Raw genomic sequence first — 67,318 nt, 5'->3', positions numbered from 1 at the left:
TTTTGAATCCAACTTGATACTTTGCCCTGGATCCCATGGGCTTTTAACGTCATGACCAGTCTGCCATGTGGAACCTTATCAAAAGCTTTGCTAAAGTCCATATACACTATATCAAACGCACTACCCTCATCTACCCTCCTTGTTACCTCCTCAAAAAATTCAATCAAGTTTGTCAGACACGACCTTCCTTAACAAATCCATGCTGACTATCCTTGTCTTTCTAAATGAAGATTTATCCTGTCCTTCAGAATTTTTTTCCAATAATTTTCCCACCACCGATGTTAGGCTGATTGGCCTGTAATTACTCGGTCAATCCTTTTCTCCCTTTTTAAACAAGGGTACCACATTAGCAGTCCTCCGGCACCACACCTGAAGCCAGAGAGGATTGAAAAATGATGGTCAGGGCCTCTGCTATTTCTGTTTTGCTTCGCTTAACAGCCTGGGATACATTTCATCCGGGCCTGGGGATTTATCCACTTTTAAAGCTGCTAAACCCCTTAATACTTCCTCTCTCACTATGTTTATTTCATCTAATATTTCACACTCCTTCCCCCCCCCCCCGATAGCAATGTCTGCTTCATCCCTCTCCTTGTGAAAACAGACGTAAAGTATTCATTAAGAACCCTACCGACGTCTCCCGCCTCCACACACAGATTACCCTCATGATCTCTAATAGGCCCTAATGAAGTGGGGCAAGTGGAGCATGTTTCAGTGGGAGAGCATTTGGGAAACCACGATCACAATATCATTAGGTTTAGTTATAGAAAAGAACAAGGAAAAATCAAATGTGAAGATATTCAACTGGAGAGGAGGGCTAATTTCAGTGAGTTGAAAAGGGATCTGGCCCAGGTGATTTGGAATCAGATTTGCAGGTAAAACAGTAAATGAGCAATGGAAGGACTACAAAGAGGAGACAGTTTGGGTACAGACAAGATGTATTTCTACAAGGCAGGAAAGGAAGGGCTTCCAAAGCTACTGCTCTCTGGATGACTAAAGCTATAGAGATTAAAATGAAACAGAAAAAGGAAGCTTATGAAAATGTCAGGTTCATAATACAGTAGAGAACGAAGCTGAATACAAAAAGTACAGAGGAGAACTGAAAAAGGAAATATGAGCAGCAAAAAGAGTGCATAAGAATGGATTAGTGGGTAACATAAAAGGGAACCAAAAATCTTTTATAAATAGTAAAAGGGTAGTCAAACGAAGGAAGTGGCCAAAAAGGAGATAATCTTATAGAGGCATGGCTGAATACTAAATGAGTACTTTGCATCTGTCTTCACTAAAGAAGAGGATGCTGCCAATGTTACAGTAAAGGAGGAGGTAATAGACAAATTGGATAGGATAAAATTAGATAAAGAGGAGGTACTTAAAAGGTTGGCAGTGCTCAAAGTAGAAAAGTCATCTAGGACAGGATTCATCCTAGGTTACTGAGCAAAGTAAGGGTGGAAATTGAGGAGGGTCTGGCACAATCTTCCAATCCTCCTTTGATATGGGGATGGTACCAGAGGACTGGAGGATTGCAAATGTAACATCCCTGTTCAAAAAAGGAGGGAGGGATAAACATGGCAACTGCAGGCCAGTCAGTGTTGGGGAAAGTTTGAGACAATAATCAGGGACAAAATTAATTGGCACTTGGAAAGGCATCGGCTAATAAATGAAAATCAGCACGGATTTGTTAAAGGCAAATCATGTTTGACTAATTTGTGCGGTTGATGTGTATATGGATTTTCAAAAGGCATTTGACAAAGTATCACATAATAGACCTGTTAGCAAAATTAAAGCCCATGGAATGAAAGGGACAGTGGCAGCATGGATACAGATGTTTGCTTTACAGATTGAAGGGAAGTATACAGTGGTGTCCCCCAGGAGTCAGTGTTGTGACCACTGCTCTTTTTGATATATATTAATGACCTGGATTTGGGCATACAGAGCATAATTTCAAAGTTTGCCAATGACACGAAACTCGGAAATGTAGTAAACATTGAGAAGGATAGTAACAGACTTCAGAAGGACATAGACAGACTGGTGAAATGGACAGACACATGTCAGATGAAATTTAACGCAGAGAAGTGTGAAGTGATTAAGGTAGGTAGAATGAGGAGATGCAATATAAACTAAATGGAACAATTTTAAAGGGGTGCAGGAACAGAGAGAACTGGGGGTGTACACTCGTAAGTTTTTGAAGGTGGCAGGACAAGTTGAGAAGGCTGTTAAAAAAGCATACGGGACCCTTGGCTTTATAAATAGAGGCATAAAGTACAAAAGCAAGGGAGTTAAGCTAAACCTTTATAAAGCACCGGTTGGGCCCCAGCTGGAGTAGTGTGGCCAATCTTGGGCACCACACTTTAGGAAGGATATCCAGGCCTTAGAGAGGGTGCAGAGGAGATTTACTAGAATGGTACCAGGGATGAAAGACTTCAGTTACGTGCAGAGACGAGAGAAACTGGAGTTGTTCTCCTTAAAGCAGCAGAAGTTAAGGGGAGATTTGATAGAGGTGTTCAAAATCTTGAAGGGTTCTGATAGAGTAAATAAGGGGAAACTGTTTCCAGTGGCAGAAGGGTCGGTAACCAGAGAACACAGATTTAAGGTGATTGGCAAAAGAACCAGAGGTGACATGAGGGGAAAAAAATTACGCAGTGATTTGTTATGATCTGGAATGCACTGCCTGAAAAAGTGGTGGAAGCAGATTCTGTAATCACTTTCAAAGGGGAATTGGATAAATACTTAAAGGAAACATTTTCAGGGCTATGGGGAATGAGCAAGGGAGTGTGACTAATTGGATAGCTCTTTCAAAGAACCATCACAGGCACGATGGCCCGAATGGCCTCCTTCTGTGCTGTATCAATCTATTATTATGATTATATATGGGTAAAGCATTAAAATCTGTGATTTAAAAAAAGTTTATTTTAAGTACATTTCACAAAATTTATTTACCCCACCCCTCCTCCTCCCCACCTGTTCCTCACTGCTTTCCTCTCCTCCCCTGCCCTTCTTTGTCCTCCCCCATCTTGGCGTCAGCACAGGTGCGATGGGCTGAATGGTCTCCTTTTGTGCTGTAATTTTTATGACTAATAAAAGTCAGTTTTGTACATTTAGATTCTATGGACACTGGCAGTAGGGCAGCCATCACCGACCCTCTCCACATCTCCCTCCAGAATGTCGTTCACTTGCGAACAAGGCCCTTGCCATCCATGAGCTTATCATGGATGATTGCATCAACATCATCGCCTTGACGGAAACTTGGTTGAGGGTTGATGACACCTGACCCTTAAAAGGAAGCCTCCCCACCTGGCTATACCTTCCACCACTTGCCCCGCTCAGACCACCGTCATGGCGGTGTGGCTCTCATCACCAAATCACACCTTGGTCTGCCCCCCTACTCCTCTGGCAGTTTCTCCTCCTTTGAGCATCTCACCTTAATCCACCCCTCTCACCGCTCATTTAAAATTCTTGTTCTCTACCACCCATCCAAGTACCATAAAGTTTTATTACTGAGATATCTTCACTGTTCTCCTCCCTCAGGCTCTGCACCGAACGACTTCTCATCCTCAGTGATTTCAACCTCCATCTCAAGTCATCATGCTTCTCTCCTCTGAGTTCACTAGCCTCCTATCCTCCCTTAATCTCTCCCTCCACGTAAACTCCCCAACTCATATTCACGGCCACCCCCTCGACTTTGCCATCTCTCGTGGCCTCGCTACGCCCATCGTGTCAATTGCAGATAAGGCCATCTCTGACCATTTCCTCATATCCCTCTCCACCCACATCCCCCTTCCACCCAACCCCAACCCTACTTCCTTCTGTGTCCGCCCCTGGAATAAACTCTTTCCCAACTCTCTTACAACTGCACTTATAAAATCCCAACTGTCCAGCATCTGGCTCTCCATTCACCATGACATTTCTGCAGCTACCGATCTACTCAGCCACATCCTCACCACCACCTTTGATGCCCTAGTCCCTACTAAAACAATTACCCTCTCTCACCCTGGCTATTCCCCCTAGTACGGCTCTCATCTTCGCTCCCTTAAATCCAAGGGACGCAGACTTGAACGGATGTGGTGGACAACTGGTTTAGTCATTCACCGCCAGATCTGGCTGCACCACTTAAAGCATTATCGGGTCCTGCTCTCGTCTGCCAAAATTGCTCACTATTCCAGAATCATTCTGGAATGCAAAGATAAACCCCAGCTTCTATTCTCTATTGCTAACCGTCTTAAACTCCTCTCCCCTGTCTCCTCCACCCTCACCTCCGATAAGAAGTGTGAGGAGCTCATGGACTTCTTTGCCTCTAAGATTGAGACCATCCGTTCAGCTGCCTCTGCCACTTCCCTTCCTTCCCCTAGCCCACCAGGCCAAACTTCCTCTAAAGTTCCCCGCTTCCCTAGCCCTGAACTCACATCTTTCTCCAGTTTCTCTCCAATCTCCCCTCATGACCTCTCTGTGCTCATCTTGTCCATGAGACCCACCTCCTGCACCCTCGACCCTATTCCCACCAAACTGTTAACCACCCAACTTCCTTTTCTGGCTCCCATGTTAGCTGATATTGTTAACGGTTCTCTCTCCTCAGGTACTGTCCCCCTCTCCTCAAAAAAACAACCCTTGATCCCTCCGTCCTTGCAAACTACCGTCCCATCTCCAGCCTCCCTTTCCTCTCCAAAGTCTTTGAACGTGTTGTCGCCTCCCAAATCCGTGCCCATCTTTCCTGCAATTCCATGTTTGAATCCCTCCAATCAGGTTTCCGCCCTTGCCACAGTACCGAAACGGCTCTCATCAAAGTCACAAATGACATCCTTTGTGACTGTGACAAAGGTAAATTATCCCTCTTCATCCTCCTTGACTTGTCTGCAGCCTTTGATATGGTTGACCACTCCATCCTTCTCCAACACCTCTCCTCCGTCGTCCAGCTGGGTGGGACTGCACTCGCCTGGTTCCATTCTTATCTATCTAATCGTAGCCAGAGAATCACCTGCAACAGCTTCTCTTCCCGCTCCTGCATCATTACCTCTGGTGTCCCCGAAGGATCAATCCTTGGCCCCCTCTTATTTCTCATCTATATGTTGCCCCTTAGCAACATCATCCGAAAACACAACATCAGTTTCCACATGTACGCTGACGACACCCAGCTCTACCTAGCTACTACTTCTCTCAACCCCTCCACGGTCTGTAATTTGTCAGATTGCTTGTCCGGCATCCAGTTCTGGTTGAGCAGAAATTTTCTCCAATTAAATATTAGGAAGACCGAAGCCATTGTTTTCGGTCCCCGCCACAAACTCCGTTCCCTAGCCATTGACTCCATCCCTCTCCCTAACATCTGTCTGAGGCTGAACCACACTGTTCGCAACCTTGGTGTCATATTTGACCCTGAAATGAGCTACCGACCACATATCCGCAGTATAACAAAGACCGCCTACTTCCACCTCCGTAACATCGCCCGTCTCCGCCCTTACCTCAGCTCATCTGCTGCTGAAACCCTCATCCATGCCTTTGTTACCTCTAGACTTGACTATTGCAACGCACTCCTAGCTGGCCTCCCACATTCCACCCTATGTAAACTTGAGGTCATCCAAAACTCGGCTGCCCATGTCCTAACTTGCACCAAGTCCCGTTTGCCCATCACCCCTGTGCTCGCTGACCTACACTGGCTCCCGGTTAAGCAGCGCTTCGATTTTGAAATTCTCATCCTTGTTTTCAAGTCCTTCCTTGGCCTCGCCCCTCCCTATCTCTGTAATCTCCTTCAGCCCCCCGAGATATCTGCGCTCCTCTAATTCTGCCCTCTTGAGCATCCCTGATTATAATCGCTCAATCTTTGGTGGCCGTGCCTTCTGTTGCCTAGGCCCTAAGCTCTGGAATTCCCTGCCTAAATCTCTCTACCTCCCTTTCCTCCTTTAAGATGCTCCTTAAAACCTACCTCTTTGATCAAGCTTTTGGTCACCTGCCCTAATTTATCCTTATGTGGCTCAGTATCAAATGTTTTGTCTTACAATGCTCCTGTGCAGCGCTTTGGGACTTTTTACTATGTTAAAAGCGCTATATAAATACAAGTTGTTGTTGTACTACCATCATAATTGCTTTTAGCTGTTATCAAAGCTTAGAAAATGCGGCAGACTTTTGAAGCATCACTGTAACCGTCAGATTGACTGACTAATATTTTTAATGAATTCTACCTTAAATTGTGAGTCTGGAAGTATAATTGGCTATGATAAATGTGTTATATGCTGTTCACAATGGGAAACCGCATTGAACTTCCCAGAAATGTTACATTTCTTTTCTATACCCACAACCACTTTTGTGCCTAGGTGCTCGAGGGTGGTGACTCATAATGAGATACAGGACCACTGTTGCTTCACTGAAGTGGGACACAATACCTATCATACTTCACCAAAGTGGTCTGTCTTCTCGTATAAATGTAGATAATATCAGCAGGCTAATTGGTCAGGGACTGAACTTTGGGTCTTGCTTCAGGATGGGGGCGAAGGATAACTCCTCTGTGTGCTTTGAGTAGTGAAATTGTAAATGTGTTTATACTGAACACATTTATTTTTGTTCTAAATATAGTACACAGAGGTCTTTATGTCTCAGAATTATTTTGACTGTGATTTTATATGCTACTTTATTATATTGACTGTGATTTTATATGCTACTTTATTATATTGGTATATTATGCATTTACACATGGTTAACTCTATTTTTTGATACAGTATCCCAAGACTGCAAAGATTATTGAGCTGCTACAACCCAAAAGAGCCAGTTTTCCTTGGAGAGCGTTACGGATATGGACTGGGCACTGGCGGATACAGCTACATTACAGGAGGAGGAGGGTAAGTTATTTAAACAAGAGTATGTGAGGACACCACTGAAGCAACTCAAATGGAACCTTGTTGGCCTGGACATGGATTACCCGGGCACCCCTTATTTAACTATACTTGTCTATCCAGAATCTGAATCAAGGTAGACAGTTTTTTATTTTGCCATTTGGCAGTACTTTGAGATTATTTTCTCTCTGGCGAAGTAGAACATCCCTTTTCTTCAATGATTACAATTTCTATTGAAGGGTGGATTCAAAACCATCCACAACCACAATTGGTTCAATAGGTCAGCCTCTTCTCCCCAATTTATGGAAACCTTTCAAATGTCCCATCAGGTGTTCATTTTAACATTTCTTAGCAAGTCTGACATTGCCCTAGAATGTGTAGTTTTTGCTGGTATTCAGTCAAAGTGGCTCAGTTGTAACACCTTTGCCTCTGAGTCAGAAGGTTGTGAATTCAAGCTCCACTCCAGAGACTTGAGCACAACATCTAGACTGATACTCCAGTGCAGAACTGAGGGAGCACTGCACTGTTGGAGGTGCCGTCTTTCAGATGAGATGTTAAACCGAGGCTCTGTCTGCTCTCTCAAGTGGACGTAAAAGATCCTATGGCACTATTTCGAAGAAGAGCAGGGGAGTTAGCCCGGTGTCCTAGCCAATATTTATCCCTCCATCAATATCTAAAACAGTTTGTCTGGTCATTATCACATTGCTGTTTGTGGGAACTTGCTGTGCACAAATTGGCTGCCACGTTTCCTACATTACAACAGTGACTACACTTCAAAAGTACTTAATTGGCTGTAAAGCGCTTTGGGACATCCAGTGGTCGTGAAAGGCGCTATATAAATGCAAGTCTTTTCTTTCTAAGACCTATCTCTAGTATCCCAACAAGCAGACCTCTCGGGGACATAATGTTGGGCCCACCTTAATCTATTTAACAAGTACCTATACATTATCAATGCCACCAGATGCTGCAGATATGTAATTCTAAGCTGTATTTATTAACCTTACCAAACACTCCAAGTTCCTCCCCTCCCATGTTTATAATAGGAAAGGGCTGTGGGAAGTATTAACCATAACCCTCTTTTCAGCATTATTGATATGAACAGCCCATTTGCCATTAAAGATTACAGCCCCGATTTTAACCCCCCCCCCCCCCCCGGCGCTTCAAACAAGAACAGAGTGAGCAGAGGATTAAAATATCAGAAGCATGGCACTCACAGGAGTCAAGCTGCACACATGCCCACGCCATTTTAAGAGGCACATTTCTGGCAGCATGTGAGGTTTTTGTCCCAGGCAGATGAAGGTATCATTAACATTACAAAGACGGAGTGAGATGGCACCATTCAGACCCCGAATGCATTTTAACCAGCAGCAGCGAGGTTGGCAGCTGGTGCCGGCCTTGCCAGGTAAAATGGGCAGCGAACAATTTTGTACTTAAAGGGCTGCTAAGTGTTTGTGCAAAACTAGGTATGGGCAATAAATTCCCGGCCTTGCCAGCGACGCCCATACCCCTAGAATGAATAATTAAAATAAAGCCTTCCTGCTCACCGCCGCTCCTGTTCCCGCCCCCTGCCCCCCCCCCCCCCCCCCCCGGCCCAGAGATCCCCAACCTCCAGGCTCCGAACCCGCAGGCCACTGCCAGCTGACACGACCCCTGCCAGGCTATCATTCGCCCCCAGCCACTGATCGCTCCCCACCTTTCCCAAGGCCAGCGATTCCCCCTCTGAGACCCCTCTCACCCGAGCGAGATCCCCCCACCCCACACAAGGCCATTACTTACTTGTGGGCCACTGCTAACGCTGATCTTCCACCACTTACTTTCTTGGGCTCCTCCCACAGCATCGTTCCTATGTAAATGAGGACCAAGGATTACTATCTGGGGCTCTTCAAACCTCACCATTCCTGCGCAGAGTAAGTAGTTCAAAGATGGGTGTGCCCAAATTTCTAGGCCTGTGTCCTCTAATAATGTGGCGGGAGACTTCAGACAGGTTGTTGATGAGTCAAGTTCCTCTAGTTGTTGGCATTGAATTTTTCTCTTGTTCAACAGTTTCAAAGGTGTGGAGATGCCGGTGTTGGACTGGGGTGGACAAATGTAAGAAATCACACAACACCAGGTTATAGTCCAACAGCTTTATTTGAAATCACAAGCTTTCAGAGCGCTGCTCCTTCATCAGGTGAAGTGGAGAGATGCATAAAAACACAGCTTATATAGTCAGAGAATAATGTCAGATGTTTACAGGTAATCTTTCTAACTGCCATTTATCACACATCGGCAGAGAGATAATCACAGCAATCAAAGGTGTAAACGGTGTCCAAACAGGTCAGTCAGGAAAACATTACATCAAAGAACAATGAGGTGGGGTCACAAGGGGTCAAATGTTGCAGATGCTGGGGTCTGTATGAAAAACAAAAAAACAGACACCACCCGATGAGGACACCACCCACCAGGTACATACTCATGTGACTCGGCCAACGTTGTCTACCTCATACGCTGCAGGAAAGGATGCCCCGGAGCATGGTACATCGGCGAGACCATGCAGACACTGCGACAACGGATGAACGGACACCGCGCAACAATTGCCAGGCAGGAGTGTTCCCTCCCAGTCGGGGAACACTTCAGCAGTCAAGGACATTCAGCCTCCGATCTTGGGTAAGCATTCTCCAAGGCGGCCTTCAAGACACACGACAACGCAAAATCGTCGCGCAGAAACTGATAGCCAAGTTCCGCACCCATGAGGACGGCCTCAACTGGGATCTTGGGTTCATGTCACGCTACATGTAACCCCACCTGACGTAGGGTCATCCAGACTCAAGTCGTCGTTGGCTTGTTCTCTCCACACAGATGCGGCCGGACCTGCTGTGATTTCCAGCAAAAAAAATGTTTTTTGTCTTTTTTTGTTTTTCATACAGACCCCAGCATCTGCAACATTTGACCCCTTGTGACCCCACCTCATTGTTCTTTGATGTAATGTTTTCCTGACTGACCTGTTTGGACACCATTTACACCTTTGATTGCTGTGATTATCTCTCTGCCGAGGTGTGATAAATGGCAGTTAGAAAGATTACCTGTAAACACCTGACATTATTCTCTGACTATATAAGCTGTGTTTTTATGCATCTCTCCACTTCACCTGACGAAGGAGCAGCGCTCCGATAGCTTGTGATTTCAAATAAAGCTGTTGGACTATAACCTGGTGTTGTGTGATTTCTTACAACAGTTTCAAAAGTCATCGTATCCAATTAAGTTTTCTTCTCCTTTGTGCCCATATTTTTGCGCCTTGTGCTCATTATCAAATTCAGTCTTTTTGGAACCATTGCATTCGCATCATAGAATAATGTTCACACATCTTGCGATCTCCAACTAATTCATTATGTACTGAAGGCTTGCAGCCAAGTTGCAGAACCCTGCAATGCCTATACATGCCAACCTAGAAAACTAGCAAAAGCTGAACCAGACCCCAAAAAGCTGAGAACTCAAGAGTGGCACTGACATGGAAACAAGTACTTTCACAGGCTTTCTAAAGGCATACACCAGGGGGGAGAAATTGGGTACCTTAGTGCCTCCCGTTAGTGCCTCCAGGGGCGCTAACAGGGCGATACCAGCTTTGTGACCGGGCGCGGCAATAGTACTGACACCCACAAAATTGAAGCGGAGGTTTGTAGCGGTGGTAACCACTAGCGCCACGCTCTCCTGCAGCCGAAGATCGTGACGTCATCCGGGTGTGCAGCGCCCTGGCTTTGAAATTCACTCTCGCCCCCTGCCTGAGTGCCTGTCGTTAGCAACAACTGGCAGAGGAGGCGGAATGCAGTCGGATGAGCACTGGAGGAGCGCTTTATAAAGGTGTCAACTTCAGGTATTTTTTTAGTCGACAAAGAATGCTGCCTTGTCAGTTTGACAAAAGCAAACCGGCGATTTGAGCGTTCTCAACTTGAGGGAGTATTCTGCCTGAGAAAAATTTATCACTTTCATTTGGCTTACATTTGATAGTGCAACATTTCCATCATTTAATGGGGGCTGTACTGGCTCTGGACCTCGCCCTCCTGCATCACTGTCGGAGGCAGAGAAAAAGATTGCAAAATGTGGCCAGAGAGAGGAGGGCCAACAGGGCTCTCAACAGGAGGCCTTACCCTCCCAGGGTATTCCAGCAGCATTTCTCCTACATCAATCTCGCTGAGGAACAGTGTCTTAGAAGGCTCTGCTTCACCAAGGATGTGGTCACAGAGCTCTGCCACCTCCTACAGCCACCTCCTCGAGCCTCACATCAGGAGCACCACGTCTCTCAATGGCAGTCAAGGTCACCGTCGCCCTCAATTTCTTCGCCAGCGGATCCTTCAAGTGTGCAGCAGGAGACATATCTAACATATCACAGTTCACCGTCCATTGCTGCATCCGCGAGGTCACATATGCTCCCTACAGAAGGAGAAGGGACTACATTTCTTTCCCCATGAGGCGAGAGAAGCAGTGCGAGCGTGCATGTGGCTTTGCCAGGATAACGGGCTTCCCCATGGTGCAGGGCGCCATTGACTGCACCCACATCGCTTTGTGGGCACCTCATAACAATCCTGAGGTATTCCATAACTGCAAAGGCCACTATGTTTCTATAGGGATCAAGGGATATGGGGAGAAAGCAGGGACAGGGTACTGAATTTGGATGATCAGCCATGATCTCATTAAATGGCGGAACAGGCTCGAGGGGCCAAATGGCCTACTCCTGCGCCTATCTTCTATGTTTCTATGTACCAATCACTTAATATGCAGTTAGTGTGCGACCACACACAGCTCTTCCTCACCGTCAATGCCTGCTATCCTGGCAGCAGCCACGATGCCTTCATCCTGTGGCACTCTTCCAGCCACCACATCAAGCTAGCAGATAGCCGCTGGGAGACGAGGGCTATCTGCTCTTCACCTGGCTCATGACTCCCCATCTCAACCCCAGCACTCGTGCCCAACACTCATACAATGAAAGCCATGCTGCCACAGGAACATTATTGAGCAGACCATCGGAGTGCTCGAGCAACTGTTCCGCTGCCTTGACCGTTCGGGAGGAGCCCTCCAGTACTCAGCTGAGTGGGTGTCCCTTTCGTCATCATCTGCTGTATGCTGCAAAACTTGGCCATCATGAGGGTGCAGCCATTGCCACCAGGCATAGCCGCAGCACCTCAGGAGCAGGAGGAGGAACAGGAACACGAACATCAGTTACAGAGTAGGCTGCCACTCAGTCGGCCTTGTTGAAGGGCGGTCCGTGACCGCCTCATCAGACTTCGGTGCCAATGAATTGGAGGCCACTTCCCGGTTGCTCAGCACGTTCCCATCATTCCATCAATTTCTCATTCCATACCACACCCCAAAGCTGAAATGAGACACAGCCCCAAATCTGCAACATTCCAATAATAAATGTATCCAAATTCAGCAACCACATATATTCAGCAACAATATTGACTAATCACCTTTGTGCAAACCCTTACTTCTGCTCTTTACAGTGCCTTTCCCTAATCTACTGCTCCTACATAGTGTCCCCCAGTGGCTGCAGCAGGGCTGGTCGAAGGCTGCTGAGTGTCGGTGCCAGAGACTACAGATGGTCTTGCAGGACGCCCTCGATCAGCTCTGGGCCTGGAAGGCCCGGCTGTAAACTGCGCCACCTCAGGCTGGGCGGCGACAGTCTGGGCTGGCCGGATGACAGGCAGCAACAAGTGCAATGGCGGAGTGGCAGTGGTGGGATCAGAAATGCTGTCACCCTGAGAGAGGACAGCAGGTTCCTGCTCCACTGACCCACTGCCACTACCCCGGGGCAGCATCTCAGCATCACTACCAATCTGCTGGAGCACAGATTGCTAGCCTGCTGCGAAACCGTGAGATCCAGTGACGATGGCAGCAGTCAGAGCTTGCGTGGCATCAAGTTGAGACTGCATGAGAGCAGTCTGAGATTCGATGCCACCAACCATTGACTATGACAGCACTAAGACGTTGCGTCGCTTCCGCCTGTGCTGCAATGGAAGCTGCCACATCGCCCATGACGCGCGTCATGAGGTCTGGATCCGCACAGTCTCTCTGGGAGTCCACCATCCTCTGCAGAGTGGAAATGATGGGCTCCATGGTGTGCGCAGAGCTCTGTGCAATGTTGGAGGCGGACTCCTCCATGCTCCTTACCATTGCAGAGAGGCTCTCGGGCACCCTTGCCATTGCACCTATCATCTCGGAGTGCATGGACATCACCCTTCTTGTGAACACCTCCCCACTGAGGTCCTCATCTGAGTCCTATGCAGCAGAACTCGTGCACGAACTCGCCCTCCGGGGTGCTAGCTCCTGAGCTTCCTTTCCCCCTGGCCTTGCTGCAGCCCGCTCGTCCCCGGTGCATCACCCAGTGCAGACTCCTCTACTAAACTTGCCTCTGAAGATCGCGTAGTGCCAGTATCTGAGGTAGTGTCTGCGGGTGAGAGATGCAGTGATGCGGTGCTTTGCTCCTCCTCCTCCTCTTCTCTTTCCTCACTCTCAGTGGGAGGCTCAGGGACAGGCTGGTCATTTGGTTGCTGATTCTCTGAAGCATAAAGGCACAAGTCTTGCGTTAAGGTGAGGGAATGGGGGCAGGAAGTGAGCAAGGAATGCAAACAGTATCAGGAGCTGGAAATTGGGAAAGGCCTGTGGTGTGAGGGGGAAGTAAGATGAGAGAAGGAGAGGGGATGAACATACCGTTGTTGCCCCCAAGGGGGGGTCAACGTTGCTGACGGCCACGCCGCCCACCACCTGCTGCCGAATGAGTCGCAGCACTCGCTCCTCCAGGTCTGAAAGCTGCTGGAGCTGCGCATCACCCCCACCTGTTCTGTGCTACTCCCTCCTATTGTGAGCTATATTGGCCTGCAAGAGAAACAAATGTGTGTGAGTCAGAGTCCAGCTGTGTGTTTGGGAGATATGCCTGCCGTAGTTGAATAGCTGTGATTGTAGGCAAGGTATGAGATGTGGCTGTGAGTTTGAGTAGGTGAAGATGATTGGTGGTTGAGTGGTGGTTTGTGCAGTGTGTACAGACTGAGATTCAGATGCTGGTATTTCGGATCTGTTGAAGCATGTGAGGTCATTGAATTTCTTCTGGCACTGTGTCAGGCTGTGTATGACCACACTACTCGCTGAGACCTCCTGGGCCACTTACCTCCATGTTGCCCTGAATACCTGGGGCAGTGGTCGCCTCCTAGTGTCTGGGAACAGCACTGCCCTCCTTCGCTCCACTCCCGCGACCAATGCCTCCAGTGCCTCATCCATGAAACGACGTGCTCCCTCCCTGGGAGTGGGATCAGCCATCACGATCAGGGGATTGCGTTCCTTGCAGGTCGTCTTCTCAGCCAGCAATGGCTGATAATGAGGATTTGCACAATGAGCACATACCTCCCGTTTAAGAGCTGGAAGGGGCCAGTGTGAAGGATCATTCCCGATTGCATAGCACCTGAAATTCATTATCGCTCTGCTTGTAGCGCCCCTGTAACACCCTGATTAGGTCATTAGCACTTGGTTTAGCGCCCCAGCTCTTTCCAGGAGTGCTAAAAGCCAATTTACGGAAACCTCAGACTCATTAGTGCCTGGCGCTAATTTTTCACGATTTCAAAATTTAGCGCCCCAAACGAGGCGATGCCGAATTTCTCCCCCCATATTCCTTATCTTGTATTAGAGGGAAAAAAAGAAAAGTGCATGAATTTCTGAAAGGGAAACCCAAATGTTGGAAGCACAATCTTATTGGTGTATTTTGAATCTATCCATTAAAAGTGATGAATTCTGGTTAATTTTAAGTACTTTCATAGTTCACAAATAATAAATTTGTAATGTAAAAAAAATGACACTTGGATTTTCAATAGATCAATCCTGATTTACCCAAAAGTTACTTCAACGGTCACTGTCCACTTCACAAAGGCACCCTAATCCCCTCCAGTCCCAGTTCACAAGACATTGAGGTTGATTTTCATGTGGAGCGTACATTGAGCAGGCAGTAGGTAGGGTGATGGCTCTGCCCGCCCGATTATGTTGGCAGGAGGATCGGTCAGTTTTCATGGTCTTATTTAAATACAACAGGCGAGCTGATTTGGAGAGCATGAAATCTGCAGCCCTTACAGAGGCAGGTGCACTTTTCAAATGTGTGAGAGTTATTGGAGAAGCAGGCAGCATGACATTGTTCCCTGCCCCCGATTCTCGTGGAGCAAGTGAGAAACAGGACAGAGATCCTCTTTCTCGTCAATGGGCAATAGGTGCCCTGTAAAATTAGCCAGCAGCAATCGAGAGAGGTGGCTCAGCAGGTCAATGCCAGCAGTGTTATTTTAAGGACCTGGCTGCAGTTCACCAGGACTGCCAAGGTAAGATTCCCCTTCACAACTCTCTATACAACCCTGTACCACCCTACTTAAGCCTCAGCACTATCAATCCTTCCCTTCCCTGCTTCCCATACCTATTCCCGATCACAACAGGGCATTTCACCGCACCACTTCCTGCTTGCACTCATACATTCAACACCACAACTACTTTCCCCTTGGCTACACTTCCTGCTTCTTTCTCTCAACATACACACTATTTTAAGCTGCCTCATAGATCTTCAAAACTCTTCAACAACGCACACATTAACCTACTTCTTTCAGGAGAAATTGGCACACAATCAAAGGGAGACTTCAACAACAGAAGGCAATCCTACACTGTAAACTCTGACACCAATGGATGATGTGACTATCAGCATCATTGGCAGGGAGAGGGCATGCAGCATTGCAGATGATGATGCTGGAGGTTACGTACAGCAGGGTATTTGGACATTTTCCCATTATTTTTTCTTTTCATTTAACCCTCCTGGTGTTACATTCAGCATGACAACCTGGTGCGGCATTGTGCTGCCACTCATCTGTTACTGCTTATCCTTGTCATTATGTTTTAACCCTTGTCCCTGCGCCTTTTTTCAAGGTCCTTCAGACAACTTGAGATCTGCAATCATATAGATGGGAGACACAACCCTCCCAAAGGTGCACCATCACTTGCATTTACCCTTCCAAGCACCTACACAGAAATCAGCATCTCACATGGTACAGATAATGAGTTAGAGGCGTCTGCGCTGGGTGCTTCACCCAGCACAAGTGAGTAGGAACAGGTGCAGGTGGAAAAGACAGCCCAGGAAACGACTCACTGGAAGGGAAGCATGTCCTAGTTCTGCTAAAGAGGATGGAGATGCAGAATTTAGGGGACAGTGTTTAAAAGAAAAATGCTCTCTGTGCACTAGCAATTGCTGAATGTATTAGACTGCATGCCAGGGAGTTACCGCAACATCTCCGAGATTGTGAAGGAGTCCACTACCAACTTGTGTGGGATTCTGGTGCATGGCAGTGACGCAATGAGTGGAGGATGGACAATTGGCACAAGATGAAAGCGTTATGCCAGCTGTTGGAAAGTGGGCACTGACCTGTATGAAGTGTTGCTGGTGCTCACACACCAGTTGCTCATTAATGGAGTGGAAGCCCTTACAATTCATAAAGGCAGTGGTGTCATGTGAAGTAGCTTACAGGATGATGTGAGTGCAGCCAGTGAAGCTATGGACTTGGGGAAAGCCTGTAATCTGTGCATACTCCAGAGCTCTATCCTGCATCTGGATGTTCATGGAGAAAGTGATGAAAGTATTTGCGCAAGCAAACATGGCAACAGTCACCCGCGTAATGCAAGCATGAACTATATAGACTGATGTTACTGATGTCCCCTTTGGCAGCCTGGAAGAAGTCTTATACAAAGAGGTTCAGGGCTGCAATGACCTTGACTGCAACAGGCAATGCTGTGCTAGCTGTGGCAGTTGGTTACAGGTATTGTTGTAGGAAGTGACACAACTCCATCAGAGCTTCCCGAGAGAGTCGCTGGGCTTGAATTTCACAGGGCCGTGGAGGTGGGAATGGAGGTGTGTGGGGTGTTAAAATTGCAAAAAGTGGCGGGTGGGGGCAGGGGGCGGGCCCAACCCCGCCTCCAAGCAATTTTAAATACATCGTGTTTACTGCTCCCGTCTCCGTCCCGCCTCCAAGAGGCGGGATAGGCCCTTAAGGCCCTTAACAAGCACTAAATTGCCTCTATTATCCCATTTTGAAAGGCCTTGGTGATTTTAACCCTTTTCCGACGTAAAGCACGCTTGCTCTGAAACACGACGGTGAAACCTGGCGGGAGCACAATTGGATTGCTGACTATTAGCTGCAGCTCCACCATTAAATAGGATATTTGATCAGCCATCATTTGCAGGTGGCAGGACTTTGTTGTCTCAGGTCTGGGGGAACTTTTAGAAGGCATAGCCACAGCTGTGGAAGTTTGGAGCCTGACACCCATCTCCAGTGTGACCTCCTGGGAAACCCCTCTCGCCACCTTCACTGAGCGCTTCCTCAACTGAGACATATATCAAGTAATCCTAAGCCCTCAATGTGGAAGTCCCATTAGCGAAATGACACACGCCACAACTGCAGCAGTAACCATCAGATTTTTTATTTACAGTAACCATCTGATGGCTTTTTAACATTAAACATCAAATTTCACCCAGGTGACTACCCTTGTACTATTTGTGCAGTATCTTTCTCTTACGCGTGCTCCTATGTGGTGCTTCCCCTGTGGCTTCAGCAGATGTGGCGGCCCCTTGCTCACTTTCTTGCTGCTCCTGTCTCGACACCTTTGGCGGGCGTCCTCTGGGGTTGCGAACCTGTGAAGGCTCGCCAACAGTCTCCTGCGGCTGTGCAGGGGTTGAGACGCCAATCTCAGTTGGGTGGGGCTCTGACCGAGGACTCTGCAGTGGCATGGAAGTGTGAGCGCATGGAGAGGAGCCCCCACTTCCTTGATGTCTGCCACCAACTTCCCTCTCATGGGTCAGGTCCCCCTCAGCGCTTGCAAGTTGCTTGAGAGCACCTTGCTGCACATCAGGGGGGCCATGGGGACCCGTATCTGCACTGGCAGTCCTACTCAGAAGGACTTCCATGAAGGTCTGGTTTCTCTGTTCAATAGATGACCATCGCTCCTCCAGAGATGTCATTCTATTCAGAACACTCGCCATGTTTTCTGCACTCTGGCGACTTATCACCTCCATGGAGGTTGCCATCCTTTCCATGGTGATGCGTTCATGCGCCAATGACTCCACAAAGGCTCTGCTCATGTTCGCAATGGACTCCTCCATTCGCTCCACACTCGCAGCGACCCTGGAGACAAAACCTGCCAGAGACTCCTGCATCTGTTCCTGGAGTTCCATCACCACTGATCTCATGGATGGACCCAGAGGCAGAGGGTCGACATGCAGCTGAGCCGAGCTGGGAGAGTCCTGCGCCCTCCCGACTAGGACTCTCCACTGCTGTCCCTGTCTCCACCACCTGCTCATGCTCACTTGTGAGCTGTGATACACCAGGTGACAACACTACTCTATTTCGCGAAGGTCCCACCGATGTGTGAGTGTCTGTGCTGGTGCTGGGTGCGCTGAATTCTGCTGACGCGCCCTCAGAGGTTGCAGCTTCCTCTGAGGAGTCAGGATGCTCAGGCTCTTCCTCCTGGCTAGTGGGGACGGGTGCTTGCGATGGTCCTGTGGGGGAGTAAAGGAGAGTCAGAGATGTGATGCCAAGGTTACATGCATATTGCAGATGATCATAAGTCCATCCGTTAGAGCTTTAGAATCATTATCAGCGACTCATGCAATGTCAATGAGAGAGATGGAAAACTATTCTGTCACCAGCTTGCTGTGATGCACCCGTCTGTCCGTCCCCCACTTGCGGAGTTTGAGTGAGAATGAAGGAGTGAGTGTAGAGAATCCATAGCATAGATGCTTAGAAGGAGACAAAGATGGAGTGAGGTGGCAAGACCAAGGGCCCTCCCTGTGTGTTGTAAGTTGTTTTCCTAGCGTCACAGTGATAGGGAGTGTGAGGGCTGCATAGTCGAATAGTTAGGTGAATGTGAGCATAGAGAGAGAGGGAATGGGTAAGGGTGCATGGATGTCAGTGTCAAGTGGGATGTGGAGGAAGAGATTGCTAAAGCTGTGTGCTGGTGAGGAGAGGCAATGGGGATCAGATTGAGGGTGATGGAAAAGTCATACTCACTTTGCCAGTGCGCAGAAGGTCATGAAACCTCTTCCTGCACTGAAGCCAGGTTCTGCGGGCCACCTGGATTCACACAGCCTTGGTCTGCTGGGGAGGCTTCTTCCTCCCTGAAGAAGGGAAGAGCATCTCTTTATTGGCTCTTGCTCCCTCCATTAAAGCTTGCAGGGCAACATCATCAAACCTGGGAGCAGACCTAGGTCTCTCGCTGGTCATTCTGCCTCCAGGTCCCTCTAACATGAAAGGCCAAAAGGTTGGCAGTCTGCAGAAGAAGCAAGGCTTGTTGCAGACCTTAAATGCAGCAGCAATGATGACGTCATCGGAGGCGAGTTTCAGACTGAAAAAACTAATTGGGCCTTGGGTTCCCACACACTGGAACTCAATTGCCCACTTAAGTTAAAATCGCTTCATTCTCCCACATTGATTTAGAATCGGGTGGCTAACACGAAAAGCGGATTACACGACCCCAGATTGCCCCATAACAAAATCGAGCCCGCTGCCTCCATAACCACTGCTTCTCAGAGAACTGAAAATATGTTGTCCTCGACCTATTGACTCTGTTAGGAGGGTAAAAATGAGTGCTTTATATCCATTTTTACAGTGGAGGAAGAGGACGAAATACCAGCAGGAACCTACAAAAAAGTCAAGGCGAGAATCTTAGTGGATTTAATATAAACTAAAAAATGGTAATGGAGAAAATAATGGGACTTCAGATAGATAAATCTCCAGGATCTGATGGTTTCCATCTCAGGGTATTAAAAGAAGTAGATGAGGAAATTGCAGAGGCATTAATCATAATTTTCCAAAGAGGGAAACAGCACAGATGTACCAGAATAATACCAGGGATTAAAGGGTTAAATTATGAGGACAGGTTACAGAAATGTGGTTTATATTCCCTTGAGCTTAGAAGGTTTAGGATGATTTGATTGAGATGTTTAAAGTGATAAATGGATTTGATAGGGTAGATACAATGGGCTAGATTTTCCTGGAGCCGTCAGGTGTGTGGGGGGGGGGAAATCCCAAATTTGGGGGTCCCGACACCATCCCGCCCAAAACCCCACCCCACGCAAGTATCCGGGGCGGAGGGTACCCGCCCCGCACTGGGACCCGCCGAAACCAGGCGGGAAGGGATTAATGCCAATTAACTGCCTGTTAACAGGTAGTTAATAGGCAGTTTTTAGCCTAATCCCTATTTTGAGGGGTTTCGTCTAGGTTTCCCGACAGCTCCAAACCACGCCAGGCTAGAGCAGGCGGGCCGTCGGGTTGAAGGAGTTGAAGGGGTCGCGATGTCAGCGCTCAGGTGAGTGATGGGTGCATGAGTGCAAAGGTAAGTGTGTTTGGTGTGTCTAAAGTGTGTAAAGAACTTTTACTTACCTGTACTTACCTTAACAGCCTTTCTTCCTGTAGCCGTCGGGAGCCCATCACTCACCCGGAACTTAAAGCTGAACGGCTGTGATCTGTGAAAAGTGACAGCCTTCAGCTTTGAGTGCTGCTGAGAGTTCTAACTGAGTCTGTGCAGAAGGATTCATGGTAGAACTCAGACTGTCAGTGTTTCACAGCTTCAAACAGCTGTGAAACACTGATATTTCATCTGTCAAGAACTCTTGACAGATGAAATTGCAGTCTGTGACGTCACCTGTTGCCGGGTGACCCTTAGTTGGCCTGCTGAGCCCGCTGGGCGGGCTCAACAAGGTCAATCAAGGGAAAATCGCGTGGATTGGCCGGACGTCGATGTAGGCGGGTCAAAAACCCAAAAGTTGAAGTCCCGCCTTCTTCCCGACAAGTTCGGGAAAATCTACCCCAATGAAACTATTTCCTCTGGTGGGGCCATAATAAAATTAGAGCTAGGTCATTTAGGAGTGAAATTAGGAATTTATTTTTCGCAGAAGGGATAGTGGTAATCTGGAACTCTCACCAGCCAGGAGATCATTTGAGTAGTCAAGTTTAGAGGTGACAGGCATGAATGAGGGTTTCTGTGGCCAATGGGCAGAAGTGGGCATTGTTACAGTGGTGGAATTATTGTTCTTTATGATGGAGAGGATATGAGGCCGGAAACTCAGTTTGAAGTTGTGAACAATCTGGTTCAGTCTGAGACATAGGAACAGGAGTAGGCCATTCAGCCCCTCGAGCCTGCTCTGCCATTCAATGAGATCATGGCTGATGTGCGATCTAACTCTATATACCCGCCTTTGGCCCATATCCCTTAATACCTTTGGTAAACAAAAAGCTATCAATCTCCAATTTAAACTTAACAATTGATTTAGCATCAATTGCTGTTTGCGGAAGTGAGTTCCAAACTTCTACCATCCTTTGTGTTTAGAAGTGTTTCCTAATTTCATTTCTGAAAGGTCTGGCTCTAATTTTTAGACTATGCCCCCTAGTCCTAGAATCCCCAACCAGCGGAAATAGTTTTTCCTCTCTCTACCCTATCTGTTCCCCCTAATATCCTGAAAACTTCAATCAGATCACCCCTTAACCTTCTAAATTCTAGGGAATACAACCCTAATTTGTGTAATCTCTCCTCGTAACTTAACCCTTGAAGTTCGAGTATCATTCTGGTAAACCTATACTGTACTCCCACCAAGGCCAATATATCCTTCCTAAGGTGTGGTGCCAGAACTGCTCACAGTAACTCCCAAGTGTGGTCTAACCAGGGTTTTGTACAGCTGTAGCATAACTTCTACTCCCTTGTACTCTAGTCCTCTAGATATAAAAGGCCAGCATTCCATTAGCCTTTTTGATTATTTTCTGTACCTGTTCATGACATTTTAATGATCTATGTGCCTGAACCTCCAAGTCTCTTTGGACATCCAATGTTTTCAGCTTTTCACCATTTAGACAATACCCTGTTCTGTCCTTTTTAGGTCCAAAGTGGATGACCTCACATTTGCTTACATTGAAATCCATTTGCCACAGTTTTGCCCATTCACTTAATCTGTCAATATTCCTTTGTAATTTTATCCTTTCATCTACACTGAGACAGTGGTCAAACAAGAGGATAGAATCTGTGGCAAGGGTGCAAGGTTTGTGGGGGCTGAAGTTGATGATTTTGGTCTTCCCAATGTGTAGCTGGAGGAAATTGTGGTTCATCTAAGACTAGTTGTTGGACAAGCAGTCTGATAACACAGAGGCAGTGGAAGAATCGTGGAAGAGATGGTGGAGTAGTAAAGCTGGGTGTCAGTAGCGTCAATGTGGAAGCTATGTCTGCAGACGATGTCACCAAGGGTCACATGTAAAGCAGGAAAGAAAGAAAGAGTTTACATTTATACAGAGCCTTTCACGACCTCAGAACGTCCCAAAACACTTTACAGCCAGTGAAATACTTTTGAAGTGTAGTCACTGTTGTAATATAAGGAAATGGAGGAAGAAGAGGTGAGGAGGGCAAGGATAGATCCTTAGGGACTTCCGAGATGACAGTGAGGGGGTGGGAAGAGACGCTGTTGCTCTGGCTAAAATCAAATTAGTAAGCTTGGAACCAAACAAGGGAAGTCCCACTGAGCTGGACAGTGGAATAGAGGTCAACTGTGTTAAAAGTTGCAGAGAGACCAATGCGTTTGTTGTTGTTCATTGTGAAAGAAATCTTTCATCAACTTAAGTACTGCCTTCACGCTTTCAGTGAATTTTGTTTTTTAACAGCATTTTTAAATTTACTCTGAGGCTAAAGCTCCACATTGATTCTATAAGAATCCTTTTTATTCATGTCTGCACTCATTCCTTCATGTGCTTTCCACTGGGTAACAGCATGACATTTCTGCAGACTTTCAAGTACAGTAAGTGATTGCAAAATGACTTCAATTACAGTCACTTTTCATTTGAATAGACGTGGCTTAGAATAACTATCTGTTCAAATAGATCAAAGCCATCAAATCGCAGGTTCTCTATTTCACGAAGCAGGGAACATTTCACACAACTGACCCAGTCTTTGGCAATGATGTACTTATTTTCAGAGATAGACAAACCTTCAGATAAGCAGGCTATCTGAGGCAGGATTGCATATAGGTACTAAGATACTACAATTTTAAATTTCACACTTTTTACTTGTGTTTTAACCAAAATTGGCAGAAGGTAACTAAATTGCAAGGTATGAGTATAGTTTCTTTATTGAAGGAATTAGCACCATAAACAAAAATAAAGGTTCTTTCAGGCACCTTAACAGGACGAACATTGGCCCATAATTTGCGGCCAGCGGCGAGGTGACAGCGATCCCCGCTGATTTCGAAGAAAGCTACCCACAGAGATCTTGCGATCTCTGGTGAGAACATTAACTTCCTTGATGTGTAATTGATTGTAGGAAGGATGTGAAGGCCTTAGAGAGGGTGCAGAAAAGATTTACGAGAATGATTTCAGGGATGAGGGACTTCAGTTACTTGGATAGACTGGAGAAGCTGGGGTTGTTCTCCTTAGAGCAGAGAAAGTTGAGAGGAGATTTGATAGAGGTGTTCAAAATCATGAGGGATCTAGACAGAGTAGATAGATAGAAATTGTTCCCATTGGCAGAAGGGTCGAGAACCAGAGGACACAGATCTAAGGTGATTGGCAAAAGAACCAAAGGCAACATGAGGAAAATCTGTTTTTACGCAGTGAGTGGTTAGGATCTGGAATACACTGCCTGAAAGGGTGGTGGAGGCAGACTTAATTGTGGCTTTCAAAAGGGAATTGGATAAGTACCTGAAGGAAAAATTTTTGCAGGACTATGGGGGAAAGGGCGGGGGAGTGGGACTAGCTGACGTGCTCTTGCAGAGAGCCGGCACAGGCTCGACGGGCCGAATGGCCTCCTGTGCTGTAATCATTCTATGATTCTATGACAGCAAACCAGGAAATGAAAAGCACTGATTATCTGCACTTTCTAAAAATGTTACCGAGAACAAAATAAAGATTGGGACATACACATGGGGTTATGGTAGAAGCTGAAATATCATGAACAAACTTTTAAAAAAAATGTTTTTTTTTAATCTAGTAACTTTTATCATAATGGAGAAATTTGACATTCCACAAATATAAAATTAGTTTTTCAGGGCCAGAACGGTTGTTTAGCAGTCAATACACTGTTAAATTCCCAGTCACACCTATTCCAACATTTAATGGTATGTTTAACAGCGATATTAGCGCGGAAAAGCTCATGTTTTCGTCAGTTCCACTGATTTCACCGATTGCCGGCTGGGGGGGGCGAGGGGCCCACAGCGCAGCCTGTGTCGGAACAGTGAATGACTGACCGCAACTTCAGAATTTCTGCGTTTAGATGCGCGTGCGCCAAATCCTGAAGCTACGGTCCGTTTTAGAGGGGTAGTGATGGCGAACGCTGACAGCTTATCATCATTCTCCGCCACAAAATCCGGGCCATCATGTCACTGTGATGTTAAGCCACACAAACGTTTCATACGATGCACTTGTTTGTTTGCGATGTGTATACTATAGATGTAACATTGTGCCTTGTATCTTTAAATGTTGACCAGCTGTTTGCAAACCTCAAAAATCCTGTGTTGAGGCATCTAAGCTGAAGGATACTATGACAATTTTAATTTGACTTGACACTCTGTGCACAATGTGTTACTGTGGTTTGTTAATATTTGATCCCATTGTATGAAGAAATTTATGTAGATGCCTGGCATTTACAAAATTCCAAATCCTGGAAACCAAAAATAACAATTTGCAAATATAGGATTGGAGAGCTTCAAAGGTTATTCAAGAAAATCCTTCATACTGAATTCTAGCAAAGCTGTTAGTATTCTTCTCATATAATATGTTCTACAACAACAACAACTTGTATTTATATAGCGCCTTTAACATAGTAAAACGTCCCAAGGCGCTGCACAGAAGTATTTTAAGACAACAAATTTACACCGATCCACATAAGAATAAATTAGGGCAGGTGACCAAAAGCTTGGTCAAAGAGGTAGGTTTTAAGGAGCGTCTTAAAGGAGGAAAGAGAGGTTGAGAGGCAGTGAAGTTTAGGGAAGGAGTTCCAGAGCTTAGGGCCAAGGCAGTTGAAGGCACGACCACCAATGGTTGAGCGATTATAATCAGGGATGCTCAAGAGGGCAGAATTTGAGGAGCGCAGATATCTCGGGGTTGGGGGGTGCGGTTGTGGGGATGAAGGAGTTTACAAAGATAGGGAGAGGCGAGGCCATGGAGCAATTTGAAAACAAGGATGAGAATTTTGAAATCAAGGCATTGCTTAACCAGGAGCCAGTGTAGGTCAGCGAGCACAGGGATGATGGGTGAACGTGACTTGGTGCGAGTTAGGACACGGGCAGCCAAGTTTTGGATGACCTCAAGTTCTAGCTTTGTACTGCTCAATATTTTATTTTTGCATCTGCATGTTGATGGTCAATATTGTGAAATATTTAACTTTCAAAACTAAACCTGAAAAATTCCAGATTGAAAGAAACAAGGGGGATTTAATAAAAATCACAACACTAAAGAGAAAGAAACGAATCTAACTTGGCCAGAGTAAGGAAAGAAAAACTGGCAGACGGCAAATACAAACCAAAAACAACAGAAATCATATTTCCAAACAAAAACGTAATGAATAGAAAGCAATACAGTAGAATTTCAATGATTGTTCTGCCTCTGCTAATTAAAGATTAATAAGAGAAGACGAGATAGTCAATGATAACAATGGAAGACTGCAAAAAGCACTCCAATTCAAGGAAGAGGCCCAGAGCAGTTTCCTTTAGTGTAATTCATAATCAAAGATCTGGCAGCTTAATGTTGCAAGAGCACTAATATAAACACATTGCTGCTTCAAATAATGCCACATGCACAGCCACTGCAGACATATTTGCAATCTAACCACTAAGAACACGTACACAATCATCTTATTTAAAGCAGAGTGAGCTGAAAACGGAGTGAGGACTTTTAAAACAGGAATTTGCTGAGAGTAGAAATTAGGTGCAGAGGTGGAAGAAGATGCTAAATAAATTAACTGAAGGTCAAAAGTTAAGGGCTCGATTTTCCAAGCCCCGAGGAGGCGGGCATGGAGGCGGAACAGCGCGTAAAATCGGAGAAAGTGGGGGCGGATGGCAAACCCGCCTCCGTGCCCTTTTGCCAGGAGGCGGGAGGATGTGCAGCTTCGGGTCCTGTCTCCTGGAGGCGGGAAAGGCTTTTAATCCTTTTAACTGCCTGTTAACAGGTAGTTAACAGGCAAAAAAAGGGATTGCCATTTTACCTTCACAGCTGAAGGCTTCCCGACCTCGGAGGACCCCGCCGGGTTGGAGGAGACGTGGAGGAGGTTTACGGCGGTCGGAGGCACCTGGAAGTAAGGTGTAGAGGTGAGTGATGGGTGCAAGTGTGGAGTGGTAAGTATGCAAGGTGAGTGATAAGTTTAAAAAAGTGTTCACTTACCTTTTTTTACTTCTATAGTCTTTAGCCGTGCTGGATCAGGAGAGCAGACATCCACCTTGTCAATTTCAGGTAATGGCTGATGGACCCTCCGATCCATCAGACATCTGAAATTTACTTTTTTACAATGTTTTTTCAGTCCTCACCACAAAAACGAATCAAACTGAAGAGAATGTCAGTGTTTGACAGCTTCACAGAGCTGTCAAACGCTGTCATTTCTTCTTTCAAGAAGTCTTGACAGCACGTCTGATGTTGAAGTGATCTGGCAGTGACTTCCTCCCTAATTGGCTTGCTGAGCCCGCAGGGCGGGCTTAACATGCTCAATCAGAGGAAAATCCCTCTGGTCAGGCGAGGATGGAGGCGGGACATTTACACAACAAGCAGCAGTCTCGCCTCCAAGTCTCCTCCATTGACAAAATCCAGCCCTAAGTGTTCAATTATTTACTCTTCCTTTAACACTTAACTATATGGTACATTAAGAGGTTACAAAATGTAAAAAATAGAAATTTATAATGGGAACAATGGGCAGTTAAGAGTCAAGTGTGGAACTGGAGTCACATATAGGCCAACCAGGGAAGGACAGCAGCTTTCCTTTCCTAAAGATCATTAGTGAACCAGTTGTGTTTTTACAACAAGCCGACAGATTCACTTTTACTAGCATCGATTTTAGATCAGTGGCATCCAGAAACATCTGAATTTACGAACAGACTTCAAATGTGAAACATCAAGGCTATGTTAAATGATACCAATAAGTTAAAACTTTAATGATGCTTAAATTAATCTAATGTATCATTTTGCTGTTCCCAATTATAGCTCAATTCTCTTGTTTTTTTTGTCTAGAATTGTCTTTAGCAGAGAAGCAGTAAAGCAATTACTTGTAAGTGGATGCAGTTGTTACAGTAATGATGCACCTGACGATATGGTTCTGGGAATGTGCTTCAACAGTCTTGGTATCCCAGTAACACACAGTCCTCTTTTCCACCAGGTAATCCTTCCTTTGGAATGGTCTCTCGTCAGTACAAAAACCATCTATTGCAAACTGGAAGTAACAAGCTCACTACTTAATTACTTGCAAATAAGATGGAGGTTCTTTACATGTATATAAAAAAGGGGAAAAAACTACTGCAAATGCTGGAGGCCTGTCCGCATCTGAAAAGAGAAAAGTTAGGTTAACGTTTCAGGTGACAAATGATCTCTGTTTGAAATGTTAACCCCTGAGTTTCAGATGCTGACAGACCTTGTGTATTTCCAGCAATTTGCTTTTATTTCACTTTTTTGTGTATGTTCAGTGCTTTTAATTAGGTTCTGGAAATTGAAAATTATATTATATTACTGTACTGCACGCATTGTTTTGCAAATTAATTAATTGTTGTTTTGCAAATGAATGAATACAGTGGACCCTTAAGTATCGTAAGATAGTAATGTTTTATCTGGCCAACCCTTTTAAACCACCCATCAGTTTCCTTACCATGATTTTGAAACTAATAGCACTGTGACCCCCTTTCCTAATAGGAATTCAGCCAGTTCTTTAAAAAAAAAATCTGCCATGGCTTTCAGTTCCAGCACCCACTGGTATATTTGACCCAGCGACGATGAAGGGTCGGCGATATACTTCTGAATCAGGATGGTGTGTGTGATGAAATATGTCATTTATCAGACTCTGTACTTAACTACATATATTGTATTGCCTGCTCCGGTGTTTTACCTTGTATTGTATATAGTACACCGCCCCCTTTCTCCCCATTGGATGTGTCGGCTCCGCCCATACCTGGCCCTACTTAAGACAAGCCCAGGCTTGTCTTGCAGCAGAATGCTAGGTGAAGCTAGGTGCAGACACAGGCATCTTTCTTTGCTAATAAAAGCCTTGTTTTATTCAGTTAACTTTGAGTCTTGAAGTTATTGAGGCGCATCAATTTTATTAGCAAACTTTTAACGATGGATCAACTTTTGAAACCGGAACGCTTGGATTTGGACCCGCATGCTTCGGATGCATCGGCACGGTTTGGACACTGGTTCCAGTGCTTGGAATTTTTTATAGCTAACTCCGAAGCCGTCACAGCCTCTAAAGCCACCGGAGATGTGAAACTCGGGATCCTGCAGAATCGGGTAAGCCACCGGGTTTTTCCACTCATCCAAGACGCCGCCACCTACCTGGATGCCTGCAACATTCTAAAGGCCCACTATCAGCGGCCTACCAACGAGGTGTACGCCAGGCACCTGCTTGCTACCTGCACACAGCGACCCGGAGAGTCGCTAGAGGACTTTCTAGTCACCCTAAAAGTGCTTGGAAAAGACTGCAAATGCAAAGACGTGAAAGCCACGGTATACACAGACGAGCTTATTCGGGATGCCTTTATCGCAGGCCTTAGCTCTAAGTACATCCGGCAGAGACTGCTAGAGAAAACGGGCCTAGATCTGACACAGGCTGTGGACACAGCGCGATCGCTGGATGTGGCTCAGAAGAACTCTGACTCCTACTCGTCAGGCCGCGCGGCCCACACCGCCTCTGCTTCCCCGCCCGGTAGCCCAACACCGTCGGGGCCCTGCTCTCCCCCCAGAAGCCCTACGACCACTGCGACGCATCGGGGCCCCAAATGCTACTTCTGCAGGCAGCCGAAGCACACCAGGAACCTGTGCCCGGCGAAAGGCACCACCTGCTGTAAGTGTGGTAAGAAGGGGCACTTTGGGAAGGTGTGCAGAGGGAACCCCGCAGGCAAAACCGCCGCGTGCACGCCGTGGGAGCGGCCATCTTGGACGCCATCTTGTCCGACCTCGTGGGGTCCGCCATCTCGCGAGCAGACATCGTGGACGCCATCTTACCCGGCCCCGTGTGGCCCACCATCTTGTCCCGATCAGGGCCCTACAGTGGCGTCGATCACAGTGGACCAGTCCAGACCGCACCCACTATCCAAATCGATGGTGGACATCGAGGTAAACGGGTGCAAGGTTAAATGTTTAATTGACAGCGGGAGCACGGAGAGCTTCATTCACCCTGATCTGGTACAATGACTCTCTCTAACTATAGTCCCTACTCAGGGCACGATCTCTATGGCCGACAAAACCCAGATATCGACTATTGCAGGTTACTGCGCGGTACGATTGTCCGTTAAAGGCACTGTATATAATAATTTTAAACTGTTAATTATGAAGGATTTATGTGTGAGCGTGATCTTGGGCCTGGATTTTCAGTGCCACCACCAAAGCATCACGCTCAATTTCGGTGGGACCCAGCCGCCCCTCACAGTGTGCGGTCTGGCTACCCTGAAGGTAAAGCCGCCTTCGCTATTCGCGAACCTTACCCCTAACTGCCGGCCAATAGCGACCAAAAGCAGGAGGTACAGCTGGGAGGACAGGCGGTTTATCGCGACCGAGGTAGACAGGCTCCTGAAGGAGCGCATTATTGAACGCAGCAACAGCCCGTGGCGCGCCCAAGTGGTGGTGGTGAGGGGTAGCGAGAAGAAGCGGATGGTGATTGACTATAGTCAAACAGTCAACATCTATACCCAACTAGACGCCTACCCGCTACCCCGCATATCCGAGATGGTGAACCAAATCGCCCAATACCGGGTGTTCTCCACCATCGACCTCAAGTCAGCGTACCACCAATTCACAATTCAAATCGCTTTATTGGCATGATAAGTTACATCTTATGTTGCCAAAGCATCAAAATACATTTATGGTTTAGCACATAAACGCAGTTCTATTCATACAGTGTATAAACAGGTATATCCCTGAGTGTATAAATATACATTCGCATTCTTTATATATATTCTTTTCTTAGTTTACTGGTTGTCCCTCTGTTCATGGCAAGCTGTAACATAGTGTGCCGCCAGTGTTACACAGCTTCTCTCCTCTCCCAGTAGGAATGGGAGTTTTTGGTTGTCATTCAGATTTCTGAAATCAGGGCATATTTGTGAGAATTTTTGGTAGAAATTCTCCCTGATGCCCTGATATTTTCCGCAGGCTGTGAGGAAGTGCATCTCTGTCTCCACTACTCCCTGACTGCAGTGAGAGCATATCCTGTCTTCTCTTGGCAGCCTGGTCTGCCTGTGTCTGCCTTTTTCGATCGCTAGGCTATGTTCGCTAAGTCTGTACCTTGTCAAGGTTCTTCTCAGTTTGTTATCCTTTACCATGGTCAGGTAATCAGCTATGTTGTATTGTCTGTTTAGGGCCAAGTAGCAATTGAGTTTGCTTTGGGTTTTTGTTGTTTCTGCCCAATATGTCAGATATTTTTCCTTTTGCTTAGCGACGATTGTGTTGGGTCGAATTCTTTGTGTTACCCTGTCACTGTCCTGGGGCTGGTTATTGTTAGTATTGTTAGTAGTTACTTCACTGAGTCCCAGGACTAGTTGACTGAGGGTATTCTTCTTTATGGTCAGCTCTTGGCATTTCAGGGCGTCGTAGTGATAGCATTGGGGATTGCTCATTTGTAGGTGATTCCAAAATTTGGTGGCTCTTTTTTGGATAGTGATTATTAATGGATATTGGCCTAGTTCCGCCCTGCATGCATTGTTTACTGTTTTCCTTTGAGTCCGGAGGATACTTTTACAGAATTCTGCATGTAGGATCTCAATTGGGTGTTTGTCCCATTTTGCAAATTCTTGTTGAGTTAGCGGTCCCCATACCTCACTGCCATAGAGTGCAATTGGTTCAATTACTGATTTGAAAATTTTGAGCCAAATGCTAATTGGGATTTCTATTTGGATTGATTTTTTGATGGCATAGAGCCACCAGCTCCCTATCAGACCAGAGGACTGTTCGTACACCCCCTTTGAGGCAAACGGACGCCTCTACCAGTTCCTCAGAGTCCCCTTTGGGGTGACGAATGGGGTCTCGGTCTTTCAGAGGGAGATGGACCGCATGGTCGATGACCACCACTTGCAGGCAACCTTCCCCTATCTCGACAACGTCATCATCTGCGGCCACAACCAACAGGACCACAACTCAAACCTCGCGAGGTTTCTGAAAACCGCACAAAAACTCAACCTCACCTACAACGAGGACAAGTGCGTTTTCAACACCACGCGCCTCTGCATACTAGGCAGCGTGGTGGAGAATGGGGAAATCGGACCAGACCCCGACCGATTGCGCCCCCTACGGGAGCTGCCCCTGCCCAACACTCCCAAAGCCCTGAAAAGGTGCCTGGGGTTATTCTCGTATTATGCCCAATGGGTCCCCAACTACTCCGATAAAGCCCGCCCCCTCTTGAAAGCATCCTCTTTCCCGCTCTCTGCTGAGGCCCATGCTGCCTTCAAAAGCATTAAGCAGGATATTGAGCGGGCCACGCTACAGGCAGTGGACGAGAACACTCCCTTTCAAGTGGAAAGTGATGCGTCTGACTTTGCCTTGGCGGCCACCCTCAACCAGGCGGGGCGGCCCGTAGCTTTCTTCTCGAGGACCCTCCAGGGGCCCGAGATCAGACACTCCTCCGTGGAAAAGGAGGCCCAAGCCATCGTGGAGGCAGTGCGCCACTGGCGGCACTACCTAGCCGGCAAACGCTTCACCCTACTTACCGACCAGCGGTCGGTAGCGTTTATGTTCAATAATAAAGAGGGGGGAAATTAAAAATGATAAGATTCTTAGGTGGCGGATCGAGCTCTCCACCTTCGAGTACGACATCATATACCGGCCGGGGGCCCTTAACGAATCCCCCGACGCCCCCTCACGAGGGATGTGTGCCAACGCCACCGGGGATCGGCTACAGACCCTCCACAACGACCTCTGCCACCCAGGGGTCACACGGCTGTTCCACTTCATAAAGTCCCGCAACTTACCCTACTCGATTGAGGAAGTTCGGTCCCTGACCAGGAACTGCCGCACTTGCGCTGAGTGCAAGCCTCGGTTCTACCGCCTGATAGAGCCCACCTAATCAAAGCTACACGGCCCTTTGAGCGGCTCAGCTTAGATTTCAAGGGCCCCCTTCCGTCCGTCGACCGCAATGTTTACTTCCTGAACATTGTGGACGAATACTCCCGTTTCCCATTTGCCTTCCCCTGCCCAGACATGACCAGCGCCACAGTCATTAAATGCCTCAACAGCCTGTTCTGCCTGTTCGGTATGCCAAGCTATATCCACACGGATAGGGGGGCGTCCTTCATGAGTGAAGAGCTACGCCAGTACATGCTGCCCAAGGGGATTGCCACGAGCCGTACCACCAGCTACAACCCCCGGGATAACGGCCAGGTGGAGCGAGAGAACGGGACAGTATGGAGGGCAGTCACTCTAACTCTAAGGACCAAGGGCCTCCCTATCTCCCGCTGGCAGGAAGTCCTCCCAGATGTGCTCCACTCAATACGGTCACTATTGTGTACTGCCACTAATGCCATACCTCATGAGCTAATGTTTGTGTTTCCCCGGAAATCCACCTCAGGCATATCCATACCGTCATGGCTCTCCACCCCAGGTCTGGTACTTTTGCGGAAGCATGTGAGGGGCCACAAGACGGACCCTCTCGTGGAGCCAGTGCACCTGCTCCACGCCAACCCACAATATGCGTATGTCCGGCACGCCGACGGACGGGAGGACATTGTGTCCATAAAAGACCTCGCCCCAGCCGGTAACAACAGCGACAACGACGACAACAGCCACAGCAACTATTACCCACCCACTCCACCCACTATTCTTTCATCACCCCCGGAAGAACACCAGCCAACGGTACCCCCACCACCTACTCCTTCAACAACCCTGGTGGCGCCCCCGGCAGAGACCCAGGAGGTCACCCGGGACACCCAGCCAGCACCCGCGGCACCGCAACCGTTACGTCGGTCACAGAGGACTATCACACTCCCGGACAGACTAAATCTGTAGAAGGCGTGAATGTGATGAAATATGTCATTCATCAGACTCTGTACTTAACTACATATATTGTATTGCCTGCTCCGGTGTTTTACCTTGTATTGTGTATAGTGCACCGCCCCCTTTCTCCCCATTGGATGTGTCGGCTCCGCCCATACCTGGCCCCACTTAAGACAAGCCCAGGCTTGTCTTGCAGCAGAACAGCAGAATGCTAGGTGAAGCTAGGTGAAAACACAGGCATCTTTCTTTGCTAATAAAAGCCTTGTTTTATTCAGTTAACTTTGAGTCTTGAAGTTATTGAGGCGCATCAGTGTGTGACTTGGATGGGAACTTGGAGGTGGTGGTGTTCCCATGCGCCTGCTGCCCTTGTCCTTCTAGGTGGAAGAGGGGGTGGGTTTGGGAGGTGCTGCCGAAGAAACCTTGGCGAGTTGCTGCAGTGCATCTTGTAGATGGTACACACTGCAGCCACGGTACGCCGGTGGTGGAGGGAGTGAATGTTTAAGGTGGTAGATGGGGTGCCAATCAAGCAGGCTGCTTTGTCTTGGATGGTGTCGAGCTTCTTGAGTGTTGTTGGAGCTGCACTCATCCAGGCAAATGGAGAGTATTCCATCACACTCCTTACTTGTGCCTTGTAGATGGTAGAAATGCTTTGGGGAGTCAGGAGGTGAGACACTTGCCGCAGAATACCTAGCCTCTGGCCTGCTCTTGTTGCCACAGTATTTATGTGGCTGGTCTAGTTAAGTTTCTGGTCAATGGTGACCCCCCCAGGATGTTGATGGTGGGGGATTCGGCGATGGTAATGCTGTTGATTGTCAAGGGGCGGTGGTTAGACTCTCGCTTGTTGGAGATGGTCATTGCCTGGCACTTCTGTGGCGCGAATGTTACCTGCCACTTATCAGCCCAAGCCTGAACGTTGTCCAGGTCTTGTTGCATGTGGGCATGGACTGCTTCATTATCTGAGGAGTTGTGAATGGCACTGAACACTGTGCAGTCATCAGCGAACATCCCCATTTCTGACCTTATGTTGGAGGGAAGGTCATTGATGAAGCAGCTGAAGATGGTTAGGCCTAGGACACTGCCTTGAGGAACTCCTGCAGCGATGTCATGGGGCTGTGATGATTGACCTTCAACCACCACAGTCATCTTCCTTTGTGCTAGGTATGACTCCAGCCAGTGGAGAGTTTTCCCCCTGATTCCCATTGACTTCAGTTTTACTAGGGCTCCTTCATGCCACACTCGGTCAAATGCTGCCTTGATTTCAAAGGCAGTCACTCTCACCTCACCTCTGGAATTCAGCTCCTTTGTCCATGTTTGAACCAAGGCTGTAATGAGGTCTGGAGCCGACTGGTCTTGCCAGAACCCAAACTGGGCATCAGTGAGCAGGTTATTGGTGAGTAAGTGCCGCTTGATAGCACTGTCGATGACACCTTCCATCACTTTGCTGATGATTGAGAGTAGACTGATGGGGCAGTAATTGGCCAGATTGGATTTGTCCTTATTTTGGATAATTCCTTATGCTATCCATCATCAAAGTCTCGAACATTTTCCCACAGTTGAGATGAAGCTTAAGGATACATTCCCTTTTTTCTAAAGATGGAGGTCACATTTGCTGCTTTCTAATCCATTAGGATGTTACTCAATTCCGATGAGTTTCGAAAGATATCGATGAAGGGATCTGCAATCACCTCAGCTAATTCCAGTAGCACCCTCGGATGGAAATTGTCAGATCCTTGCTTAGCTTCAGCTTCTTAAACCTTCCAACTACAATGCTTTCCAATATGGTCTCACCTATATATACTTCCCTCAGCTCAGGCAGCCCTCCCTTTCAATAATAAAAGCAATCAAAATAAATGATATCAAATCCCACCATATTTCTGCCCTCCCCACTGCTACTGATAAACAGTTCAACATCCCTCTATACCCTTCTCTAGCTCATGATATCCTTAAAGAATCCTTTGCTATTATCAGTTATATTTTCTATATATTCCTCTCATGTTTGCTTGTTGCATCTCATCAGTTTCTTAATCTCCCTCTAATTGATTTTGTAATTCTCCCTATCTTATTCCTTCCCTGTACATTTCAGAATTTTCCGCATCTTTTATTTCTCCCTAATGACTTTTCCTTCATGTTAGTTTTATTCTTTTTTGGCCCTCAAACATGTTTCTGTAATAAACTGTTTCTGCAATGTTAAAAATATCTCCTTAGAGCACTCCCATTTCCCTCCACACCATTCCTTTTAAATAATCCTTCCCATATTATTCCTTTACATAGGATATATGGCACAGAAACAGGCCATTCGGCCCAAACAATCCATGCCAGCGTTTATGCCCCACTCGAGCCTCCTCCCATCTTTCCTCATCTAACTCTGTCATCATAACCCTCTATTCCCTTCTCCCTCATATGCTTATCTAGCCTCCCCTTAAATGCATCTATACTATTTGCCTCAACTACTCCCTGTGGTAGCGAGTTCCATATTCTCACCACTCTCTGGGTAAAGAAGTTTCTTCTGAATTCCCTATTTGATTTCTTGGTGACCATCTTATATTGATGGCCTCTAGTTATGCCCTTCCCCACAAGTGGAAACATTCTCTCTGTATCTACTCTATCAAAGCCTTTCATAATTTTAAAGACCTCAATTAGGTTACCCTTCCGCCTTTTTTCAAGCAAATAGAGACCCAGCCTGTTCATCCTTTCCTGATAGGTATACTCTCGCATTTCTGGTATCATCTTTGTAAACCTTCTCTGCACCCTCTCCAGTGCCTATATATCCTTTTTAGAATATGGCAACCAGAATTGTACGCAGTACTCCAAGTGTGAACTAACCAAGGTTCGATACAAGTTTAACATAACTTCACTACTTTTCAATTCTATCCCTCTAGAAATAAACCCTAGTGCCCAGTTTGCTTTTTTTATGGCCTTGTTAACCTGTGTCGCTACTTTTAGTGATTTGTGTATTTGTGCTCCGAGATCCCTTTGCTCCTTTACCCCACCCAGTCTCGCACCCTCCAAGTAATAAGTGACCTCCCTAATCTTCCTACCAAAATGTAATACCACACATTTATCTGTGTTGAATTTCATTTGCCAATTATATGCCCATTCTGCAAGTTTATTAATGTCTTCCTGTAATTTGTTACAGTCCTCCTCAGTATTAACTATCCCCCCAATTTGGTGTCGTCCGCAAATTTAGAAATTGTGTTTTTGATACCAAAGTCTAAATCGTTAATATAAATTGTGAACAACAGTGGTGCTAGCACTGATCCTTGTGGAACACCACGACCCACCTTCTGCCACTGTGAATAGCTACCCTTTACCCCTACTCTCTGCTTTCTGCCCTGGAACCAACTAGCTATCCATTATGTCCCCTGACTCCGCATTCCCAGACATTATTTAGTCTATTATGTGGTACCTTATCGAAGGCCTTTTGAAAACCTAGATAAATTACATCTTCTACATTACCCTTGTCTACTCTCTCTGTTACCTCTTCAAAAAATTCAATTAGGTTGGTGAAGCAAGATGTTCCCTTTTGAAATCCAATGGTGACTATTCATTATTATATTTTTGGCTTCTGGATGTTCTTCTATTTTCTCCTTTAGTAAGGATTCCATTATTTTTCCTACCACCGATGTTAAGCTGACTGGTCTGTAGTTCCCTGGACATGTTCTATCTCCCTTCTTAAATATGGGTATTATGTTAGCTATCTGCCAGCCCTCTGGCACTGCACCTTTTTCTAATGAATTATTAAATATGTATAGTAATGCCTCTGCTATCTCTTCCCTAGATTCTTTGAGTTTGATTACTTTATTTAATATATCTCTTTTTATTTTAACTGTCATGTCCACCTGTTCTATCTGGTAAATACTGAGGCAAAGTAATTATTTAATATTTCTGCCATCTCTCTATCACTGCCTGTGATATTATCCTTCCCATCCCTTAGTGGCGCTATTCTCATCCTGACCTATTTTTTATTGATGTGCCTGTAAAATATTTTACTATTTTGTTTGATGTTCCTTGATAATTTAATTTCATAGTTCCTCTTTGCCTTACTAATTGTTTTTTTTACTTCTTTCCTAATCGCTTCATATTTTCCCTTATCATGCTCTCCTTTCATAGAGCATTTCATTCCCTTAAAGTCTGCATTGCTGAAACTAATTTCTTAATAATTTTTATTTCCTGTTCTGTCCCCATTTCACCTTAAAATAATCAACTTCATGGCCTCTAGATCCCAAATGACCCCTTACTTCAATTAGTTAGGCACAAGTCCAACATTGGCTTCCCCTTGTGGTTTTGCATGCCTGCTGTTTAAGAAAAGATTTTTGAAGTAGTTCAATAAACTCCCTTGCACATGCAGCTTATCTCTATTGTAAGTCCCAGTCTATGTCAGGAAGATTAAATTCCCTACATGTGGCATCTTGGAACTCATCTTTTTAATGACCTTCCACCACAGTACCCCCACCTCCATTTTATCTTGCGATGGCCTGTAACATATTCCTACCACTAACTTTTTTCCGTTTTCTACTTCTTAATCCACACAGAGATTTTGTGCCAAATGCTACCTTTACGTTAGGACAATTATTTTTTTAAAAAGTTAGTTACCATATGGAGATTTATTTTTTTCCTGTAGTATTAATCTGGCTATATTGGAGGTGTTCACAAAAGTGCATATTCTCATTAAAAGAAAGAGTCACCACACTGGCAATAATGGTCACCTTTAAAACCAATTATTCCTCTTCTGATCCACCAAAATGAGATCTCTCTCCTCTGTGCATAATGGAAATTGACAGGTAAACAAGGGTTCCCAAATTATACTCCTGATTGGTGCTTTCAATTTTGAATTATTTGCTTCTTCCCCATTTGCTAACTTCAGTCTTCACCAGTAACACTCAATCCATTGGTCCTATTGGCAAATTGAGCTGATCCATTAGCTCAGATTTTCCTCTATGTACCCTCTCACAATCCCAGCCATTGAACCTGCTATAAGGCCAACAGCACCTGCCAAAAATGCATTCCCAACACCAATCGCTATTCTTCCATCTGCAGAAGTGAGAACAAAATATTTTTAGGGAACACAAATCATTGTATGCTGGAAATATTAGGCTACTGCACTAGAAAGTGGATGGAACAGGAGGTGGAAGAGGTCATTTTGCTTTTATTTAGAAGCTAAAGATGCTAGGAGAGAATTTCCATGGGGTTCTCCTGATCTCTTGCAGTAACTTCGACAGGAACCCTGGAGAAACAGTACAAACAGTTGTATACCCCATTTTCCCAGGGCTTCTGCAGATCTTTACTTAAGTTACATCAGGAGATCGCGAGAACACCAACGGAAATTCCAGGTGGCTATTTCCACATACTCTCTGTTTGCTTTCTCTAGCGATTGTTCCTACCTCTTTTTCCCCATGGCCCATTTTTGGAGCACCACCCATTGAAGCTGGCTAATGATACTTGCTTACATTTCTTTCTCTTTTATCGTTTTGTATAATACACCACCAGTAATCACAAGGTTTCCATGAGCAGGCTTCTGCACTCCAAGTAGTGCTTCAACACTTCAAAGCATTAGAGTGGCTTTATTGTTACATGTTTATTTTAAGCAAGCAGGGTATTGGTCTAGAACTGGTAATAAAAAGGTGAATTAGCGGTTATTTTTCTTGACCTCAAAGTTCCAAATAAGAAACAACCTGACTGCTATCAGTACTAAAGCCTCCTCAACCTTCCGATCCCATATTCCTATAAAAATGTGTACAACTTTGTTAGCTGTGCTAAGGAATATGAATAAAAGGAGTTGTGATTCATGATCTCACAGCAGATTTAAATGCAGCTCTATATATGTTGAGGAGCATGGCTAAATACTACTGCCACTTGGACTTGTACTTCATGAGTACAGCCGTTAATCACTGACATTGCGGGAAAACAGTATTTAGCAACGCTCTAATTGATAGCTATCAAAAATGTGAAAAGTATTCCAACAACAACTTGCATTTATGTGGTGCCTTTAATGTAGTAAAATGCCCCATTGCACTTCACAGGTACATTATCAAACAAAATTTGACACCGAACCACATAAGGAGATTGTAGGACAGGTGAGAGGCAGGTTTTAAGGAGGAGAGCGAGGTAGAGAGGCAGAGAGGTGTAGGGAAGGAATTCCAGAGCTTAGGGCCTAAGCAATGGAAGGCAACACCGCCAGTGGTGGAGTGATTAAAATAGGGGATGTGCAAGAGGCCAGAATTGGAGGAGCGCAGAGATCTCTGAGGGTTTTAAGGCTGGAGGAGGTTACAGAGATCGGCCCTGGAGGGATTTGAAAAGAAGGATGAGAATTTTAAAATCGAGGCTTTGCCGGACCGGTAGCCAATGTAGGTCAACGAACACAGGAGTGACGGGTGAAGGGGACTTGGTACGAGTTAGAATATGGGCAGCAGAATTCTGGATGAGTTCAAGTTTACAGCAGGTGGCAGGTTGGCCAGGAGAGCCTGTCTATACTATGTAATTGTTTTTGACACCACACTTGGAATACTGAACCTATATAACATTTTGAAATATTTATTAATATAATAATGAATCATTATAACAAATTTCAGTTCCCTTCTGTTCTTCTCATTTGCTTTGTTATATATACAGTAGCATTACAAATTAATGGATTTTTTAAATACAGGAAACAAAATATTGATTTAATAAGTTGAAAGGCACACGGGATTGAGGAAATGGAAGGTTTTTCAACATTGCTATTAAAAAAAATTTCAGCAAATTCTGGCCCAATTAGTGTACAACAGTGATGGGAATGAAGTAAATAATATAACAATAATAGGATGCTCCTTTATGGATAGTATTCCTTGAAAAATCTGAACCATGATAGAATTTTTCAAAAGCTACATGTTGGGATATCTAATAAGATCCTGGTGACTTGGAGAATTTGAACAATCTGGCAAATGTGAGCAGAAATATAATCTCTAACATTTTCTATTGTATCTGTTTTCTAGGCACGTCCAGTGGACTATCCAAAGGACTATCTTGCACACCAGGTTCCAATTTCATTCCATAAACACTGGAATATTGATCCAGTTGAAGTCTATCTCACTTGGTTGGCAAATGAGGATGACCCTGTATTGCGCCAAATAATAAGGAAACCAAAAAAGGAAAGAGAAGATTTATGAATGCCTTATCAATGAATATGCATTTTTAATATATCAATAAATAGTTCTCTTAGTTTTCACTAAGACTGAATGCAAATAGCATCGTGATTTTCACAACGCCCTATGAAAATGTATTCACATTAATAATTTTGCTTAATACTTTTTGTATTACTAAGTAAAATGCTGAATTGTATTTGTAATTCTCTTGGACAGCATTTGAAACAGTATTTCTGGAAGGTTTGTGCATTTTATGCTTTTCTGTTAATGTTAAAAGAATTTGTCTAATTTTGTAAAAATAAAATTCTATCTATATATATATATATATATAAAAAAATTAACTTATTTTATTACACTAAAAGTGCTATTTGCTGCTTAAATTGGCCACTGATTTTGAAAAATTACCCTGATGGGATCATTTTAACCTAACCCGCCTGGCGTCCATTTTACACCCTGCCTGATTGTATTCTCCATCAAAATCAGTGGATAGTAAAATTGGTAGCAAGGTTGAGAAAGAGGTTCCGCAGACACTGATCCTGTCCAACAGGAACGATGTACTCACTACCTGTGAGGACAAGGAGAAAGACTGCGGGGAGGACAGCCACAATGCAGACCAAGGCACCGTGGCTCAGAAGAGCAGAATAGAAATGCGGTAGTGATAGGGGACTCTATAATTAGGGGGATAGATAACCTCCTCTGCAGCCAAGAATGAGAATCCCGAAGGGTGTGTTGCCTACTCGGTGCCAGGGTAAGGAATATCTCGAGGCGGCTGGAGAGGAATTTGGAAAGGGAGGTGGTAAATCTAGTTGTCCATGTTGGAACAAATGACTTAGGTAGGAACAGGGAGGAGGTGCTGCTGAAGGATTATCAGGAGTTAGGAGCGAAATTAAAAAGCAGGACCTCGAGGGTAATAATCTCTGGATTATTGCCCGGGCCACGTGTAAATTGGCATAGAAACAGTCAGATCAGGAGAATTAACACATGGCTAAAGGGCTGGTATGGGAAGGAGGGGTTCCTTTTCACGGGACATTGGTACCAGTACTGGGACAGGAAGGAGCTGTACCGATGGGACGGACCCCACCTGAACTGGGATGGGACCCGTGCCCTAGCAGAATGGGTAAATAGGGAGGTGGCAAAGGCTTTAAAGTAGTAAGACGGGGGTGGAGAGATCTACAAGAAATGAAACCAGCCTAAATATAAAAAAACAGGAAAGGAGAGCATAGGAAAGAGTAAAGTAAGGGAGGACATTGATGGCCAGGGAATAGAGTTATAGAACAGGAGTGTAAAAAGATGGTTAAAAATAAAGTGAGAGGAACTGCTATTAAAAATGAGTTAATCTGTCTGTACAGCAATGTACACAGTGTAATAAAATAGGGGGAGCTGGAGGCAATCATGCGTTGTGCAGAACCAGGCATAGTAGGGATTACTGAGACATGGCTACAGAAAAATCAGGACTGGAAATTAAACATTGCAGGGTATAACATATTTATAAAAGATAGAGAGGGGAAAAGGGGAGGTGGCATAGCTGTACTTAGTAGGGATAACATATTGGCAGTAGAAAAAAGTGATGCAACTATCAGCAAGACAAATATAATCCATGTGGATAGAGATAAAAGATAATAAAGGATTAATCACACTAATAGGGGTAGTCTACAGACCACTTAATAGTGGAAGGGAGGTGGAGAAAGAAATGCGCAGACAAATTAGGGAAATTAGTAAAAAACATAGGGGGAAAAAATTCGGTTGGTTTGCGCCTCCCATTAGCGCCTTAAGAGGGCGCTAATGGGGCACAAAGCAACAAGCGCCCCTGCGTGGCGGTGTTTGTGCCGCTCACGAAATTAACCAGACATTTTGCGGCGGCGCTAAACACAACCGCCACAATCTCCTGTGCCGGCAGATCGTGACGTCAGTCGACTGCAACGCCCCGGACCGGATATTGAGTGGCGCCCCCTTCTTACCGCCTGCCGCTAGCAACGACAGGTTGAGGGGAACCTTTTGCAGTCGGGAAGAGGCTGGGGGAGCACTATTTAAAGGCGACCGCTTCCTGCCTTTTTTTGTCGGCGGAATTTTTGCACCACGCATTGAGTGAGAGAGAGAGACTGCAGGAGATATTCAAAGCTGTGTTGAGGACTTTTGGGTACTGAGCAGCACTTTGCAGGTTCCTTCTGATTTGATCTTCCTTGCATCGATTTAAGAGAATATGGGGGCTGCACTCTGAGCTCTCTCCCTGGGCCTCTCTGTTCTTTCCAACAGATTTGATGTACAGGTCTCTCCAGGTCGAGATTCAAGGCTGCAATGAGCAGGGTGTGGATGTAGAGCAAGATCGACCCTCCCCTTTAAGAACTGGCCGGCGCCAGTGTGTCTGTGTTCCATTGCTGACTGACATTACATGAGCTTCGCCAGCGCTCTGAGGTAGCGCCTCACTCCTCGGCCTTTGCGCCTTAAGACAGGTGTGTAGCGCCTGATTTAGCGCTCCAATCACCTCCAGGGGTGATAAAAGCCAAGTTTGCAGTCGGAGGTGATAAATAGCGCAGGCGCTAATCTTTGCGCCCGGCAGATAATTGTGCCCCAAATGGGGCGATATTGAATTTCTCCCCCATAGAATAATAATCATGGGGAATTTCAACTACCCAGATGTTAATTGGACAGAAGAGGTAGATAATGGGGATAAGGCAATGGAGTTCCTACAATGTGTACAGGACTCCTTTCTAAACCAATATGTAAAAAGCCCAACAAGGGAGGATTTGCTATTGGGTCTAGTAATAGGGAATGGACCAGAGCAGATAAGAGAAGTAAAAGTAGGAGAACATCTAGGCAATAATGACCATAATATAATACACTTTAAGATAATAATTGAGAAGGACAAAGGTATGACAAAGACCAGGGTAATAGATTGGAGAAACACTGATTTTGAGGGGCTGAGAATAGAACTTGGGAAAATAAAATGGACAACAGTATTGGCAAACAATGGCTAACATTTAAAACGGTGTTCAACAGAGTCCACGTAAAATATATTCCTCTAATAAACAAGAACAAGCTAAACACTAATGAGACACCGTGGATGAATAAAGCCATAAGGGAATACTTGAGGATAAGGAAAGAGGCATACATTAAGTACATGGACAGCAGGGAGAGCATGGTATGGGAGAATATGAAGGGATTAGGAGAGAAGTCAAAAAACAATTAGGAAGGCAAAGAGGAACTATGAAATTAAATTATCAAGAAACATAAAACAAAATAGTAAAATATTTTACAGGCACATAAATATAAAAAAGGAAGGTCAGGATGGGAATAGGGCACGAAGGAATTGAGAGGATAATCTTCTTAGGCAGTCCCTCGGAACCGAGGATGACTTGCTTCCACATTAAAAATGAGTTTGCAGGTGACTGCTGAGTCCAATGCGGGACCTACAGTCTCTGTCACAGGTGGGGCAGACGGTGGTTGAAGGGGTGGGTGGGTGGGTGGGGTGCTTGGGTTGACTTGCGCTGCCTGCGCTTGGCTTCCGCTTGCTCCCGGCAAAGACTCGAGGTGTTCGGCGCCTTCCCAGATGCTTCTCCACTTTGTGCGGTCTTGGGCCAGGGATTCCCAGGTGTCGGTGGGGATGTTACACTTTTTCAAGGAAGCTTTGAGGGTGTCCTTGAAGTGTTTCCTCTGCCCACCTGGGGATCTCTTGCCGTGCTGGAGCTCCGAGTAGAGCGCTTGTTTTGGGAGTCTCGTATCGGGCATGCGGACAATGTGACCCGTCCATCGGAGCTGATCGAGCGTGGTCAAAGCTTCGATGCTGGGTAGGATAATACCACAGGCAGCAATAGAAAGATGGCAGAGATAGTAAATAATTACTTTGCTTCAGTATTTACCAGGGAGATAGAACAGGTGGAGATGACATCGAATGATGAGATTAGTAATGAGTTAACTGCATTTAAAATAAAATGAGATATTCTAAATAAGCTAATGAAACTCAAAGAGGATAAAACCCCTGCTCCGGACGGATTACATCTGCACATTTTAAAATAATCTAGCAATGAAATAGCAGAGGCATTACTACACATATGTAGAAATCCATTAGAAAAAGGTGTAGTGCCAGAGGACTGGTGGATAGCTAACGTAATACCTATATTTAAGAAGAGAGATAGAACATGTCCAGGGAACTATAGACCAGTCAGCTTAACATCTGTGGTAGGAAAAATAATGGAATCCCTACTAAAGGAGGAAATAGAAGAACATCTAGAAATGAAAAATATAATAATAAATAGCATGGATTTCAAAAGGGAAAGTCTTGCTTGACCAACCTAATTGAATTTTTTGAAGAGGTAACAGAGAGAGTAGACAAGGGTAATGTAGTACATAGAAACATAGAAGATAGGAGCAGGAGTAGGCCATTCGGCCCCTCGAGCCTGTTCCACCATTTAATGAGATCATGGCTGATTATCCAAATTCAGTACCCTGTCCCTGCTTTCTCCCCATATCCCTTGATCCCTTTAACCTTAAGAAATATATCTAACTCCTTGAATATATTTAATGAATTGGCCTCAACTGCCTTGTGTGGTAGAGAATTCCACAGGTTCACCACTCTCTGGGTGAAGAAATTCCTCCTCATCTCAGTCCTAAATGGCTTACCCCTTATCCTCAGACTGTGACCCCTGGTTCTGGACTCCCCCGCCATCGGGAACATCCTTCCTGCATCTAGTCTGTCTAGTCCTGTTAGAATTTTATAAGTTTCAATGAGATCCCCTCTCATTCTTCTAAACTCTAGCGAATATAAGCCTAATCGACCCAATCTCTCCTCATACGTCATTCCTGCCATCTCAGGTATCAGTCTGGTGAATCTTGGCTGCACTCTCTCCATGGCAAGAATATCCTTCCTCAGATAAGACGACCAAAACTGCACACAATATTCAAGGTGTGGTCTTACCAAGGCCCTGTACAACTGCAGCAAGACATCCTTGCTCCTGTACTCGAATCCTCTCGCTATGAAGGCCAACATACCATTTGCCTTCTTAACCGCTTGCTGCAGCTGCATGCTTACCTTCAGCGACTGGTGCACAAGGACACCCGGGTCTCATTGCACTATCCCTTTTCCCAATCTATTGCCGTTCAGATAATAATCTGTCTTCCTGTTTTTGTCACCAAAGTGGATAACCTCGCATTTATCCACATTATACTGCATTTGCCATGCATCTGCCCAATCATCCAACCTGTCCAAATCATACTGGAGTTTCTCTGCATCCTTTATCTAGATTTTCAAAAGGCCTTCAATAAGGTACCACATAATAGACTAATGAATAATGTCAGAGAATGCGAAGTCGGGACAAGGAACAGAATGGATAGCTAGCTGGTTTCGAGACAGAAAGCAGAGAGTTGCGGTAAAGGGAAGCTATTCAGAGTGGCAGAAGGTGGGAAGTGGTGTTCCACAAGGATCAGTGCTGGCACCACTGTTGTTCATAATTTATATTAATGATTTAGGCCTTGAAATCAAAAACATAATTTCTAAATTTGCAGACGACACCAAATTGTGGCAGGGGGAGGTGGGGGGGGATAGCCAATACTGAGAAGGACTGCAACAAATTACAAGACATTAATAAACTTGCAGAATGGGCATATAATTGGCAAATGAAATTCAACACAGATAAATGTGAGGTATTACAATTTAGTAAGAAAAATACGGAGGTCACATAGTACTTGGAAAATAAGAATCTAAATGGGGTAGAGGAGCAAAGGGATCTAGGAGTACAAATACACATCACTAAAAGTATTGCCACAGGTTAACAAGGCCATAAAAAAGGCAAACCAAGCACTAGGGTTTATTTCTAGAGGAATAGAATTGAAAAGTAGAGAAGTTATGCTAAACTTGTATCAAACCTTGGTTTGACTACACTTGGGAGTACTGTGTGCAATTCTGGTCGCCATGTTATAAAAAGGATATAGAGGCACTTGAGAAGATTTACAAGGATGATACCAGAAATGCTAGGATACACCTATCTGGAAAGGACAGGCTGGGTCTCTTTTCTCTTGAAAAGAGAAGTCTGAGAGGTGACCTAATAGAGGTCTTTAAAATCATGAAAGATTTTGATAGAGTGGATACAGAGAGAGTGTTTCCACTTGTGGGCAAGAGCAAAACTAGAGGCCATCAATATAAGATAGTCACCAAGAAATCAAATAGGGAATTCAGAATAAACTTCTTTACTCAGAGAATGGTGAGAATGTGGAACTCACTACTACAGGGAGTGGTTGAAGCGAATAGTATAGATGCATTTAAGGGGTCGTTAGATAAGCATATGAAGGAGAAGTGAATAGAGGGTTATGCTGATAGGGTTAGATGAGGAAAGACGGGAGGAGGCTCGAGTGGAGCATAAACACCGGCATAGACTGGTTGGGCCAAATGGCCTGTTTCTGTGGCGTATATCCTATATAGCCCTATGTAGTGCTGGGGTTACAGTAGAGTAGTGCAGGCCTGTGTAGATTGTATGAAAGCTGTGAATGGGACTCTGAACTTAGCAGCTCTGGTCAGGTCATTGAATTTCTTCCCCTATTGCTGCCTGGCCCGTGGTGTCATACTCCTGGCATTCACATGCTCAACTACTTCTGCCCACTGTTGCCAGGCTATCTGGCGAGACATTTGGTCCAGATCAACACCTCCATCCCCCGGTCACTTTCTCCACCAGGATCTCCATGGCACTACCAGAGAAATGAGCAGCAGAATGGTTTTCAGGCAGTCACAGCTCTGTATCACATAGGAACAGGAGTGGCTAGTTAGGCCATCAAGCCTTTTCCACCATTCTGTTACATCATGGTTGATCTGTACCTCAACTCATTTATCCGCCTTTGAGCCATATCCTTTGCTATCCTTACCTAACAAAAATCTATCAATCGCAGTCTTAAAAATGTCAATTGACCCAGCATCCACAGCCTTTTGGGGGGAGAGAATTTCAGAATTATTTGAAATAGTGCTTCCTGATTTCATTCTTGAATGGCCTAGCTCTAATTTTGAGATTATGCCCCTTTATTCTAGATTCCCTCACCAGAGGAAATATCATTCTGTGTCTACCTTATCGAATGCCTTTTTAAAATTCATTCATGGGATGAGGGCATTGCAGGCAAGGCCAGCATTTATTGCCCATCCCTAATTGCCCTTGAGAAGGTGGTGGTGAGCCGCCTTCCTGAACCACTGAGTACGTGTGGTGAAGGTACTCTCACAGTGCTGTTAGGGAGGGAGTTCCTGGATTTTGACCCAGCGATGATGAATGATCGGCGATATACTTCCAAGTCAGGATGGTGTGTGACTTGAAGGGGAACTTGGAGGTGGTGGTGTTCCTATGCACCTGCTGTCCTTGTCCTTCTAGGTGGTAGAGGTCGCGTGTTTGGGAAGTGCCGCTGAAGAAGCCTTGGCGAGTTGCTGCAGTGCATCTTGTGAATGGTACACACTGCAGTCACGGTACTCCAGTGGTGGAGGGAGTGACCATTTAAGGTGGTAGATGGGGTGCCAATCAAGCGGGCTGCTTTGCCCTGGATGGTGTCGAGCTTCTTGAGTGTTGTTGGAGCTGCACTCACCCAGGCAAGTGGAGAGTATTCCATCACACTCCTGACCTGTGCTTTGTAGATGGTGGCAAGGCTTTGGGGAGTCAGGAGGTGAGGAGCTTGGACCTGGGAGAGAGCAGCAGCGCAACCGGCGGGAGATAAAACCGGCGGATTCAGCGAGGCCCGACCAGAGAGCTTGGACCTGGGAGAGAGCAGCAGCGCGACCGGCGGGAGATAAAACCGACGGATTCAGCGAGGCCCGACCAGAGAGCTTGGACCTGGGAGAGAGCAGCAGCGCGACCGGCGGGAGATAAAACCGGCGGATTCAGCGAGGCCCGACCAGAGAGCTTGGACCTGGGAGAGAGCAGCAGCGCGACCGGCGGGAGATAAAACCGGCGGATTCAGCGAGGCCCGACCAGAGAGCTTGGACCTGGGAGAGAGCAGCAGCGCGACCGGCGGGAGATAAAACCGGCGGATTCAGCGAGGCCCGACCAGAGAGCTTGGACCTGGGAGAGAGCAGCAGCGCGACCGGCGGGAGATAAAACCGGTGGATTCAGCGAGGCCCGACCAGAGAGTTTGGACCTGGGAGAGAGCAGCAGCGCGACCGGCGGGAGATAAAACTGGCGGATTCAGCAAGGCCCGACCAATTCAACAGCAGAGGAGAGAGGTAAAAAGTAATCCAAGTGTGACGTCACCAGGAAGCAGGTAAGTGATTGGTTGGTGAGTATTTCTTTTATTACAAGCTTAAATTCTGCGGTTTATATTTTCTTGCGTCTCTGTGGTGTAGTGAGGACAGTTGGTAAATAAGCACCCTAGAGTATATCTTTAACTGGTGGTATTGAATTAATTTAAATTAATTAAAGGGGTAAGTCATGCCAGGAGAGCCCAGCCCCGTGTTATGCTCCTCTTGCTCTATGTGGGAATTCAGGGACGCTGCCGGTGTCCCTGACGACCACGTGTACCAGAAATGCATCCAGCTGCAGCTACTAACGGGCCGCATTGAGGCGCTGGAGCTGCGGATGGATGGATTGTGGAGCATTCACGATGCTGAGAGGGTCGTGGATTACACGTTTGATGAGTTGGTCACACCGCAGGGTAGGGCTGCACAGGCAGAAGGGAAATGGGTGACCACCAGGCGGAGCGGGAGAAGCAGGCAGGTAGTGCAGGAGACCCCTGTGGCCATCCCCCTTTCAAACAGGTATACCGATTTGGATACTGTTGAGGGGGATGACTCACCAGAGGAAGGCAGCAGCAGCCAACTTCCTGGCACCGGGGGTGTTGCTGCTGCTCAGGAAGGGAGGAAAAAGAGTGGGAGAGCAATAGTAGTAGGGGATTCTATCGTAAGGGGAACAGATAGACGGTTCTGTGGCCGTAGACGTGACTCCAGGATGGTTTGTTGCCTCCCTGGTGCCAGGGTCAAGGATGTCACTGAACGGCTGCAGGGCATTCTGAAGGGGGACGGTGAACAGGCAGAGGTCGTGGTTCACATTGGGACCAACGACATAGGTAGGAAGAGGGATGAGGTCCTGCAACAAGAATTTAGGGAGCTAGGTAGCAGATTAAAGAGCAGGACTTCAAAGTTTGTAATCTCTGGATTACTCCCGGTGCCATGTGCTAGTGAGTGTAGGAATAGGAGGATAGAGCAGATGAATGCGTGGCTAAAGAGTTGATGCAGGAGGGAGGGCTTTAGTTTCCTGGATCACTGGGCCTGCTTCTGGGAAAGGTGGGACTTGTACAAGTCGGACGGGTTGCACCTGAACCAGAGCGGGACAAATATCCTTGCGGGGAGGTTTGCTAGCACTGGTCGGGGGGGTTTAAACTAAAATGGCAGGGGGTTGGGAACCTGAGCAGGGAGACAGAGGAAAGGAAAACAGGGATAAAAGCAAAAGATAGGAAGGAGAAAAACAAAAGTGGCAGTCAGAGAAATCAACGGTTTAAATCAAACGTGGCCACAGTAAATAATAATTCTAATAGGTCTAAGAGCGTTAAAAAAACAAGCCTGAAGGCTTTGTGTCTTAATGCGAGGAGTATTTGTAATAAGGTGGATGAATTGGCTGCACAAATAGAGGTAAACGAATACGATTTGGTTGGGATTACAGAAACGTGGCTCAAGGATGGCCAAGACTGGGAACTCAACATCCAGGGGTATTCGATATTCAGGAAAGATAGGCAAAAAGGAAAGGGAGGTGGGGTAGCATTACTGGTTAAAGAAGGGATTAATACAATTGTAATGAAGGATATTAGCTCTGATGATATGGAATCTGTATAGGTAGAATTGAGAAATACGAAGGGGAAAAAACATTAGTGGGAGTGGTATATAGACCTCCAAACAGTAAGGTGGAGGTTAGGGATGGCATTAAAAGGGAAATTAAAGAAGCGTGCAATAAGGGCACAGCAGTCATCATGGGTGACTTTAATCTACATATAGATTGGGCCAACCAAATTAGTAACAATACTGTGGAGGAGGAATTCCTGGAGTGTTTACGGGATGGTTTCCTGGACCAATATGTCGAGGAACCAACCAGAGATCAGGCCATCTTAGACTGGGTATTATGTAACGAGAAAGGATTAATTAACAATCTTGTTGTACGAGGCCCCTTGGGTTGGAGCGATCATAATATGTTCGAATTCTTCATTAAGATGGAGAATGAAGTCGTTGACTCAGAGACAAGGGTCCTCAATTTAAATAAAGGAAACTATGATGGTCTGAGGAGCGAGTTGGGTAGGATTGAGTGGGGAATGGCGCTCAAAGGGTTGATGGTGGATAGGCAATGGCAAACATTCAAAGACCGAATGGATGAGCTACAGAATTTGTTCATCCCAGTTTGGCATAAAAATAAAACAAAAAAGGTGACTCAACCGTGGCTAACAAGGGAAATTAGGGATAGCATAAGATCCAAAGAGAGGACATATAAATTGGCTAGAAAAAGCAATAATCCTGAGGATTGGGAGCAGTTTAGGATTCAACAAAGGAGGACAAAGGGATTAATTAAGAAAGGGAAAATAGAATATGAGAGTAAGCTTGCAGGGAACATAAAAACTGACTGTAAAAGCTTTTATAGATATGTGAAGAGAAAAAGATTAGTGAAGTCAAGCGTAGGTCCCTTACAGTCAGAATCAGGGGAATTTATAATGGGAAACAAGGAAATGGCAGACCAACTAAATACATACTTTGGTTCTGTCTTCATAAAGGAGGACACAAATAACCTCCCAGAGATGCCGGGGAACATAGGGTCTGATGAAAGAGAGGAACTGAAAGAAATCAGTATTTGTAGGAAAATGGTGTTAGGAAAATTGATGGGACTGAAGGCCGATAAATCCCCAGGGCCTGATGGTCTACATCCCAGGGTACTTAAGGAAGTGGCCCTGGAGATAGTAGATGCATTACTGGTCATCTTCCAGAACTCGATAGACTCTGGAACGGTACCCATGGATTGGAGTGTAGCTAATGTTACCCCACTATTCAAAAAAGGTGGTAGAGAAAAAGCGGGGAATTATAGACCGGTAAGCCTGACATCGGTAGTGGGGAAAATGCTAGAGTCTATTATAAAAGATGTAATAACAGAGCACTTGGAAAGCAGTGACAGGATCGGACAAAGTCAACATGGATTTACAAAAGGTAAATCATGCTTGACTAATCTACTGGAATTTTTTGAGGATGTAACTGGTAAAATAGATAAGGGAGAACCAGTGGATGTGGTGTATTTGGACTTTCAGAAGGCTTTCGATAAGGTCCCACACAAGAGATTAGCGTGCAAAATTAAGGCACATGGGATTGGGGGCAAGGTATTGACTTGGATAGAGAACTGGTTGGCGGACAGAAGGCAAAGAGTTGGAATAAACGGGTCATTTTCCGAGTGGCAGGCAGTGACTAGTTGGGTACCGCAAGGATCGGTCCTAGGACCCCAGCTGTTCACAACATATATTAATGATCTGGACAAGGGAATTGGATGTAATATCTCCAAATTTGCAGACGACACAAAGCTGGGCGGGAGGGTAAGCTGCGAGGAGAATGTCGGGAAACTCCAGTACGATTTGGACAGGTTGGGTGATTGGGCAGATACATGGCAAATGCACTATAATGTGGATAAATGTGAGGTTATCCACTTTGGTGGCAAAAACAGGAAGGCAGATGATGCGCTATCAATTACTCATAAAAGACTGGGGCCTAGAAATTGGGTTGTGGGTTCGCCAGGGCTGTAGCGCCAGAAATTTTGCGCCAGCGTTAATGCGGCAGCGCCCGACGAAAGTTCGGTTGCGCCGGGCCCAGATGGTGGCGGGCGCTAAAGGAGGGTTTTAGCGCCTCAAAACGGGCGTTCAATTGGGTTTTCCGGCGCTAATCCCCCGCTGCGGCACCCGATGCGGTGCGGCAGGCTGGGGAACTGCAGGCCTCCTCCTTCTGTTAAGGAGGAGCTGCCTGCAGCCGACAACTGACCGGCGGATTCCCCCGACATCTGAGCCCGGCACCTCGGGGAAGTGCCGGGCTCGCAGCACACACACATCAGGGCCGCGGGGGGGGTGATGCAGGAGTCCGGGAAGGGAGGTGCGGGCAGGCGGCCGCCGGGAACGCGGCCGGCCGCCGCTCCACCTTTATGCGCCGGCGCAAAGGCGTGTAAGAACCCTTTCCACAATCGTTGGTTGCGCCTGCCACGGGCGAGGCGGGCGCAACTGAATTTGGGCTTGGGGCCGGGTTACCACGGCAACCGGGACGCTGCGCACACCGATGACGTCATCGGTGCCGGCGCAGCGCTACCGGCTACCGCCGATGGTAAGGCCCAAGTCAATTTCAGAAACGGCTATAATTCCAGCGCAATGCCCTCCAGCGCCGCTAATTGGGCGCTAACCCCACTCAATTTCTAGGCCTGAGAGTTAAGAGAGTAACTAAAGGCTTTTATTAACAAAAGAATGAAGGTCTGCCTCGAGTGGTCGACCGGGCTAGAAATACAAAGGGCTGGGGAGCAGTCACCTTTATACTAGGACTTGTGGGAGGAGTCAGCCGAGGCATGTCCAGGCATGTACGTAGTGGAATACAAACAGTGGTTTACCACATTCACCCCTTGTTTAAAATTGAGTCCGGCGGGGTGAAGTGTATTAAAAGTTAGTGTATTGGAGTCTCTCCGGAGGTCTTGTCTGCCGCTGTGATCGGCGTGGCGACAGCAGAGGTAGTGGAGCTTCCGGCGTCGAGTCCTGCGTGGGCTGTGGCACAGGCGTGTCGTCTTCGTAGGTGTCGAGCGGGTCGCGGGGCCCAGGCCTGCCGTCTGCTGGGGCTGGATATCGGATCGTGGGGGGGGGGTGGTAGTGAGTAGTGGGTTACTGCGGCCCCCGAGGGTGCAAGGTCTCTTATGGAGACTGTGTCCTCCCGCCCGTCCGGGTATGCAATGTAAGCATACTGGGGGTTGGCATGGAGGAGGTCGACCCTCTCGACCAGGGGGTCCGTTTTATGGGTCCTCACGTGCCTTCTCAGTAGGACCGGCCCTGGGGACGTCAGCCATGGCGGTAGCGATGTCCCCGATGTGGACTTCCTTGGGAAGACAAACATTTTCTCATGAGGGGTGGCGTTAGTGGCAGTGCAGAGCAGTGACCGAATAGAGTGGAGCGCATCGGGGAGCAGATCCTGCCAGCGGGAGGTTGGAAGGCCCCTAGACTTTAAGGCTAGCACGGCGGCCTTCCAAACTGTTGCATTTTCTCTTTCCACCTGTCCGTTCCCCCGGGGTTTGTAACTGGTGGTCCTGCTTGTGGCAATACCCCTAGTTAGCAGGTACTGACGGAGTTCGTCGCTCATAAACGATGAGCCCCGGTCGCTATGGATATAGCTGGGGAAACCGAACAGGGTGAAGAGGTCGTTCAGACATTTAATGACCGTGGCACTGGTCATGTCCGGGCAGGGGATGGCGAACGCGAAACGGGAGTACTCATCAATAATATTGAGGAAGTACACATTGCGGTCGGAGGAGGGGAGAGGCCCTTTAAAATCAACGCTCAGGCGCTCGAAGGGGCGAGTGGCTTTTATCAGGTGGGCCCTGTCTGGTCTATAAAAGTGCGGTTTGCACTCAGCGCAGACTTGGCAGTTCCTGGTCATGGTCCTGACCTCCTCAATAGAGTAAGGCAGGTTGCGGGCCTTGATGAAGTGGAAGAACCTGGTGACCCCCGGGTGGCAGAGGTCATTGTGGAGGGCCCGCAGTCTATCGATCTGCGCGCTGGCGCAGGTGCCACGCGATAGCGCATCCGGGGGTTCATTGAGCTTCCCGGGCCGGTACAAGATCTCGTAATTGTAGGTGGAAAGTTCGATTCTCCACCTCAAGATCTTGTCATTTTTGATTTTGCCCCTCTGCTTGTTGTTAAACATGAAAGCAACTGAACGTTGGTCAGTGAGCAGGGTAAATCGTTTTCCGGCCAGGTAGTGCCTCCAATGACGCACAGCCTCCACAATCGCCTGGGCCTCCTTCTCAACAGCGGAGTGTCTGGTCTCCGGGCCTTGGAGGGTTCATGAAAAGAAGGCCACGGGTCTCCCCGCCTGATTGATGGTAGCGGCCAGGGCAAAGTCGGACGCGTCGCTTTCCACCTGGAAGGGGATGGATTCGTCCACTGCGTGCATGGTGGCTTTGGCAATGTCTTCCTTGATACGGTGGAAGGCTAAGCGGGCCTCTGCCGTCAAGGGAAAAGAGGTGGACTTGATCAGCGGATGGGCCTTGTCCGCATAGTAGGGGACCCACTGGGCATAATAGGAGAAAAACCCTAGGCACCTCTTCAGGGCCTTGAGGCAGTGGGGCAGTGGGAGTTTCATAAGGGGACGCATCCGGTCGGGGTCGGGGCCGATGACTCCGTGTTCCACAATACAGCCAAGGATGGTGAGGCGGTTTGTGCGGAATATGCACTTCTCCTTGTTATATGTCAGGTTCAGGAGTTGGGCGGTGCGGAGGAATTTTTCGAGGTTTGCGTCATGGTCCTGCAAGTCACGGCCGCAGATGGTCACATTGTCCAGATATGGGAAAGTGGCCTGCAACGCATTTTGATCTACCATCCGGTCCATCTCCCTTTGGAAGACGGAGACCCCGTTGGTGACGCCAAAGGGGACCCTAAGGAAGTGGTAGAGGCGGCCGTTTGCCTCAAAGGCAGTATACTGGCGGTCCTCAGGGCGGATAGGGAGCTGGCGGTACGCTGATTTCAGGTCAATGGTCGAGAAGACGCGGTACTGCGCGATCTGGTTGACCATATCAGCTATGCGGGGGAGTGGGTAGGCGTCCAGCAGGGTGTAGCGATTTATTGTCTGGCTGTAGTCGATGACCAGGCGCTGCTTCTCGCCGGTCTTAACGACCACAACCTGGGCTCGCCAGGGGCTGGTGCTGCCCTCAATAATCCCTTCCTTCAGGAGCCGCTCCACTTTGGTTTTAATGAAAACCCTGTCCCCGGCACTGTATCGCCTGCTCTTTGTGGCGATGGGCTTACAGTCGGGGGTGAGGTTAGCAAACAGTAGGGGGGGGGTGACTCAGAGTGTGGAGAGGTTGCACCTGGTGCGCGGCGGGTAATTTGGGAGCTGCTGGCTGCGGACTGTGAGTGGGGGTAGGGATCCACCGTACGCCATCGTAACACTTTTAAGGTGGCACTGAAAATCTAGCCCCAGCAGGACGGCAGCGTAGAGGTCGGGCAGGACCAGAAGTTTAAAATGATCGTACACGGTCCCGTCTACTACGAGTGTCACTACGCAGTAGCCGCCGATGTCCGCCGACTGGGACTCGGAGGCCATAGAAATCCGCTGGTGCGCAGGCAGGACTGGGAGAGAGCAACGCCGCACCGTGTCGGGGTGGATGAAGCTCTCCGTGCTCCCAGAGTCAAAAAGGCAGATTGTATCATGGCCATTTACCTTAATGTCCATTGTGGAACTGGCCAGCTGGTGCGGTCTCGCTTGGTCCAGTGTAACGGATGCCAGCGTAGGGGTCGGTGTGTCGCTGCGGGTATCAGATGAGGCGGTGTTGGGGGCCTGCTGCGTTCCGGCTGTCGTCCAAGATGGCGGCGTCCATGATCCCCATGTGGCTGGAGCCATCCAAAATGGCTGCTGTACCGGTGGTTCGCACATGGCCGGGGAGGCCCAAGATGGCGGCCCGCATGGCCCACACGTGGCGCTGCTGGGGTTCGGGGTGGCTTTGGCCCTGCAGACGTTAGCGTAGTGTCCCTTCTTCCCGCAGCCCGAGCAGATCGCGTTTTTCGCCGGGCAACGCGCTCTGGGGTGTTTTGCCTGGCCACAGAAGTAGCATTTCTGGCCTTGGGGCACTGCTGTCTGGCCTTGGGACACTGCTGCGGTAGTTGGGCCGTTGCTGGGGTGTGGCTGGGGTGGCACGGCGCTATGAGGCGGTCCTACCGTGTCCCAGGCTGTCATTCCCCGCGGCGTCCACGGTGCAGAGGAGTAGGCATCCATGCCCCGGTAGGCTGCATCCAATGATAGTGCGAGTTCAGAGGCCTTGTTGAGGTCGAGGTCACTCTGCTCCAACAGTCGCTGTCGGGTGTAATTGGATCTGTGGCCCGCTACAAAAGTGTCCCGGATAAGTTCCTCTGTGTACACGGCGGCCTTTACATCCTTACAACCACAGGCCCGGCCAAGCACAGACAGTGCCTGAAGGTATTCCACGGTCGATTCCCCAGGTTGTTGTTTACGGCTCCCCAGAAGGTGCCTGGCGTACACTTCGTTCACTGGGCGCGTGTACTGGTCCTTGAGGAGCTTGATAGCGTCCGCGTACGAGGTCGCGTCTTGGATGACTGAGTACACTCGGTGGTTCACTTTGGAGGTCAGGACATCCAGTTTGTCCTCGTCCGATTTGATTGCTGCGGAGGCGGTCAGGAATTTTTCGAAACACTTAAGCCAGTGAGTAAACTTGGTGGATGAGTCCGCCTCCCGACGATCTAAGCCCAGGCATGCTGGTGTGAGGATCTTCTCCATTATAAAAATTTTGTTAATAAAATTGATGCGCTATCAATTACTCATAAAAGACTGAGAGTTAAGAGAGTAACTAAAGGCTTTTATTAACAAAAGAATGAAGGTCTGCCTCGAGTGGTCGACCGGTCCAGAAATACAAAGGGCTGGGGAGCAGTCACCTTTATACTAGGACTTGTGGGAGGAGTCAGCCGAGGCATGTCCAGGCATGTACACAGTGGAATACAAACAGTGGTTTACCACAGCAGATTATTATTTGAATGGCAATAGATTGGGAGAAGGGGAAGTGCAAAGAGACCTGGGTGTCCTTGTGCACCAGTCGCTGGAGGTAAGCATGCAGGTGCAGCAGGTGGTTAAGAAGGCAAATGGTATGTTGGCCTTCGTAGCAAGAGGGTTCGAGTACAGGAACAAGGATGTCTTGCTACAGCTGTACAGGGCCTTGGTGAGACCGCACCTTGAGTATTGTGTGCCGTTTTGGTCACCTTACCTGAGGAAGGACGTTCTTGCCATGGAGGGAGTGTAGCGAAGATTCACCAGGCTGATACCTGGGATGGCAGGAATGACATATGAGGAGAGATTGTGTCGATTGGGCTTATACTCACTGGAGTTTAGAAGATTGAGAGGGGATCTCATCGAAACCTATAAAATTCTGTCAGGTCTGGACAGACTAGATGCAGGAAGGATGTTTCTGATGGCCGGGGAGTCCAGAACCAGGGGTCATAGTCTAAGGATAAGGGGTAAGCCATTTAGGACTGAAATGAGTCGGAATTTCTTCACCCAGAGAGTGGTGAACCTGTGGAATTCTCTGCCACAGAGGGCGGTGGAGGCTAATTCATTAAATATATTCAAGAAAGAGTTGGATATATTTCTTGAGGCTAAAGGGATCAAGGGATATGGGGAAAAGGCAGGGACAGGGTGTGGTAAACCACTGTTTGTATTCCACTGTGTACATGCCTGGACATGCCTCGGCTGACTCCTCCCACAAGTCCTAGTATAAAGGTGACTGCTCCCCAGCCCTTTGTATTTCTGGACCGGTCGACCACTCGAGGCAGACCTTCATTCTTTTGTTAATAAAAGCCTTTAGTTACTCTCTTAACTCTCAGTCTTTTATGAGTAATTGATAGCGCATCACAGGGTACTGAATTTGGATGATCAGCCATGATCACATTGAATGGCGGAGCAGGCTCGAAGGGCCGAATGGCCTACTCCTGCTCCTATCTTCTATGTTTCTATGTTTCTATGAGACACTCGCCGCAGAATACCTAGCCTCTGGCCTGCTCTTGTTGCCACAGTATTTATGTGGCTGGTCCAGTTAAGTTTCTGGTAAATGGTGACCCCCATGATGTTGATGGTGGAGGATTCGGCAATGGTAATGCTGTTGAATATCAAGGGGCGGTGGTTAAACACTCACTTTTTGGAGATAGTCATTGCCTGGCACTTATGTGACGCGAATGTTACCTGCCACTTATCAGCCCAATCCTGAATGTGGTCCATGTCTTGCTGCATGCGGGCATGGACTGCTTCATTATCTGAGGAGTTGCGAATAGCACTGAACACTGTGCAGTCATCAGCGAACATCCCGCTTCTGACCTTATGATGGAGGGAAGGTCATTGATGAAGCAGCTGAAGACAGTTGGGCCTAGGACACTGCCCTGAGGAAACCCTGCAGCGATGTCCTGGGGCTGTGATGATTGACCTCCAACCACCACAACCATCTTCCTTTGTGCTGGGTATGACTCCAGCCAGTGGAGAGTTTTACCCCCCGATTCCCATTGACTTCAGTTTTACTAGGGCTCCTTGATGCCACACTCGGTCAAATGCTGCCTTGATGTCAAGGACAGTCACTCTCACCTCACCTGGAATTCAGCTCTTTTGTCCATGTTTGGACCAAGGCTGTAATGAGGTCTGGAGCTGAGTTGTCCTGGCGGAACCCAAATTGGACATCAGTGAGCAGGTTATTGGTGAGTAAGTGCCGCTTGATAGCACTGTCGACGACACCTTCCATCACTTTGCTGATGATTGAGAGTAGACTGATGGGGCGGTAATTGGCCAGATTGGATTTGTCCTGCTTTTTGTGGACAGGACATACCTGGGCAGTTTTCCACATTGTCGGATAGATGCCAGTGTTATAGCTGTACTGGAACAGCTTGGCTAGAGGCGCGGCTAGTTCTGGAGCACAAGTCTTCAGCACGACAGCCGGGATGTTGTCGGGGCCCATAGCCTTTGCTGTATCCAGTGTGCTCTGCCGTTTCTTGATATCATGTGGAGTGAATCGAATTAGCTGAAGACTGGCTTATGTGGTGATGTGGACTTCAGGAGGAGGCCGATATGGATCATCCACTTGGCACTTCTGTCTGAAGATGGTTGCAAACGCTTTAGCTTTTTATTTTGCTCTCGTGCTGGGCTCCACCATTATTGAGGATGGGGATATTCTTGGAGCCTCCTCCTCCCGTTAGTTGTTTAATGGTCCACCACCATTCACGACTGGATGTGGCAAAAGTGGGACCAGGTAGCAATAGAGAAAAAATTCAATGACCTGACCAGAGTTGCTAAGTTCAATTCAATTCAATTCAATTCAATTTTATTTTATTTGTCATATATGCAGCAGACGTGTGTACTGCACAATGAAATGTTGATTTTTACGAGTCCTCCCAACATTGGAATAAATATGGCATAACAATGATAAAAATACTAATAGAAATACAGTAATAATAAATAAAACAACAGTAATAAATAATAATAAATTATACGTTCATGAGTCTTATGGCCTGGGGGTAGAAGCTGTTTCGAAACCTACTGGTACGAGACCGTATGCTTCGGTATCTCTTACCGGACGGGAGCAGGGCGAAGAGGTTGTGGCTGGGGTGGCTCGCGTCTTTAATGATTCTCAGCGCCTTCCCCCGGCACCTCTCGGGGTAGATATCCTGGACAGCAGGTAGTTTAATTCCTATAGTATGTTGTGCAGCTTTCACCACCATCTGTAGAGCCTTGCGGTCTGTGGCGGTGCAGTTGCCATACCAGGTAGTGATGCAGCCGGACAGGATACTCTCGATGGTGCACCGGTAGAAGTTGGTGAGAATCTGGGGGGCCATTCCACATTTCTTCAGTCTCCTGTGGAAGAACAGGCGTTGGCATGCCTTCTTCGTTACGACGGCAATGTGATGTGACCACATTACGTCCTCCGTAATGAATACACCCAGGAATTTGAAGCTGCTGACCCTCTCCACCTCAGCCCCTTCGATGTAGATTGGGGTGTGTCCCTCCCCCTGCCGCTTCCTGTAATCCACGATCATCTCCTTTGTTTTGCTGATGTTGAAGGAGAGGTTGTTGTACTTGCACCATTCTGCTAGAGCTCTTACCTCCTCCCTGTAGCCTGTCTTGTCGCCATCTGTGATCAGGCCTACAATGGTAGTGTCATCAGCAAACTTGATGATGGAGTTGGAGTTGTGCGTGGCCACGCAATCGTGAGTAAACAGGGAGTGCAGAAGGGGGCTGAGCACACAACCCTGGGGAGCTCCCGTGTTCAGGATCAATGTTGAGGAGGTGTTACTGCCTATTTTCACCACCTGGGGTCTGCCCATCAGGAAGTCCAGGATCCAGTTGCATAGGGAGGTGTTAAGTCCTAGCTCACTGAGCTTGTTGACAAGCTTGGAGGGGATAATGGTATTGAATGCTGAACTATAATCAATGAACAACATTCTCACATAGGTGTTCCTCTTATCCAGGTGTGATAAGGCAGTGTGCAGTACAGTGGCGATGGCATCATCCCTAGATCTTTTTGGGCGGTAAGCAAATTGGAGTGGGTCCAGTGTGTCAGTTAGTAAGGAGTTGATGTGGGTTTTGACCAGCCTCTCAAAGCACTTCATGATGACAGAAGTGAGTGCTATGGAGCGGTAGTCGTTTAAACAGGTTACTTTTGTTTTTTTGGGGACTGGAATAACCGATGTCATCTTGAAGCAGGTGGGGACTACAGACTGGTACAGTGAACGGTTGAATATATCCGTAAACACGGCTGCCAGCTGGTCAGCGCATGCTCTAAGGACACGCCCAGGGATTCCATCTGGACTGGGTGCTTTGTGGGTGTTCACTCTCTTAAAAGTCTTGCTCACGTCAGCCACGGAGATTGAGAAGACCCGGTCGTCCTGAGCCGCGGGCGCCCTTGTAACAGGCCAGTTGTTGTTGGCCTCAAACCGGGCGTAAAAAGTGTTAAGCTCGTCCGGGAGAGAGGCATTGCTGGGCATGACACAGCTGGGTTTCCCTTTGTAGTCTGTAAAAGATTGTAGTCCACTCCACATCCTTCGCGAATGAGTCCCATTCACAGATTTCTTTATCAATTTGATTTTAATTTCTTGTAAAATACTTTAACTATCCACAGGCAAACGTATCAAATTCAATGAAAATTCAAAGCTTACAGATTGAGCAACTGAAATAAAATAAATTGCAATACAGTGACAATGGGGGTAACTTTCAACTTGGGAGGGGCAGAAAACAGCAGTCTCCGAGCGGCTGCCCCCCCACCATCAGTGGAAAGGAAAATCGGGTGGGGTGTATAACAGGTGGCAGATCTGATATCGCTAATGTTTCCACCACTGCCAAAGTTGTAAGTTACTCTCTAAATCTACTGCAGTTGACCCTACAGGTTTGTTATGGATGCTTTTATTATGACATCAGAACCAATCCAAGGACATCAACAAGCTTCTGATGCAAAAACAAAAAATGCTGGAAACACTCAGCACATCAGTCAGCATCTGTGAAGAGCTAGAAATCTGAAACAAAAACAGAAAAATGATGCTGACAGATAATTCCAGCATTTTCTGTTTTAGTTTTAGATCTCCAGTGCATGAAACTTTTTGCTTTTTATTTAACAATATCCTTATCCTGAACAATCACCTGGTAAAAGTCCAGATGTGAGATGCCAGAATTTGATGTACTATTGACATGTCAAACACTGTAAAGTTAAATCTAATAAGTCTGCTGTGCAGTCTGAACTATAACGAGTTTAATTTTGTGGACCAGGAATCTGGTTTGATGCTATGTATAATCACAAGTGTTTACCTAGAATTTGCTTGACAATTTTGAATAAGCATGTGAGGTACAAGAAAACCAGGATCAAAACCTTTGAAGGACTCTGGATTGAAGCCAACTGGATTGTTGGTATTTGTGTTTCATATTATCAGTCAGTACTGTAATGTATATACCTTTAAGGGGGGAACTATGTTTTACAGCTCATGTATACTGCAGTACCGGCAGTGACCACACCTGTATATAGCACTGAGTAGTAATCTGTACAGATCAGTTGCAGTGTGAGCCACGTTGAGTAAACACCTGTTGTACCGTTCTCCGCAGTCTGTGTCTTATTATACACGGACGCAACAAGTACCAGAAGGTACAGAATTTATATAAGTTAATTGGAATAGATTTCAGCATTTGGATGTCCTTTACTGGAGTTTTGTCAATACATGCTGTCGGAGTTTATAAAACAACTCCAGTCACTGCATATTCCAAGACAAATGCAATGCTACAAATCTAATTTCCTAGATTTTGATGTATTATAGTCTCAGACAAGAGTTAAAACAGAAATGCCCTGATGAGTCAATATATATGAAGCTTTTGTAATAATGTCAGCACCATTACAGACATTAGAAATGGTGCAAGGGAAAGGAGTTTCTGAGAAAGTCGTCGTTCCTATTGCCAACAGTGAGGAGATAATGCTGTTACAGGTAAATAGAGCACCACACGTGCGTGCCGAAGTGTACTCACACATTTTATGGTGAGTTGTACTATTTACCATGCCACTTGAGAGGAGATCCTAGTACATGGTTTCCACCTAGAAAACCATTTGTCAGTTATCTAATGACCAACTAGTGGTAATTCTGTTGGGAATGGGTGGTGGGGGGAGGCAAGTGTAGTATCTTTGCAGTAAAGCTGGCTCTTTGTCAATATGCCTGGTGATGGGAGACTGCAACTGAATCAATCCTCTGTGACAGACTTTATATCTGAATCAAGCAGGTGTGCTGAACTCCAGAGCTCTGTTCATGATTAACCAGCCATTCTTTCATATTAATGGGACCTGGAAGGATAAACCTGTCACTGGGGGCTGGGAGTCTTCCCATTTAGCTCCAAATAACCATGCAAAATAGCACTCTAAAGGTTGGTGTGATTTTAGCTGGAAGAGCAATGGGAAGCTTACCAATGCCCTGTGATCGTAAGCTGTATAGTTAAGCATTGCGTTGAGTTTCCACGCTTGTTAAAGCTTGATGACCTATTTAGCTTAAGCTTTAAGTGCAATGTACTGCTTGCTCTACATAATGCATTGGGCCAGAAATTCGTGACCAAATGCGTGAGTACGGTCTGGGTACTCACGCATCTGGCCGTTGGAAATGCCGGCGTTCAACATGCACAGCGCATGCGGGGAACGCCGGCATTTCCAGTCCTCGGAACGAAGGGGTTCATAGGCACAGTGCGTGCGACTGCACAGGCAGCGCTTGCGCAGTGAACTTCGTCGATTACATTCATGGATTCAGTGAGGGTAAGTCCTTACAAGTTACACTTGAAAAAAGCATGTGTAAAGTTGTTCCAAGGCTGCGGAGGAAGATATATTTTATCGTGGAGCTTCTGAAAGGCAATATTTTTGTTTGGAAAAGGGAGGGAAGTTATTTTAAGAAATTTTAAGTAAGTTTTAAAGTTTAATTTTTTTTTTTTAAACGGGTTTTCAGAACGGTAGGTAGAAGGAGCAAGTGTGGCTGTGTGAATTGAATGTGAAAATGAGTGTTCTAAAATGAGTAATGTAACATTTCCAGCACTTTTAAGAAAGAAACTTTTCATCAGTAATAAGTAATTATGTATGTATGTCCACATATATTCCTTTACGTATATGTATGTATGTTTTATATTCCTTTACTTATGTGTATGAATGTATGTTTTTAATTATGATTTTCCAAGAAGTTACTTTCTCTGAAAGTCATAATTAAATAATACATTCATACACATAAGTAAAGGAATATATACATAACACGCAAAGGAATATATACAGACATACATACTTTCAGAAGCTCCACGATAAGAAATATCTTCCTCCGCAGCCTCTGGAGCAACTGTACCCATGCTTTTGTCATGTGTAAGTTGTAAGGACTTGACCTCACTGAAAGCATGAATGAAAGCGGCGAATTTTACTGCGCACGCGTTCTGCCTCTGAACCCCTTCGTTCAGAGGACAGGAAATGCCGGTTTTCCCCGCATGCGCTGTGCATGCTGAAAACCGGCATTTCCTCCAGCCAGACGCGTAAGTACCCCGACCGTACTCGCGCATTTGGAAGGGAATTACTGGGCCAACATTTTACATGTCAATAAAATGAAAAATTTAACAATTGCACGATTTGCCCCCTCGCATCTGCGACTGAGGGTCCAAGGAGGTGCATTGCGCAAGAGGTCATCGTCGTACGTATCCTCACACTGTTCCCTTTCGGGAACTGTATGAAGTGGTGGAAGGATTTATGGCCGTGATTAACGCTCATTCCGTGACCGTAACCATCTTTGAACCAGCCATTAGGGTGGTTAGTCCTATGGCGTGAGGGTTTTACGGGCTCCCACAACCCATCTGAGGGGGGGGGGCCACCCACACCCACGGACGCAAGTATCCCGCTGGATGTCCACCCAGAATTTATAGTTGGAGCTCCGACTCCACTTGCCGGGACTGTCTGGAGTGGGGTTCGAAACCCTACTCCTTCTGGCCCAGCGGCGGGGATGCTTACTGCTACGCAAAAGGCCCACTCCGCACAAAAGGTGACACCCATATGTTTCCTGCGCCTTTTCCCTCCCCGTGACTGGAGCCCTATGCTGCCACTTGAAAGACCAAGCTATCATCTGCCCTTTTTGCGGCGCCTTTGACTTCTCATTACCAATGATGAGCAGGCGCTGCGCCTCCACCTCCTTGAGGAGATTGCTGAGGTCATCATCAGTTCAATTGTGAGTTCTTTTAATGCCGTGAATTATGCTCATTCCAGCCATTTCACGTTGCTAATCGGATTGGGCCTTTGGCATAGCGGTAGGATCCCCGTCGCTGGGCCAGATCAGGGTAGGGTTTCGAACCCCGCTCCAGACAGTCCCGGCAAGTGGAGTCGGAGCTCCGGCTCTAAATTCTGGGTTGACATCCAGTGGGATATTTGCGTCCGTGGGTGTGGGTGGCCCCCCCTCCTTGTATAGCTTGTGGGAGCCCGTAAAACCCTCCCGCCATAGGACTAACCGCCCTAATGGCTGGTTCAAAGATGGTTACGGTCACGGAATGAGCGTTAATCATGGCCATAAATCCTTCCACCACGTATGACGACGACATTGCTAAATAAATAAATGGAATTTAAAAAATTCTTTTAGGGCTTTTAAAAGTCTTTAAATTGCTTTAATTCTGTTTAAAACTACTTCAGATTCTTCAAAATAATGTAAACGTTTTTAAAAGTTTATAAAAGTTACCAAAAGCTTCAAAAAACTTCCAAAAACCTATTTAAACTGCTGCTTTGCATGTAAAAATGCTTAGCAGCTTGGCAGAAACATTGGGGGCGTGTCCAGTGAAACTGAGACCTCAAGGGGCGTGTCTCAGTTGCACAGCGCGCCACAGGCTTCGCGCTGGCTGCACTCCTGGGCGGCGTGACGTCAGACGCTGCCCGGGAGTCAACATTTTAAAACAGCAATTCCAGGCGTCCCTGAAGCTCAACGGCCGGCGCGTCGGGTAAGTGCAGATCGGGGGCTTACACGCGCGGCAAGCCCCCGACTCGAATTTCTGGGCCATTATATTAGGTTATAGTACTCGCAACTAATTTAGAGATCTGATTGTAATAGTGATGAGGCCAACGTTGATTTAAATGTCCTTTTTCAATCATTAGATGAACTTTGTGTTGGTTCAAACATGGGCTAGTCATGCCATCTAATGTCTGTATGCTTTTGACTTGTACTGAATAATTAACATTCAACCCAATGACAGGTTTGTTTAACCAAGTGTCAATATCACCCAAATTCTTGCAAAGCTTTTAAAATGCAAGCTAAAGTGCAATGAGGATAATCATCTGTTACATTGAACAACTAAAACACTTAGATGCAATTTGTTTGTGTTTTTAGAAGGACTGGTGGAACATCATCTTGTTATTCATGAGTAAAGATTGACAAACAAGGTATACAGGTTTTGCTGAAAACTCGGAATCAAGAATAAAAATCATGAAAATATAGCTATTATTATTCTGGACACATCTTTTGTGTCCCAGTACAATCAAGAAACTGAAGACGGCTTGATACATTGTCATCAGGCAAGCAGTTTTAATATTCATAAGATGCAGTTCATTTCTGGCAGACACAATAATCGTTCCCTACTTCAGGGAAGTGAAATTAGTTTACTGACTTGTGTATTCCTGCATCTTCATGGGGAGTGTGATTCGTAATACTGACAACAACATTAGATCTCCTCACATTGCTTAATCTAGCTACTCTGAACAAGAATATCACTTATGTGCATCAACACATTTATAAGAACTAACAAACATAAATAAATCCAAAACTTGAATAGTGACTAACCACGAGAATAAAAGCAACGCATATTTTACAGAATTTAACATTTATTGAGTCCTTAAAAAAAATTGACTAAAGGTTTCAAAAAGGCTACTGCAGGGCTCACAGTGGTGTGACGAAAGCATTCCGTCTGCTGTATAACTGAACAGTTGAAAATTTATTTGTTTTCAGTCAGGGTGCTAGATGGATTATTTTACTATGGGGAATTCACTTCATCTACCTCACAAAGTGAAAAAATGTCAAGTTTATGTCTTTAATGAGAGCTTTGCCTTTATTATAAATTTAAGACAATTAACATCATATTAAGTCCCCTTTTCGGCTCTTTGAATTCATTTTCATTTTACACTGATAATATTTGGAAAGAAGCATTGCTAAATAACACAATTCAGTTACAAATGTTACCAATATCTGGGGGCTAAATTGGATAGCTCCCGAAAACAAATGCGGGGATCGCGATGTGCGATTAACCCGCACCCGTTGATTGAAATGCAGGCAGCACACCAACTTCATGCTACCTGCTTATTTCCATGAATGATATCAGCATCCAGCTGTGGTGAACCATGCCGTTCATTGGATGCATCAGCAGGGGGCCAATATCGTAACTTGCTTGCACCAGTTAAAGCTAGCCTGCATTGCTTAAAGCTAGCCTGCACCTCTTAAAAGGGAGGTGTATTGTGGCTGGAGCAGGTGCTGAGAGTCATGCAGGAAGTGAATCTGACCTGGGAAACGTGAGGAATGGCACAACATGGGAGAGAGCTGTAAGCCTTGCTGTCCTATTCTCAGGCTTGTAGTTCATTTTGACCCGCGAATTACAAAGGGAAATAATCAATGAATCACCCAAAAGCTCTTAACTTGAATAAAGTCGTTTATTAAAGGAAAAAAAGAAGAGAGAAAAGGGGGAAAAAGCACTTATAGATTTAAATGGCAATACAATGCCCTTCTTAGTCTACCTGGCAACACAATGCCCTTCTTAGTCTATTCTTAGCAATAAAGATGCTCTAGCAATACAATGCCCAAATATGTTCTAAGTAAATATAATCACACCAGAGTGGCCAGCTCCTGTTGATTGCAGCTCTCTCCTTCCGACGATCAGTCGGGTTCCCTTCTTGTTGACAGCAGCTCTCTTTCTGACTCCTTGACTGCAGTAACGAAGTTACCTTAACAGCTTCTTTTATATTTTTTTCCTTTCAATGGTGGACAGGATGTTACATCG

General features: G+C 46.5%; 1 long non-coding RNA gene across 1 annotated transcript; it reads left to right on the top strand.

Moving 5' to 3' along the window:
* Positions 1-6,665: 6,665 nt before the first annotated feature.
* On the top strand, positions 6,666-40,434 carry LOC147081640 (uncharacterized). Its single transcript, XR_015076527.1, has 3 exons — positions 6,666-6,818; positions 27,041-27,185; positions 39,964-40,434. It is a non-coding gene; the product is annotated as an uncharacterized LOC147081640 (long non-coding RNA).
* The last annotated feature ends 26,884 nt before the right edge of the window (positions 40,435-67,318 follow it).

This window comes from Somniosus microcephalus, unplaced genomic scaffold, assembly GCF_052327205.1.
Source record: "Somniosus microcephalus isolate GS21.2 unplaced genomic scaffold, FLI_Smic_1.0 scaffold495, whole genome shotgun sequence".
NCBI lineage: Eukaryota > Metazoa > Chordata > Chondrichthyes > Squaliformes > Somniosidae > Somniosus > Somniosus microcephalus.
The sequence above is the reverse complement of the archived record's forward strand: the minus strand, read 5'-3'. Positions and strand labels throughout refer to the sequence as shown.